The following is a 72,089-nucleotide window of genomic DNA, read 5'->3' on the forward strand; positions in this document are numbered from 1 at the left end:
CCACCCTGTGCCACCTGGTAGATCCGCCCCTGGGAAAGAGGATATCATTTCACTTAATACTTTGTCTCCTCCATCCTCGCGAGGAAAGGCAGCAAGGAAGGGAAACGAGGATGCACAAATAAGAATTGAGAAGAACCCTTAATGCTAAAACCCCTTCTCCATTGGAGTGAACGGAGTGGACGCAACTCTCTAGCTGTTTCTCAATATGCGTTCTTCAGCGATCTTGCGTCCTTGTGTTCTCGCTCTATGTCATCATTAACAGTCGAAGTTCAATTTCAATTCTCAAGAACACAAGTAAATAGGACGCATTGAGGATCTTGATATCGAGGATGCATCGAGTGCAGACTTGGGCGCTGAAATCTGGGGAGGTCAGGTGACCAACAGGAACATCTCAATTCTCACAAGTGCGTTCTGTGTTTTTTTCGACCTTCTGAATTCGTTCTTCCAAGGTCGCCTGGCAAGACCAATCCCCATGAGAACGCAAGTCCATTCTTTGCGTTCTTGGAATTGAGAAACAGCCTCTGTCTCTATGGCTCTGCACGTCTTTTCCCGCCAACATCTCTTTTCATTGGTTAGTGGCATGAAGTACAGGTACAGGCAAGCAACTGTTTTTTTGGTCTTATTTTATTTACAATTTTTACTATTGAAGTTTTGTGTTGTGTAAAAATAAGATTGTGTAACTTTACTCAACATATTACACAAATAAGTTAGGGCAGCACGTGTGCGTGTGTGTTTGTGGTTTGGTGGGATTAGAATATAGTGTTAAAACAAGGCCCTTGAAATACAGTGGCAAAACTGAACCAGAAGACGAAATATAGGAGAGTTAATAGTAACAATATACAAAGTTATATTGTAGGACTTTTTTCTATGAATAAATTGATTAAATGTAAACTATTTTTTATATTATTGTTATTAAGAAGTATACATTTATTTAATTGAACCGAAAAAATACATTCAATAGAACACAAATTCAACAAAACTCCTTGAAAGTAGGGCTTGTTTTATATATTGCATACTGTTACTTATGCTGCTGTATATGCACTGTCCAATCCTGCTGCTGGTGTTTATCCAGTATATGTATCTGAGCAAATGTATTTGTAATGTTTACCATTTCAGTTTTCACTGAGCTTTTTGACAGCACGGGCCTTTGATTTTTACAGAGGTAAGTGAAATATGCAATTGAAAACCCCCATATTATTAAAAGTAAACTAACTGAGTAACTTAGCCTGTCACGCCTTGCATCATGAGATGGTGGTGTCTGCTGATTTTGGAGAATTTCCTCTTTGATGTTTGTTTGTTCTCTTTTTTTAATACGCACTGTTCATTGAAGCTTCAATTGCTAAATGCCTAAATTTAGCAGTTTAAAATAAATGTTTTTAACTATAGATAGATTCATTACATGTATCAATCTAAACAAGTGGATTTCAATTGTGGTCCTGGGGATGTCTTTGGACTGATTGTTTGCTACTTTAGACAGATGCCACCTGACACCCTTTGGCAGATCCGGATGGGAGTCGTCAAAGAGACGGTGATGTGGCTTTCTGGAGACTTTCAATGATGTGCAAGGTCTTCAGGGACGTTGTCAGCAAACCCAAATTCAGAGAAGAGACCCAGTATGGCTGGACTGAAATTGTGAGTACTGTAAGGACGGTTTCACATTTGGTGCGATTGCCTGGTCCGAACCCGAGTTCGATTGCTTCCCCCTCCCCATGCCCCCCATGGATTGTGTTCACATATTATTTTTGCATCCGAACCGCGGTACGCTTGCATCATCAAGCTGCAGTCGGCGCGTTCTCATGTTGCTTGGCAACCGCTGTAAACGAGAAGACGACAAGTGTGATTGACGAACTCCAAGCAGAGAGATGATTTCTGAATGCCTCCGCAAAAATTGACGTCGGCGGACAGACCGTTGTCATCGAAACGACTTTAGTATGTTTGGGCCAGATAGACGCAAGTGAGTTTCTTTATTATTTCTTTGAAAACAAAACCAAACGTTTAAAAAAATAAGAACAACAGTCAAGAAAGCATTCTATGCATTTTGTTGTCAAGGTAAGTGCACGCACACAAACACCCACATCTGTTTTGGTGGGACATTCCATATAATACGTAATTTAGGGCGTTTTCACATTAGCACTTTTGGTGCGCACCCGGGTTCGATTGACATCAGAGTTCGGTACATTTGGATGATGTGAACGCTGTCTTCCGAACTCGGGTGCGCACCCACGAAACGTACTCGAGTCCGCTTAAAAAGGGTGGTCTGGGGTTCGTTTCATGTGAACTCCAGATCGGTTCGCTGCTAATGTGAGCGCAATCGTACCAAATCGCGGAAGTGAACCGCTGTTAATTACGTATTATATGGAATGTCCCACCAAAACAGACTTGTGTGTTTGTGTGCGTGCACTTACATTGACAACAAAATGCATAGAATGCGTGCTTTGGTTTTGTTTTCAAAGAAAAAATACAGAAACGCACTTTCGTCTGTCTGCCGCAAACATACTAAAGTCGTTTCGATGACAACGCGGTCTGTCCGCTGACGTCAATTTTTGCGGAGGCATTCAGAAATCATCTCTCTGCTTGCAGTTAGTCAATCACACTTGTCGTCTTCTCGTTTACAGCGGTTGCCAAGCAACATGAGAACGCGCCGGCTGCAGCTTGATGATGCAAGCGTACCGTGGTTCGGATGCAAAAATAATATGTGAACACAGTCCATGGGGGGCATGGGGAGGGGGAAGCAATCGAACTCGGGTTCGGACCAGGCAATCGCACCAAATATGAAACCGCACTAACAGTGGTTCACTTCCGCGATTTGGTGCGATTGCGCTCACATTAGCAGCGAACCGAACTGGAGTTCACATGAACCGGACCCCAGACCACCCTTTTCAAGCGGACTCGAGTACGTTTCGCGGGTGCGCACCCGTGTTCGGAAGACAGCGTTCACATCATCCAAATGTACCGAACTCTGATGTCAATCGAACCCGGGTGCGCACCAAAAGTGCTAATGTGAAAACGAAAGGTCCTTTAGAAAGTCTGTCTGTCCGTCCATCTATTTTTGTTAGTTCGTTTGTGCAATCTATCCATCTATCTGTCTGTTCTTCCTATCTATCTGTCTGTCTATCTATCTATCTATCCATCTCTGTCTGTCTATCTATCTCTACCTATCTGCATGTCTATCCGCCTGTCTGTCTGTATCTTATAGACTGTATTACTTTCAAAACATTCAGCTTGAAAACTACTTTGATCTGCAAACTGAAAACCTTCAAACTTCTATTTCAAACTTTTAGGATAGGCTTTCTCAAGTCAAATTTAAGTTTGTGTTGACAAACTTTTTTTAACTGATTTATGTTGTTCATAAACAAAGTAAGTCTCTTAGGTACTTCACAGATAAAGCCAATAACACTCAAGCATAACATTTTCTTAAAATATGTGTAACATATATTAGAAACATCCGTTTATGACTCTTTTTATGCCTATTTTGCCAATTTCTTCAAAATGATTCAATATTGTTTGTTCTGTATTTGATCTAAATTAGGTGCTGTGAACTAGAGTGCATTTTCCAGACAATATAGGCAAGAGCTCCGGGTGCCCTACTTTGAAATATACAAGGACTGCCCACCTGGGTATGTGATGGCAGAAGGGGAGTCCTGTATGGGTTTTATTCCAACAAGGAGGTTCAGGGCTATTGCTTGGTTGATTGTCTTTTTCAATGATGGAGGGGAACTGCAGGCTGTGTAGATTGTGTGTACGGTTGATGTATGTGATTATCTGTATGTGTGTATTATGTCTTATAAACATCTATTTTTATTTTGAAATAAAAGTTATCACTGATAGGAGTTTGTTTTTTTTGAGTTAGCATAGGCTACCATGGGATACAGAGATTGACAATGTACTGTATGTAGTTTAACTTCAAACTACTTTATATGCATAAAGGTTTTATAATAGCCTATATAATGCACAAAAATAAACAAGAACTATTACAGAGGAGTGATTAAAATAAGAAATATATAAGGTGCCATTAATGTTTACAGTAATTTTGTAATTTAAACAGTGAAGTGCAACATAGTGTAAGAAACCTTTTAAAATACTACACAGATATTATAAAATACTCTGTAATTTCTTACAAGTTCACCTTAGATCAGGCATAGTTCAAACTATGTGCTCTATTCCTTTTTTGCTGCTTTCATTATTACTTTATAGTTTTCTTTAATACTCGTTTTATTAAAGTATTATTTCATAATGTCGGCGCGATATGGCGCGCGTTTTAAAGATCGCACTGTTTTCCATAGAAATATGAAAACAGTTTTCAACTGCATTTCCTGTTTACCGTGCTTTTGTCGGCTTGTTGGTGACGTCACAGTAAAAGTAAAAGCAAAAGCTTTGGAATCCGTTTGATCATCCGCCATTAGACAAGTGATGTGAATTCCTAAGATAGCGATAATCAAAATGATTAATATAGCGTTTATAAAAGCAAGTTCAGATATTGTCGCGTTGTGCAGTGATGCAAGCTGGAGGATTTTTATAATGTGAAACCAGTCAGATTTGTAAAATCAGGTGACGCATTTTACTCACTTCTTCCTTTTCAGATTCTTTAAAGAACCGATTTTTATAGTGTCTTAAAATGTCTTAATCTTCGCGTTGTTTATTAAATGTTTTGCATTGTATGATTCTTAACATAACTTGTGGTAATATTGTGTTGTTGAGGTGACGCAGTTGTCACTTTGATTTTAAATTTATGAAAGTTATTTTCATTCATCAGATTCACCTCTGGAGCTCCATCATGGATCAAACACAAACATCAACAGATGAAGTTTTTTCTCCAGGATGCAGGTATTTTATATAAACACTTTATTAAATAACATTTTGTATTATAGGAAAATAAGAAAGTGTTATTTTTTATAATGATCACACTGCAAAATATTAGTAATGAAATTTAATGTATTTAATCTGTTGTGTGTTATAGTTTAGTTCATAAGAAGAGATCAGATTTAGAGTTCAGCTGTGTGTCTATAAAGAGTCATCAGTCTATTGATCAACCATGGAACTTTAAAAGTGAAGAGACAAGGCCTTCACACAGGTATAAAACAACCTGAAACAAGGGCGTAATTTTGATTTTGACATTGGTGGGGACGTAAATAATGTCATTATCTTAATCTTAGGTGTCATGTTTATTAAAGGTCCCATATTTCTAAGCTTTAAAGAGTTTTATTTTAGGTTATGATGTCTTTAAGAATATTTGCAGTTTAAGTACCAAAAACAAGCTCTATGTATTTTTTTACAGCTCCTCTTACAGGAGCTCTGCTAAAAACAGGTCGTTTTGGCCTGTAATAAGCAGGGGCGTGTCTAGAGGGGGGGCATGGGGTGGCACCGGCCCCCCTTGGAATATGATTGGCCCCCCCTGGTGCCCCACCTCCAATCTCATTGGACCAGCTAGATTTACCGTAAACCTGAAAATGCCCGCCGCACCGTTGGACCAGAGAGCTGTCAATCACTGTTTGATATGAGACTCGCGCGAACGCGAAGAAGAAGCAAGCACAGTAGTTGCGCGCTTTTAAAACAGGAGGAAAAAGACACCACGACACCCACCGCACCATTGGACCAGTTGTCAATCACTGTTTGATTTGAGACTCGTGCGAACGTGAAGAAGGAGCGGGCGCCCCGCCACAGACTCAACACTGGCACAAATCAACACAAATCAAATAGATTTTTCATGATTACCATTTACATTTTATTTTACTATTTAAAACGGCTCCGTTTGTTGTTGCAAGCGCTCAGCAGTGCTCTCGTGCGCACGCTTTCACTGCTGCTTGCGGAACCTCGACGTGCCACTCTTACATGACACTGAGTGAAGGAATTAAAAGTTGGCGGTGTTTTCCACCTGGGTTCCTTCATGTACTTGTCTTTTCACGTAAACGTTAACAGTCAACAGATGTTACTGACAGAGAAGACGATTGATCGAGTATCATGACTTAACGAAAGGTTAGTAGTGTTTTCCCACACAGACACACACCAGTTCTCTGTGCACGAGCTCTCTCCCTCCCTATGGTGCGGTATGCGCGCGCCCACGTAACAGTATATTTTTTAATTTGCGTTGAATTGTCTGCGCTATACGCGATCGACAATTAAACTATCACTTGCATTTAAATTTAAAAGCCCTCATAAACACAACCAGATGAGAAGAGCAACCCTGCATGAGACACACAGGTAATCCGAAATCACCTCGTATCAGCTCAATGTAAATGTATGGTGATTTTATCAGACAATGTCGCATTTAAATCAGGATTTTAGCAGTATAAAGTAACAGCTGGTTGGATTAAACACGAGGTGTTATTTGGTCGTGTTTAGTCACTATTTTAAACTCTTTCTTTATGTCTGACAACAGAACAGATGATATGTAAAAATAGCATTCAGTTGTGTTACAATACAATAAAATAAACAATGGAAGTCAGATCAGACAGAGTAGAAAAACAAATTTTTAAGTAGTCTAATATTTTCCCAAACGTTCCTGATATGTCAGAACGTTAACTAATACCAGCTACACGCAATTATATAGCCTACTTAAAGGAATAGTTCACTTAATTTAAATGGTCATATACCTAAACTTCTTTCAAACCTGTATGAGTTTCTTTCTTCTGCTGAACACAAAAAAAGAAAAAAGTTAAGAATGTCGCTAACCAAAATCAGTTGATGGATCCCATTGACTTCATATGCAGTAACAAAATAACATGGCAGTCAATGGGGTTCATCGACTTTCTGGCTACTAAATATATTACCAAAATATTTTATTTTGTGTTCAGCAGAAGAAAAACTCATACAGGTTTGAAATAACTTTAGGATGAGTAAATTATGACAATTTATTTAACTATTTAACTATTCTGGAACAGAACTGTGTTGTCTAATCCATGCAAAATACAAAAAATGAATACCATCTACACTGTAAAAAAATTCCGTAGAAATTGCAGCTGAGTTGCCGGTAATTTACCGTAGATTTAAATTTATGTTTTTTACTGGCAACATTTTGTTCAAAGTTAAATGAAAATTAAACATTTACAAGTCTTTGTCTTTACAGAGTAAAACTAAAAAAACAGCATCAAGCAAAACATTCTGTGAAACAAAATCTGTACCAAAAAACAGAAAAAGGTTGATGATGATTTCTGGTTCCCAGAATGCTTTGCATGAGGCTGTTATTGTATGGTTTTATTCTGTAAAGATAAAGAATTGTTAATATTTGAAATTTATTTAACTTTGAACAAACTCTTGCCAGTAAATAACATAAATGTAAATCTACGGTAAATTACCGGCAACCCAGCTGCAATAACATTGAAATTTCTACGGAATTTTTTTACAGTGTATATAAGAGCACGTGGCATTGCACAAGATTTTGGGAACCATGCTTAATATTTTCTAAACCAGTATCTATTTTCATTAGAATTTTCTGATTGGCCCCCCCTGACTGGTTATTGGTCCCCCCTGTGCCCCCCCATTTATAAAATTCTGGAATCGCCCCTGGTAATAAGTAATATTCATGAGACTCTCTTCTGATAGGCCTGTTGTTTTATGAGTGGGGATTACACAGTTGAAATAACATTACCCATGGAAGTACATTAATGGTGCTTTTCCATTGCATAGTACCCCATGGTTTGGTTTAGTTTGGGTCGGGTCAGCTCACCTCACTTTGGCGTGGTTAGCTTTTCCATTGAGTTTAGTATCACTTCGCAGTGGGAGGGATTATAGGCGTCTCGTTATATTTGCGTTGCCTACTGCTGTGACATCATACAAGTGAGAGCGTCGTTGTACATTCCCATACATTCATTTATTTCTCAGTCCGCCACAAATTTAAAATTGGCCACCACAAATAGATGTTTGCACATCGCGTTTATCACTACCTCAGTCTCACATGACACCGGCGCTCCGCTGAGCCTCATTGAAGTTGCATTTAAGCATATAATGCTGACATGCTCGTCGCGAATGTTCCGCCACAAACTGCAAGTTTGGAAAAAAACTGGTATGGTGTCCCTGATTCTCAACCTGTGGATGTTTTTCGTGAGTTTGGGAACTTATAGCAGAGCACAGATGACAACATGTTTGATCGAGACAGCGCAAGCTAGCACAGGTAAAGCTAATCTACATTATAGCGATGACACTGTAGTAGGGCTGGGACAACGCGTCGACGTAATCGACGACGTCGACGCAAAAAATACGTCGACGCAAAATATGCGCGTCGATTCGTCAGACCCAAAAAGGCGGCGCAGTAGTAGCAACGCAATTGGCTTCAGTAATTGCTCACGACTGCTCGGGGGGACTGAATTGCTCATGACACCTGTTTCACACAGCAAGGGTGAGCAGTGCCTGCGGCCGCGCGGCGCGTGGTTTTTTCAGCGCCCATGTTAACAAGCATGCACCCCGCCGCATGAGCAGCGCGAGCTCGCGGCTCGAAACGGATATAAACGGAGGTCGGAGCCAGCTGCAAATACTTGGGCGGCTCTGTAGCAACAGTGCTGCAATCGTTTCTGCGTGGTTCTGCTGCGCTGCTCACGCTCAATTAAAGTGAAAGTGCTTTGTTTATGGTTTAAATGCTCGTGGATTTACGCGAAAAAGTGTCATTTTACCATAAAATCATGAATGTGATGCCAAGTGTGTTTTAAACAGTTATTTGAGCAATTTAACAGAAAGCAATGAAATATGTCACTGTTGCCAGAAGACTGCGCTTTCATTCACTCTCTGTCCAGCAGTAAATGAGTCCTAATCTATCTTAACAAACTTAAGAGAAAGAGATTTAATAATATATATGTGCTTCTTAAGTCTATAATTGTGTTTATATCTGTCATTAAATGGACTAGAAGAGCACGAAAACAATGTGGATTAAACAAATCTAGTTATAAAAATTACACAGACCATCAAAAGGCACATTGAAGAGGTTTTGCTCATAAATGCATGTAAAATAAAGTAATTTGAACTTGAGATTTTTATACGGTTACTTAACTGCACAGTATGTACAGTACAAATGCTTTATTGAATGCTACCTCTGTCTAAGAATGCATTATTTTGCACTTGTATAGTCTTTTTTTATTTTGAAATTTTAAGAGCAATAAAGATATATTGAAATGTTTACATTCAGATATGTAAATCAACATGTATAACTTGCTATTAATTAATTAATGGGGAGATAATCGAGAATCGAATCGAATCGAAGTCGAATCGGACTGACAAAATGAATCGTTAGATTAATCGATGCATCGAAAAAATAATCGCTAGATTAATCGTTAAAAAAATAATCGTTTATCCCAGCCCTACACTGTAGTGATGATTCTCTCAGACCAATCAGTGACCTACAGTGTTTTCGCGTCACGTTTGGTATCAGCTTGGGTCGCTTGGAACCCCAACCGAGGTGGTACGAAAAAAGTATTGGTACTACGTACTGCACCCAGTGGAAAAGCTCCCAAAAGTAAGCTGACCTGACCCAAACTAAACCAAACCAAACCGTGGAGTACTATGCAATGGAAAAGCGCCATTAATGTTAGGTTAGTGAACCAACAGGGACTAAGAGTTTTTAAAGGAACACGCCCACATTTTGGGAATTTAGCTTATTCACCGTATCCCCCAGAGTTAGATAAGTCCATACATACCTTTCTCATGTCTGTGTGTGCTGTAACTTTTTCTGACGCTGCCCCCGCTAGCTTAGCTTAGCACAAAGACTGAAAAGTGAATGGCTCCAGCTAGCAAACTGCTCCCAGTAAGTGACAAAATAACGCCAACATTTTCCTATTTATGTGTTGTGGTTTGTATAGTCACACGGTGTACAAATAACAAGGTCATATGAGACACAGCCATCTTTTAACAGTATACATACTGGGAACTATATTCTCAGAAGACAAAGCACTGCTACTTGGTGGAGTGATTTGCACAACTTTGACCGAACTCTCTGCTCCTCACCAAGGGGCTTCTCGGGTGCTGCGAGCAAATTACTCTGCCCAAGTAGCAGTGTATACGGTGTGACTATACAAATCACAACACATAAATAGGAAAATGTTGGCATTATTTTGTCACTTATTGGGAGCAGTTTGCTAGCTGGAGCCATTCACTTCCAGTCTTTGTGCTAAGCTAAGCTAGCAGGGGCTGCGTCAGACCAAGTTACAGCATGCACGGAGATGAGAAATGGTAAGCGCATGTAATAAACGTTTGATCTATCACGTTTAGTCCTGAAGACATGGTTTGCGCGTTCATGCTATTAGGCCAATCAGGGGAAAACCCAAGTCAGCTACGCTCAGATTGATTTGTGAGGTGTCAGTTGTGACGCTGTGCCTGTTTGCAAAAACGATGGTGGAGGAAGAAGAGAAGAGTGAGGAAAATGTGTTGTCAGACGAAGACCTTGTGGTGAAAAGGAACAGCACTACAGCTATATCATGGAATTATTTTGGATTAAGGAGAGATGACGCCGCAAACACAGGTACTGTGGAAGCGGTGACTCACATATTGCGTCTATTGCGCCCTCAAGTTCAAGCCAGCACCGAACAAACATGTAATCATCAGAGACAACTTCCGTAGAAAAATGGCGGCACAAAATGGCGACTTCCATGTAAGGGGACCCTTGGTGTATGTAGATAAAAAGGTCTCGTTCTATGGTAATAAACACATAATGGTTCATTATGAAAGGTCTTTATACACCCCTGATAATATAGTTTTGTATATTATTTAGCATTTCTGTCAAGAGATCCTTCTAAAAATTACACACTGCACCTTTAATGCGTGAGTAAAAGCATAGATCAGGGGTTCTCAAAGTTTACATTCAAAGGTCCAAATCTGAAGACTCATCATTTACTTCCGAGTTGTATAAGTTACGGATAATAGCGGTATTGCGGAAAGCCGGAAATTCTTGTCATTGGCAGGGAAGCGTTTTCTCTTAATTGACGAGTTATCTCGTCAATGTCTGCGAAAGAGTGAAAGTACATTCATAACAAGTGTATTTTGCATGTAAAGTAAAAGCATTTTTAAACATGAAACACTCAGTCCCTCCAGAAAAACGTGATTATGCGATCGCATGATTCAATGCATAATCAGCCAAAGTCCGCATATTTATGCGGGGCCGCATTTTTTAAATACACCGCATTTTCGTCACATAAATTGCAGATTTCTGCTTTCAAATAGGGGTGTAACGATACGCAAAAAATCACGGTTCGGTGCGTACCTCAATTTTTGAGGTCACGGTTCGGTTCATTTTCGGTACATTAAGGGAAAATTTTAAACACTTTTTATTAAAATATAATATAAAAAATATATATAAAATAAAAAAAGAAAAAGAAAATACTGCTGAAAAGTTCTCCACTAAATAACATAGACTACTTTAAATAACATAGACTACTTTTTTACATTATTTTATAACAGTAGGTTACTCTTTTATTAACCTTCCCTTAAACTTTTTCTACTAAAACCTTGCACTAAACTAACAAATTCAATTCCTGGATATATTTATGAACAATAAGCCTACATTTTTTCCACCAAAATTTTTTTCTGTTTTTATTTATTTTGGATTTTTTTACATCCCTACTTGCAAAATATGCGGGGCTTGCATGACTTCATAATCCCCACATTTTTGTAGCAAAAATCACATATATCTTAGCAGAAAGTTGAAAATATTGCATTTACTTCACACATGCGCAGCCATGTCCCTGTAATTACACGACGTAAACATCAATGTAAAGCTGCAAACAGTTTTTGTAAGTTCACGCAATTTTGGCAAGTTCCCACAATATCATCATCGCATAAAATTGCATAAATATCCTGCATATTCCATCGCATTTTTTTTTTTTAAGTGCTGCAAGATCAAGCATTTTTGTCCGCAACAATCACAAAAAAACTCCACATTTTTCTGGAAGGACTGAGAAGTATGCCAAAAGTAGGTACAAAATACAGAGCAACCTAATTTGAGAAATGGCACAGTTTGTCTTCCATCAGATGTATAAACCGTGGCAAAAAAGGTGTGGTTGGTAAACGGAGACACTGACCTACATTTGGATGGTGCTTGCTATGTTTCTCAATGAATGACAGTGAAATGCCGCTACATCCAAAAGCCAGAGGGCGCTCTTGTGCAGAAACTCAATATGCGCAGCTATGACACGCAGCTCCAGGAAATTACTTAAAGTGCCCGTATTATGAAAAACTCACTTTTTCTGGGTTTTGGGGTGTTCACTTGTGTCTCTGATGCTCCCACACGCATAATAACTTGGAAAAAAATCCATCCATGCTGTTTTGAGTGAGATACAGGTTTCTGAATGTCCTCTGCCTTGAGTCTCAGATTGCGCGAGTTAAAACTCAGCTCCGTTGTGACGTAACAAAAAGTTTCGTCACATTCAGTTTGAATTTTCCCGCCCACCACCCCACTCGCAGGTCTCCACCCACCAGGTAGCTAGAGAGCATAGAGCAGTCACTTGAATGAGACCCTCTGTGCTGTTATCATGTCTCACGGAAATAAGAGCGCTATTTGGATATTATGGATTATACTCCCACCTACTTTTAAAAACAAAGTTTTAACGCGTGGTTATTGGAACCCGGAGTAATCTTATATACAGTGTGTTACGACGCAAACAGTCCTCAGATTGTAGGCGATAAGACCTTCATGCGAAATCTGATGTAAACAACAGACTATGTATCTATATTTCACGGATTATAAGCATTTGTGGACAAAAATGGTAATTGGATGTATTTTATTGGACTTTCATGGATCATTCACACATCTGAAACAGACTGGATTCGATTCGCGATCGCGTTGTTTCATCACAAAAGGTAAGAAGTCACGTTATATTTTGCATGTTGTCATCTTCTGTCACAAAATACTACATTTATGATGCTAGAGCTAAAAGCTTTTTGCCAAACTAACCGAGACCGTACGCCCCGGCTTTTCTGACGATGCGAGCCTCTAATAACTTAACGGTCTGCATAGATATATACACGGTCCGGACCTCCCGCTAGCTTCTAGCAATTAGCACGCGGTCCACAAGCAGTATACATCCCCCGGCGGGTCTTAATTTCTGTAATTTGCGAAAATAATGCGTTTGAAAATGTTTATAACGGGAATATGTTAGTATTGTCCAGGGAAAACGAGTGTATTGTTCAGACTGCTACATCACAATTTACGCTGGAATCTTTGTGTCATGATGAGTTTGACACACCGAGACCGGGCCTTACAGCCCCGGCTTTTCTGACGATGCTAACCCCCGAGCCTCTTATAACTTTACGGTCCGGACCTCCCGCTACAGTAGCTTCTAGCAATTAGCACGTGGCCCACAAGCAGTATACATCCCCCGCGGGTCTTAATTTCTGTAATTTGCGAAAATAATGCGCTTGAAAATGTTTTATAATGGGAATATGTTAGCATTGTCCAGGGAAAACGAGTTTATTGTTGTGACTGCTAACGTAACATTACAATTTACTCTGGAATCATTGTGTGTCATGAGTTTCTTCACCTGTAGTGTACTTATTAGTGATACTTTTCTGCATGATTTGTCTGTTGGCAACATAAACCGTTAATAATAATAATATATAAAATAATAACACCGTATGGTCCGTACTGCTCACGATACCACTGAGCACGCGCATGGGGACATGACGTTAATAGTGTGGCGTGATCAAAGGATCAGCAGCTCATAAATATGTAAGACTAGCTCAAAACGGCACAATCTGAACTGCCCTGAAACAGAGGCTACTAGAGATGGGTAACAATCTTTTCCTACAAGCTATTTCGAGCAAACAACTTTTGAAACATGCTTTATGGAACTCATACACCTATATAACTTGTGGAAAAGCAGTCATAAGATGGGCACTTTAAGGATATATTTATATTGCTGTTCTTCAAACCTTTTCAGGTATTTTCATGATACACTTTGTCAACAGCCATTTCATAAGCTATAACAACAAAGTATTAATTATTCTGACATTAAATACCAGTTAAGAAATTCAATGACATATAAGCTGTTTTGTTTGTTACTTTCATGACAATTTATTATTCCAGTGATATTATTCATTAAATTAATATTATTCTTTACTCTTTCAGACCCTTATATATTACATTGTGTGCAAAGATGTAGTGATTGTTGATATTATTATAAAGGATTGTTCAGTTCAGTAGTTTTGTAGTAATTGTGTCAAAAACAGTAGTATAACAGTAAATAAAAACCTCAGCATATCAGTTATCGGGCACATAGGCATCTTAATATTTGGTATCGGTAGAAAAACGATATCGGTTGATCTCCACCTAATATCTGTGCAAAGTTAACTTGCAGGTTGTGGATTTGTGGTCGGACCCAATAAAGTAGGGACTGCAATATCTTTGAGGAGTAGATTCCTGAAGAAACTGACATTGAACTGCCACATTGATGAAGCAATCACTTTTGAAATGTTTAGAATGGCTTAGGTCGAACTAAATAGTTGTGAAATTTCTGAATAAATGAAGGTTAGCCATTAGTCTTGTATATTAATGTTTTTCAGAAACCTGTGCAATGATTTCGTTTTCTGACATCCATCGATTGAACAGGGTTTTCTCGACATTTCTCGCGATATTCTTAGGGGGTTGTTTGGCCAAAAGGGGTTCACTGCATGAAAAGGCAGATTTTCGCACCAGTGAATGCCTGGTGACTTCTCTAATCACCTGAAGTTTTCGACAATTTACAGCCTGTGAACCTCCTGATTGCGGGTGACGGAAACAGTCAGAACCATACACTGGGGTGCATGGGAGGGAGGTGTGGGGATGGTAGGAGGTGTGAATGGCTTTATTTACCATATGAATGAAACCACCTCAAACTTTCTTCAGTGCCTATTGGCTGAAAGCACAACTTTTAAAACAGAAAGAGCATTTGTCATTGGCTGATAGATTTGTTGCTATTGCCCGGTCTAAGCAATTATTATACTATTTTGAATAAACCCCTCCCTTTTATTATTTAATAAAATTATGGTTTATATTGAATATATTATATGTGACCAGTCACGGAAAGTAGTGACACAAGTCTGGGGCATTTTGAGTTATTCACAGATTCTGAAAGTGCAGTTTCTAAGCTTTCCAACGATGTGTAACACATGAAAATCTGATAAGATTTGGAAAAGTTGTGGCCATTTGAATATAACACATTCAAGAAAGAGAATGCTGAGAAATTTGAGAGAAGAGTTAACACTTTTCCCAGATTTTCAATCAAGGGGACCGAAAGCTCTCTGACTAAATCTAATGTTAAAACATCTTAAACTGTGTTCCGAAGATGAACGGAGGTCTTCTGAGTAGTGTTGCATAATGCATCGATACTTCAAAAGTACCGCGATTCTTGAAAATAAATAACGCCACGGTTCCTAAATGTATTAGTATCGATACTTTTAAGAATGAACGTGTCCCAGATTTGTAAGTGACACATTTCATGTTTGTGTGTGCAACGCACGTTTCCATTGCCTCCCTGTGGACGTCTGTGTTTTTTCTCCTCACACACGCAGCCAAAACTGCAGCTGTCATGTGACAAACAAAACAGCGAGATGGCTGCATGTACGAGCACTAAGTGATACTGCCCGCTGCAGCTCAGTCTGACTTATGAAATTCAACAGGATGCGTTCTTTTGCCTTCAAGCTTTGTTTATTTTCGCACTTTGGTCTGCAGCGCGAGCTTCCGGTGATCGCGCGTGCGTCATAGAGAGATGATCCATGTGCACGGTGCGCGAGCGATAGGCAGCGGAGCTCGTATATGCTTCTGATATACTGTTGTCATTTTCTTTCATTTTGTTTCACTAAACCGTATCTCAGCTATTTTAATGAATACTCGACATGCACTCAATTATTTTTTTTAACCTGATAAGGAACACTGTGCCGTACACGGCACACCCCCCCCCCCTTGCACGTGAGGCTGCATTACGTCATTGTAACTTTGAAGCATTAAATCTTCAAAATATACGGTCATGCGGCACATCGTTGTAAAGCTTAGACTTTCGGGATTCCAATAAAAGCACACAGAAAGCATAATATGATTTTTAGCAGTCATAAAACTGTAATCTAGTTGTTAGTTACCTGAACCGGGCGGCGCCGATTTAGGATATTTACTTACCTTCAAAATCTTTCCTTTATCCGCTTCGGTGAAATTGTCCAAAACAAATTGTTCATAAATCCCCAAAAGTCCAAGGAAATGGAATATCCAAGCCTTTTAATCCAAAACGATTTGTTCATCTCACAATCTTGAAGTTTCTGACCGAATTACGATATAAATAGTGTATACAACAGACATTCGTTCGAATCTCACTTTTCATTCATGATTTATAATGAATATATTCGGATGTCATGTTTATTGTGCAACGTCTGAGGAACAAATGCGCCCCCTTGTGGAATTTCAGCCGTTCCATAAGAGGCTACACTCCTCAAAAAGAATGGAGTAATTAGTAAACGGCTAATTCAACATCTCTAAAAACACAACTTTCATAAATAACATTAATAATTTGCAAGCTGCTAAAATAAAGCATACAAAACATCAGCTAAAATGATCTATAGGCTATATGATTATAATCAGAGCATGTGCATGTTTGTCAGTGATTTATTTATATTAGGTTATTATATTAAAGCATTTAAAGACCACAGACCTATAAGCAAAGGAGGTGTATTTCATTTGTGAAAAGCATTGTAAGAAATTATGGACTCAAATATAAAGATAACCACAGATAAATCAGACATTGAAGTACAGGAAACATTAGCCTATATTAATCCATATATCACAGCTTAAATAACATATGGTTATTATTTAGACTCATTATTTCCTATTAATTATGGTAATGTTATGGTTAAGTGAATGTTAGCAGTTATCACTATAACCACTGCATATAGAGATGTTTTTCATATTTTGTTCAAATGTTTAATATATCTGCTGTTCATATGTTCATTTATTTGTGTGTTATATTATTAGAATCTTGTCCTGGTTTTAAAATAAAGCACAGCAATTAGATTTGAGAGTGTTTCTCCCTTTTCATGAAAAATATCGAAAAGTATCGGAACCGCGATTCTTGACTTGGTATCGGCACCGAAACAATATTTTTGGTACCGTGACAACACTACTTCTGAGTTTAGAGCGACATATGGGTGAGTCATTAATGACATTATTTTAATTTTTGGGTGAACTATCCCTATTCAGGAGCAACGCTGTTCCCTTTGGGGGCGGAGGCGAAAACACAAGCTTATCCAGTATGTAAATATACACACAGACAATGAGGCCCCCCGCTGCATGCTAGAATCTCCGGAAAAACAAGCCGATTTCAACTGCAAAATGTATGCTTTTAAATGTACACAAACTGCTATCTCAAACATGGAGAGTCTTCTTCGTGATCTCAACTAACAGATTCTGCAATAAAACGAAAATCACAAATTTTGAAAAAAAAAACGTTGTTTCTCATTTTCTTGAAAGTTGTGCTGCCGACTTGTGTCACTGGTTTCCGTGACGGGTCACATATGAGATATATTATAACAATATATGTGTGTCATAAAGGCTAATATTATAAAGACTATGTTACTTATACCATGAGCTGAGGGGCATTAATTTAAAATATTAGGGAAAGAAAACAGACATTTGGGAGAAAGATGTTGATAAAATGTTTATTTCGTAGGGACAGCAGGGTTCCCGCGGGGTCTTAAAAAGCCTTAAAAGCATTGAATTTATGAATTTGGAAATAATACCTTAAAAAGACTTAAAAAAGTCTTAAATTTTGATGTCTTGGTCTTAAAAATTGTGCTGTATGTAACTTCTCCATATTGTATTTTTCCTTAAAAGTTTCTTTGTCAACCACATTTTGATTAAATCAGGGATGCAAACACATCGCTTTTCGGCGCCTGCGGCTTTTTATTATTAATGGCATTTTGGTTGCGAGCACTTCGTGTCTCTCCCGATGAGTCTGCTGTTTCTCGATGAATTGGGTGCGACATGAAGCGAGTTCAGCGTCACATGTTTCTGAACTTGAGCAGAGTTGTATGCATAGAGGTTTTCACGGAGGACCGGGTCCGATTAACATTATGTGTAAAACCCGAGGTGATCGGAAAACGGCCGTGATCAGAGTCAGTCAGCGCTAAAGTTCACGTACAGTTTCAAGCTGCGTGCCTCCGTTTCTATTGCGATAACAAACTGGCTTGGTTTGAAAGTCACGACCACGCGCTGCAGTTTCTTTCTCCGTCCCTTTGTTTAATAATATTATTATTAATGAACCATCTTTTTATATCTAAAAAGTTTGCTCAAAGATCACAGAGATAGTAGCAAAAAAGCAATGTGAATGTTAATTAAGCCCATTGCACGAGCAAAGCTCAAGCTGACTCTATATAAAAAACGCAAAGCTCTAATATAAAGTCACCAGTCACTGGGACAGCAAGTAGACTTTTGAATCTAAAATAATAAGTGGATTAAGCTCTTTTAATCTGCAAGAGAGGAATCAAAAGAGGCACTTTTACTGCTTCTGCTCTATCTAAAAAGGAAAGAAAACTACATAAACCATAACACACCAATTACATTTATAATCTCTAGACCTGCACTTTCTATCATTAATATACTATACATATTATTGTATTCAAAAGAGTTTGATAAAAGGGGTCATCTACACAAGTATTGCTTGATATGTCAGTGCAAAAACAGTAAAGTGTTTTTGTGATGCTTTGACAAACATTGTCAGCTTTGTTCATTTATGATTGGGTTTATTAAATATTATGTGAAATTAATATAAATGAATGCAGCCAGATGGAAGGCCCTGGTTATGTTGCAGGAGGTGGCCAGGAAGAAGAGGAAGAAGGAGTAAAGCAAGAAGAAGTGCTAGATAGTTCAATAAGAGTTTTGGTTTAACATAAAAAAATGAAGTTGAATATTCCAAATTAATGTTGGCATCTTTTGATTTTCGAATTTCATTTTTCTCTATATACCTAGTTTGGTAGGGATGGCAGGGGTCGGTGGCAATGTAGCCTAAGTATCTGGATATTTGCCTGGGTGCAAGGGCTTAGATTACCTTTCTCTTTTTTGAACATACCGGTACATGTGTTTGCATCTCTGTTTGTTTAATAACGTAGTATAAATAAAGAGTGGCGGATCCAATAATTGAGAACGCAACACAGTCCCGGGTCACAGTACAAAATACTGCGAACACGTGATGCCTTCAGTAAATGAAGATCACCACAACCATAGACTGCAACACAACACAGGCAAAGGAGAAGCGGGAAAAATCAAAGAAAATCTCAGAAATTCCTTAACAACTTAACATTGTTTGGCAAACTTTCTTGTGGCCTACTGAAATTTTTCTTTTTCACACCTGCTTGGCTTATCATCTTTTTACCCATTTCACATCGGAAAAATAAATGAACACAAGTTCAAGGATTTTAGTTTTTCTTTGCTGGTAGGGACGTGAAATGGGTATTAATTTTTTATATAAATGGTCTTAAAAAGGTCTTAAAAAGACTTGAATTTAACTTGAAGAAACCTGTAGGAACCCTGGACAGATACAAAGAAAAAAATATAGATAAACTGTAAACAGTCATCCAATGTATGCATCATAGTGTTTTTAGCTAAAGCTAATTTACAAACTTGTCCCTAAAACAATGTACGTTTTATTAATAAAGCATATGAAAAATAAACACACAAAAAGTCAAATATAGCCAGAGATTATATTCTTGGGATCACATTTGGCATTAAAGCAACACTAAAGAGTTTTTGCTCTTTGCTCCCCCTACAAGTTGGAAGCAGAATTGTCCATTACCACTGTTGTAAATAATTTAGCCTACTGCAGCAAAGCTGGCTCTGATTGGATTGTAGGTCTGTCGTAAAGCAAGTTTTTGTAGTTTTGTAACACACACAGTCGCAGCTGCTTCACATAAGCACTTTAAAAAAATATATCTGTACTACAGATAAATTCATTTATACTTAAGTACAGCAGTTTAGAAGATTACCTGTAATCTGTTGTGTGTTATAGTTTAGTTCATCAGATGAGATCAGATTCAGAGTTCAGCTGTGTGTCTATGAAGAGTCATCAGTCTACTGATCCACCATGGAACTTTAAGAGTGAAAAGACAAGGCCTCCACACAGGTATAAAAACACTCTGAAACGTGATTATGCTTTTATATGGTGATTTGTTATGTAAAAGATATGCAAAATTAATCTTGTGATTGTTGGTAGAAAATGTTATCTTCATTATTATACAGTATGTTCACACAAAGAGATATGTCTGCAAAATATCATTGATTCATTGAGAGAGACATTATCAGCGATATTCATGCAGAGAGACACATCTGTGAAAGCAACCAGTTAAATTAAAATGTTGTTTTGATCATGGTATAAATGAAATGAAAAGATAATATTAAAGTGAAAAGTGATTCTTAATTGTCATTCTTGCCATCCAGACGGATCACAACAGACGCCAACTGTCAGAGGAGGAAGAAAACATTCAGATCAATTCTGAGAGAGAAGTGTTGGTGTTTGTATGAGGTAACATCAAATAAGAGAAACCCAACACCACTAAATGAGATCTACACCGAGCTCTACATCACAGAGAGTGAAAGTGGAGAGATCAGTAATGAACATGAGGTGAGACAGATTGAGACACAATCCAGAAGAACAACAACAGAGGAGACACCAATCAAATGTAATGACATCTTTAAACCTTTACCTGAACAACACAAACACATCAGAAGTGTGCTGACAAAGGGAGTCGCTGGCATTGGAAAAACAGTCTCCGTACAGAAGTTCATTCTGGACTGGGCTGAAGAGAAAGAGAATCAGGACGTCCACCTCATATTTCCACTTCCTTTCAGAGAGATCAATTTGATGAAGGACAAAACACTCAGTCTTTTAGATCTTCTTCACCTTTTCTTCCCAGAGACAAAAGAAATGGAAATCTTCAGTGATAAATATAAAGTGTTGTTCATCTTTGATGGTTTGGATGAGTGTCGTCTGTCTCTGGATTTTCACAGCAGTGTGAGGTTGTGTGATGTAAGTGAATCAACCTCAGTGGACTTGATGCTGACAAACCTCATCAAGGGGAATCTGTTTCCCTCTGCTCTCATCTGGATCACCTCCAGACCAGCAGCAGCTGATCTCATCCCCTCTGAGTGTGTTGATCGAGTCACAGAGGTACGAGGCTTCACTGATCCACAGAAGGAGGAATACTTCAGGAAGAGAATCAGTGATGAGAGTCTGTCTGATCAAATCATCTCACACCTGAAGTCATCCAGGAGTCTTTACATCATGTGTCACATCCCAGTGTTCTGCTGGATTTCAGCCACTGTTCTAGAGAGATTATTGAGTGAAGCAGAGAGTCAAGAGATCCCCAAGACTCTCACTCAAATGTACACACACTTCCTGATCATTCAGACAAACATCAAACATCAGAAGGACTATGAGAAGAAAGTGAAGGATGAAGAGATGATTTTCAAACTGGGTAAACTTGCTTTTGAGCAGCTTGTGAAAGGCAATCTGATCTTCTACGATGAAGACCTGAGTGAGTGTGACATTGATGTAGCAGAAGCATCAGTGTACTCAGGATTGTGTACTCAGATCTTTAGAGAGGAGCTTGGTTTGTATCAGGGGAAAGTTTACTGCTTTGTTCATCTCAGCATCCAGGAACATCTAGCAGCTCTTTATGCTCACCTCATGGTCACAAACAACAGCATAAATGTGTTTGCTCAAACTCATGAATCAGGTCTGTTGTCTAAAATTCTAGACATAGTGAAGCGTAAATTATTGAAACAAATTGTATTATCTGAGTTACATCAGCGAGCGGTAGATGAATCTTTAAAGAGTAAGAATGGACATCTGGATCTTTTCCTGCGTTTTCTTCTGGGTCTTTCAATGGAGTCCAATCAGATTCTCTTACAGGATCTACTGACACAGATGAGAAGATGCTCCTACAAGAAAACTGTTAAGTACATTAAACAGAAGATGGATAAGAATTTGTCCCCAGATAAATCCATCAATCTGATTCACTGTCTGAATGAACTGGGTGATGATTCACTTGTGCAGGAGATTCAACATTATGTGAACTCTGAATCAGTAGGAAAGACCAAACTCTCCTCTTCACAGTGGGCAGCTTTAGTTTTTGTGTTGCTGACGTCTAAGCAGCGTTTGGATGAACTTGATCTAAATCCATTTATTGGAGATGCTAATACAGCAGATGAAGTTCTTGTGAAACTACAGCCTGCGATTAAAGAAACAAAAAAACTACAGTAAGTAAAACTAACAACAGATATCTGTTAATACAAATATTATGAAAAGCCTCTAAACACCACCTCCGTCAAAAAAAAGACATAATATTAAGTAAGAAATAATTGACAACGGGCCGTTGGATTATTTGAAAATAATGTACAACCGAGGGGACACCGCGGATTAGGGCTGTCAAAATTGCTCAAAATTGACGCTCGAATATTCTCCCTAAAAAACACGAATATTCGAACTATTCGAATATCTGGTTGCCCATTTTTTTAATGACAGGCATTACATCAATAACAGGACAAATTAATACAAAGAGACATAACTACTTGTATAGGTAGTCTATTTAAGTTTAAACATATTTGACAACGTATATTACATACACAAAAACAAGTAAATCAAGAGACATCAAAGGGATATGGTACCTCGGTTACATTGCTTGACAAAACTCCCTGAAGCCTGCTCCATCCACGACACTGATCGGTCTCATGTCCTTACACATGAACGAAATTAATTTCTCTGTTATGACCTCTTGTCGTGTTGCAGACAAAGAGCTTGTGGCGGGCGATGCAAAGTAAGTGTCAAGACGCGACTGTTTAGCTGGAGTTCCACACATTGCGGTCTCATACACACTGCAAACTTTCAGGAGTGACAACCACATTTAAATGCGAAAACATGATTGATACGAAGATAACGTTCTGCCGTCTCGTGTGCTTATCACTCACAGCTTTGACCAAAATAATTTAAAAGCATTATGTTTTGCAATAAACCTCCATCGTGGCGTTGTACGCATTTGTGAGGCTGTGCGCGCTCTTGCAGCATTGCCAGGTCCTCGTCGTTTTGGTGCTCACATACTTTTTTAGCGCTTAACCGTTTATGGCTTTTGGCTCATGAAGTGATCAAGTTTTTGGTGTTGTTAAAATGTGAAGGTGCCGGTGTCATGAGCAATTCGGTCCCCCCTGGCAATTCTGCCCCCTTAGGACCCCCGGGTGATTCCATGGGCTGAAAAAACTCCTCATGGGTAGTTTTCTTAGCGCCTTATAACAATTCCTACAAAATCGCGTTATGATTTATGGAGTTAGAACGTTGTTAAAATTACAATTGATGTCTTTTAAATGCTATGTTTTATATAGTAGTATATAAATTAGGCTATTAGGTGGGAGATGTACACATTGCTTGTCTCATTTTATTATTTATATTATTATACTGTGCACTTTCCACTTTTGTACTGTGTAAAGTTAATAAATTACTTATACAAAACACGATTAATACATAGCTGAATCACACATTAAAATTATAATTTATAAGCCATGATTTCTACACTTTTACTATAAAAAAATTAAAGTATTGTTTTTGTAAAGCAGATGATGACACAAAAGTACTGACGTGTCTGCAACATTAATATCAGTTTCTTATATTATTTTTTTGTTAATGTTTATTAAAAAAAATGTGTATGCTTCTATTTTGTACAACGTAATTAGCTTGCTAGACCGCTAACACAGACGAGATATCGCAATGACAAATTTTTGACCAGGCATTAGTGCTAGGTACCAATCAGGGTCCAAGGGGAGACCAAATTGCCAGGGGGGACCGAATTGCTCATGACACCGGTCCCAATATTTTGATCTTTGAGGGTAAAGTGTTTGGATTTATTTCGGTTTATTATTGAAATTTTCTTGTTTGCTGTTTTTTTAGTGCAAGATCTGGCAACACTGTGCCTCTGTCATTTTTTTGTACCGTGCATGCAGAAGACTTTTTCCTCTTTTAGGAATAAATTTTTTCAGAAGAGAGACCTGTCATCTCCATGATGACGTTTAACACTTTATTAACTACTAGTTGTTCAGTTCGGTTATGTAGGCTGCACACTATGCAAAGTTTCTGAAAACGCGGTTTTCACTACCTGCATTTTGCGGGAGTTAATGCGGTTGAAGAATGCGATTGTAAGTCCTGTAAATTACTGAAGTGTGTGTGTGTGTACAGAACAGGATTAAGCATTAAAAGTTGAAGTGACAAACAAATTAATATGCAGTGTGTACAGGATGCCATGCTCATTTGGGTGCACATTTTCGAGATGTGACATCATGTTGCTAGTGGTCGAATGGTATGCTAACAACTGTATCTCGCGGCTCAACAATTTTCCCACTGACCAAAAGCCAAAGTTCTTCCAGACATGGCTTTTTAGATTTTGGGGGGGTTAAAATCGGTTTCTCTGCTGCGGTCGACTTTCTGCCATCTTCCATGCAAGACGCGTCAACTTTCAACAGTGACTCTGTCAGACAGTGTGACTAATGTGACCTGTCCCTGAACCAGGCGCACTAGTGCGCCCACTCACAAAGCAGACAGCCACGCCCCTACTACCGCGGGCGTTTAAAAAAATAAATATTTGAATATTAATTTTCACATTTGAAATTCGTTTTTTAAACTATTCGAATATATATTCGAATTTAGAATATTTGTTGACAGCCCTACCATAAATGATTTCATGGCCTAGAGTCAATTATACCATGGTAATAATCACAGCATGAGACCGGATGTTTCAGACATTTGACAGTTTTTGTCCTTAACCCTCTGGGGTCCGACCATTTTTGGACACTGGCAGAGGTTCTGACATGCTTTTACATTGTTTTTTGTTTTTTAGTTGCTTTAAACATATGAATGGCTTATATCACTACTGTATTCAGCACAAACTGTGCTAAAATAATATGTGAGTAACATGTGTGCACGTGTTTGTATTTTTAAGTAAATGATGTTTATGCGTGGTTAGTATTTTTATTTTATTTATTTAACCTTTATTTAACCAGGAAAAAAATCCCATTGAGATTCAGAATCTCTTTTTCAAGGGAGTCCTGGCCTAGACAGCAGTATAAACAGTGCCGCTGCTAGCCATTTTGGTGCCCTAAGCATAATTCCTTTATAATGCCCCCCAGCCCGACCCTGAGAAATGTTTTGTTTGTTTTTGCCCGTTTAACTTTTTATTACCAAACATATAACTTAATAGCAGAAAGTAAAATCTTCACAGCTTTAGTAAACACACACTACACATTTGAAAGTGCAAACTTTTATAGAATAGCAAAATAGAAAAAATACCAAACTTAAATAGAATAGCAAAATAGACATGTTTTTCCCAAGTACAATGTCACTTTAAATAAATTACATTAAATAAACATCAACAACAAGAATACTCAAAATTCTTAAATATTACAAAGATTTAGAGAACTAAGTGTCACAGTAATGTTTGCTTCATATCATACATGATGACATATATTTATATATATTTAACAGTCAGGAATTGTTAGCCTACCATGTGCACTGACTGCTAACATTAACTAAGTACGTCACGTCAAAATAAACCACAAAATAAACTATCTCAATATCTAAAGAAAGTAAAAGCTGGCGTCAGTTATTTGTAAAATGCATAGGTAATGTTTTACAGTAAAATCTCAATTTAGCTTGCACTGAAGTTATAAATTATAACAACATAGTTTGCTAACATTAATGTCAGCACAGCAAGTTCGAGGCGCATTACGATAAGCAGCAGCTGCAGCCCATGCACATTTTCCTTATTTGGGAATGATTAAACATGATGGACTTACCTGCAAGTGATGCACGGGCATCATCCCGCAATTTCTTCTTTTATCCGATCCTGACTCCTGCTGTCTTTTCGGGCCATTTCCAAAAGTTGCCTACTGTCTGGCCGTTTCTAAATCCGAAGGCTGCCAATATATTTAATAAATATATTAAAACTATTTACGATTAACTAAGAATAATAGTCAACTTCATAATCATTAATATTACGAAATAAGAATGTTTTGATGATTTATGCAGCCTAGAAATGCGACCTCTGGAGGCTGCAGCCTTCGGATTGAGAAACGGGCTCTGTCAAGCTTCGTCATTCTGTTAATGGTGCCCGCGCGATCAACCGGCACGGACCATCAAAGGCTGGGGGGCATACTTTCTATACTAGAGCAATTAAATTATCTCGTCCCCCCTTTTTTGTAACATTTTCATGGATAAAAAGTCCCTAATAATATTTCTATAGGCTAATAAAATTCTATCAGCATTATAATTTTTTTTCATTAGGCTATTGTTTTGGTGCCCTCTCAGGACCTGGTGCCCTACGCACAGCGCGTGATGCGCGTTATGGGAGCGGCGGGGCTGAGTATAAAAGTTTCATAATTAAAATATACAGCAAAAACAACATCCAAAGGGCAATACAACAACGTAATCCAAATAACAGGCAAGGGTCAAAACCAGAACATGAACAAGAAACAAAAACCATGAAACAAGAACGCTTAGTGATGCAGTGTTACACATACAGTACTTAGCAGTGAGATGATTGGATTGAACCGGCTTTATACTGACAAACAGGAAGTGCATGGTGAAGTGAGACATGACATAGTTTCAAAATAAAAGACAAGAAACAGAACATGATATCAAAATAAAAGACCGTAACAATAAACCACACAGAACACAATACAAAACCCTTACACTCAGTGAAGTGACATCTAAGGTCACTAATTAATTTTAGAACAGGGGTGTCAAACAAATCCGGCCCGCCCCCTGATTTCATCTGGCCCGCGAGAGTTTACAAATTATGTTAATTATGTGGCCCACGAGAGTTTACAGATTATTTTATTGTTGTTATAAGTTTTATTTTTGCTGGTTATTTCCTATATATATTTTTTTATCAGCCACCAAAACTAATTTTTGTCCCGCCAAAGTCTTTTTGTAATGTAATTATAGTGATAATGTTGATGATTGCATGATAGAGAATGGGCTAGAGTGGGCGTGTCTGAATGCGAAGGCTGCAGCCTCCGGAGGTCGCATTTCCAGGCTGCATACGTCATCAAGACTGCCTTGTTTAAGAATATTAAGAATTATAAAGTTAAATATTATTCTTTGTTTATAGTAAATAGTTGTAATATGCGTATGACTTGCGAATGTAATGGTCAGTTAACTTAAATAAACCAGGCTTGATGACGCTGCCTATGCGACCTCCGCATATGGAAACGGACAGTATCTGCTCGTTCTTTCTCTCCCTCTCTCGCTCCCGCTCACGTGGATCCAGCGAGAAAATGTTTTCCATCTCGTGTACAGAAATGTTTCGCGATGTCCAGCTGGGATTAGTTTATGACACGTCTATTCCCGCTAAATACGCGAACTAATGACTCATCTGAACCGATTACTTTTAATAAACGATTGAAACTATTGATCTGTAGCCTACAACACTGAACTCACGAGACGTCAGTCAATCAGCCACTCAAAGCCAGGTAAAAAATCACAGCTTTTTTGTAACGAGGGCAAGAAATGACAAGCGAGGGTAGATGTGTTTAATAAATGCATAATTGTGTTGTGGAGATTGTAAAACTCTTTATTAGTATCTAAAATGCCTCTCATTTTCTGACCTGCACAATGAAGGATAACAGAACATTTTGAGTGTACTGTACTCACATACAACATGTGTTTTTGTCACCACAATTTCAAAAATAATCTGTAGAATAGTCGTAATCTTTACACTTTGTCATTATTTGCCTGGGCTTCTACTTTCAAAGCTAGGTATTAATTGAGTTATTAACAAAACCAAAAGTAAGCAAATGCAGGGGAAATTATCCAATGTACAGTAATAAGAGTTGATACATTCATACAGTCGATCAAATACAAACGGCCCTTTGAGATTAACCATAATGCTGATGTGGCCCAGGATGAAATTGAGTTTGACACCCCTGATCTTAATTTTCAAAGGGGGTGTACTCATTTATGCTGTGCACTGTATTTAGCTGCATGATAAACATGCAGTTTAGCAAGGCATAAATAGAGTAACTTCTAACTAATCTAATAAAACTTTATCCTGGTAGTGTGATGTCATTACTATTAATAACCCATTCAATGAACAGGGTTCCCACGGGTCCTTGAAAATTTGTGAATCTGGGGGGAAATTCAAGGCCCTGGAAAGTTGTTGAAAATATACATGCATAGATACAGGTCATTGAAAGTGCTTGAATCTCTTTTACGCAGTTTTCTGAAAAAAAAAATCCATATTATTCCCTTTTTAGCACGTGCTTAACTGTTTGCTTTAAATCCTCATATCTTCTGTATGCGAATGTTGATTTATACCAAAATGCTTTTTTACGCATAAATTGACGGCCTTCGCCAGTCTATAGAAATTAGTGTAAATATTTGCTTTTATTGAACAAAATGTAATGTTATCATGTATACTGAATAGTCTCTTTTAATTCATAAGGATTTTCTCTCTTAATTTGTACTGTTCCTTTAAGTCCATAAAAATGTAAATAAGCTCAAATGAAATAAAATAGGTTAAACTGAGTTTAACTTAAAGATGGAAGCATAATCTTCCTAGTTTAAAAAAATCACATTCCATTTATGTTAACTTGCATACATTAATTTGACTGAGAACTTTAGTGGGAGAAATTGCTTTGTCCTTTCCAGCTAACATTTTAAATATTATTTTCCTCACTTCATGTCTTTCTTTTCCATCTAAAAATGTTTCACGCAGCATCCATGCACTATTTCCCCATCTGTAACGGGCTTGTTATGCTTTCCTAAAATCCACTGTATTTTCAGTGAACACTCACAGGCTCGTTGGTGGTTTGTAGGCGAGTGAGGACCCGTGTGGGTCGCTCATACTGGGCTTTAAGTTCATTTATTTTTCGCACCCTTACCTCGTACTGCTGAGGGTAAGTTTCTCCAAAGTGTCTATGTTTAGTTTCGTAATAGCATGTAATGTTACCACTTTTGACAACCGCAACAGACTCCGAGCAAATGAGGAAGAATTCATGCGTATTTTTCCACCCACCTCAAAAAAGAAGTTTTCCGCACCAACTTTCCTAATTTATGAGAATGCCATTGTTTTTCAGTCATTGAAAGTTGTATTGGCGTGTGCCGCTCTCTTCACTGCACATCTGTCTGTAATTGTTCGTGTCGGCGCGCAGCACTCAAACCTGGGTCGGTGTAGGACCCAAATAGCGCTACTGAGCTGCCTTTATGTGCCTGATATAAAAAGGATTTTATAATAAAGTTAAAAAGTATTTGCTTTTTATTCATTTCATTGCGTCAAAAGGATTTTTGACGCATCTTGCGGTCCGGGGTCCACCATTTGGTGAACCCTGCTATAAAGTGTAACTGTCAAAGCTCTTCAGTGTTGTTCAGGAGTCTATGAGAAATTTATTTTGTTTATTTTTATTTTATGTTAAGCAACCATGTTTTTCATTTTCCTCTCTACAGGTTATGTTGGTGTAATATCACAGATAAAGGTTGTGTTGCTCTGACTTCAGCTCTAAGATCAAATCCATCACACCTGAGAAATCTGAATCTGTCTAATATTATACTAAGTGATTCAGGAGTAAAGCTGTTCTCTGATGTACTGAAGAATCCTGACTGTAAACTGACAACACTCAGGTCAGATCACAACACACTCTTTAATCTCCACCTCACTATATAAAGTTATTATGGTCATGAATAACTATAGTATTTGTAGCTTAAAAACAAGGTTGCACTTTTTCCGTAGTAATATCATGCTTTCTAAATGGTATACTTGTGAAATGGTCATTAGAACCTGTCTTAGCCTAAACATTTACATAAACCTCAAATTAACCAAAAATACTACAAATGAAAAAGTTGTTTCCTGTTCATAGTTGAAATTAAAAGAGAATATGATTTTAGGGGTTTTCTTGAATTTAAGGTATTTGTTTTACAGTGTGGGATCAACACCTTCCGCCATTTTCACTATTCTGTTCGGCAAAGAAAATCAAAGCTGCCCTTTTGGTAGGACACTAATCATATTACCCCAATATTGGTGATAATTTATAAATAGAGACTCCTCTTCTAGGGCTCTACAGTGCGAGTATTTCAATCACATTTGCACCTAAAAATAGTTATGTGCGAACTTGTAAAATAATTTAGGAGGACAGTGCGCGAGTGATGGGCTGTTCTCAATTCACTGAACAGCAGCACGATGAAGCGAAGCACACCATTGATTTCACATGGAAAACATGCAAGATGACAAGGTTGCAGTGTTTCACATGGAAAGCAAGGAAGAGGACGGGTCGCGATTTGAACATTACATGATGATGTAACTTTATTCAGATGAGAGCAACGATTTGCAACCAATGAGTCAATCACTGAAATAGTTTGAGAATGCGTGGAAACTGATGGATTTTAAGTGAAAGAGTCTAAACATTTTAAGTGACAGTGCTAAAACAGTGCTAAAAATGTTATAGCCAGATATGATGCACTACTGCAACACGCAACAAGACAGATGAGCGATCTATTCATCAAGCCAACAAGCAAACTGCCGCATATGAAAGTGAAAGTAAGTCATAGATAGTGCTGTGATCGTAGTTGTACAAATCACGACCCATGGTTCGGCTCACATGCAATTTGCGGATTAATACACAAAATCAAATAGGGAAAGTTAATCATTTGCACATGTTTTAAAGGCTTGCAAATGTTAACATTCAAGTGATTTAAAACAATTTAACCGCAAAAGGCGCTAAAGTGAGCAGCTTTCTGTACGCACAGACACACATGCTCCTGAATGTGTCTGGTCCAGCTTCAGACAGACATGATCCTCACTATGCCCTTCAAAGATCTCTTGAAGGGCATAACTCTTGATGTTAAAACTATAGCGAGAGTTGCGCTACTCTGTCTGATACTGTAGTCCATTAAAATATATTTGGCAAATAGAGCACTGAAAAACAATGTAACGTTTTTATATTGAGTGACTGTTTATGCGGCTCCGTTTGGAAATTCCATCTGTGTGTGCGCACGGGTTTAAGGGTTCTCTCTCTCCCCGTGTCTTCACTAAAGTAGTCGAGGCGTCGTTAAAGCCCCTGAGAGAGAGCGGTGTTTGCATTCTGGCTTACCTCGACGATTGGCTTATAATAGCGCATTCTCGGCGAACCCTTGCGAACACAGAGACTTAACGCTTCGGCATCTAACCCGTTTGGGTCTTCGGGTCAACTGTGAAAAGAGCAAACTCTGCCCCACGCAGAGGATCTCTTTTCTCGGTATGGAACTGGACTCGATCGATTTATCGGCACGTTTAACAGAAGCGCGCGTCCAGTCAAGCCTGACTTGCCTCAATACGTTTCGAGGGGAAAACGCAGTCCACCTAAAACAATTTCAGAAGCTCCTGGGGCATATGACAACAGCCGCAGCTGTGACACCGCTCTGGCTGCTCCATATGAGACCGCTTCAGCGTTGGCTTCACGATCAAGTCCCGAGGAGAGCGTGGCGCACTGGCATTCACCGTGCAACCATCACACCTGCGTGTCGTCTAACATTCACCCCGTGGTCAGACCCCGCGTTTCTGAGAGCAGGTGTGCCCATGAAACCGGTCTCTTGGCATGCTGTTGTACACACAGATGCATCCGACACGGGGTGGGGAGCCCCAGCTTCTGAGGTGTAGACAGCACCCCAGCTGTACTGGCACATCAACTGCCGCGAGTTGTGGGCTGCATATCTGGGACTTGTACACTTCGCGACGGAGCTGCGAGGGAAGGATGTATTAGTTCGCACCGACAATATTGCGACTAATGCGTATATCAACTGTCAAAGCGGTTTGCGCTCTCGTCACCTGTCGCATCTCGCCCGTCCTCTCCTTATTTGGAGTCAAAAGTATCTGTGGTTCCTTAGTGCCATTCACATTCCCGGCTCACTCAACACAGCGCTCTCACGACCAGCGCGCCCCGGCAAATGGCGACTCCACCCCCAGACGGTTCAGCTGATTTGGAAACATTTCGGTTGAGCGCAGGTAGATCTGTTGCCTCATCTTGGGCACTCACTCGTGGTTCCTTGCTAACAGACATCTGCAGAGCTGCTGATTGGGCGACACCTAACACGTTCATTAGGTTTTCCATCTCACCTGGGGGATCACTGAGCATGTCGTCTTGCAGCCTCCGACTGACATTACTGTACACAATAAGTGTCAGTATGGAAGGCCATCCAGTCAAAAATGCTTAATGGTTTGATTTTACTCTCCTCCGCTGCCCTGGCAGCCTGATGTTGCGGAGCATCCATTGTCAACCTCTCACTAGCTGCATGGCTCGGGCCTCCACATTGCGTACGCTACGCGGGTTTCCTTTCTGAATATTTTTCCATGGAGTTAATCCTACCAGCCCACGTTTTCCCTCAGCAGAGCCCTGCTTTGCTTACACAGCCACGGCTCTCTATTTACATCAACCATGGTTGACTATTCTCCACCATTAACCCCTCACAGGGCGGTGGCTTCCGCAGCGTTCCTATTCCGCTCAGATAGGGTGCTTCCCAGTAGCTTGCACTACTGTGGGGTTAAAGGAACATCTAGTGCCCGGCCTTCTGCCTTAAATCCTATTCTCCATCTCTTTAAGTGAAACCGGAGGGCTTTTTGCAGACACTGGAAGAGGTCAGCTCTAGTGACGTTTTGGTAGGAATTCCCAATTTGTTGGTCGGAACGTGACGTGCACCTGGTGGGGCGACCCTGGCATTATGCAAATACCTCAATGCCAAGTTCATTGGCGTTTTAGTAGTAAACGAAGCAGATTGGTCTCTCTAAGCGAGTTCCCAATTGTCGGTCACGACGTGACATCCCTGTTCCCTTCCTTCAGGGAACGAGGGTTACATCCGTAACCGAGAAGTTTTTACGCCAGTCTTTATTTTAACGTATATAAGGACAATTTTTAAACCTTTGCTGTTTGAACAAATATAAAAAATCAATAATGCCTTTAAAACCAATAGGTGGCGGCAAGTGACCATCTTAATAAATGAATCATTGAGTCATTCATTAAAATTCATTCAAAATGCTAAATCATTCAAAAACAAAACACACCACTTTAGTATTGCTTTTCTTTCATCGGTGAACTAAAACAAAACAATTTTGTGTCTAAATTGTAAGTGAGTACATATTAACTAGGCTACTTGTTTATTAAACTATACATTCAATGTAACATTTGCAATCGTGATATCATAGAACATATCATATATTATTTATGAATAAATAAAATAAAAAACTCAACATTTTTAAAATTCAGAATAAAAGCTTACTTTGAAATGTTTGAGCAGGTCCACCGCCGTTGCATGACCCATAAACTGCTAGCCGAAATATCATGACTGGACGTGGTCGTCCACCCAGTAGCGAATATGAAGATCCAACTGCTTAATTTTTTGTCGTTATCTTATTGAGACTCTCGTCAAACATGTCCACAAATCCATTGGCCATATTGAACTGGTCAGTCAGTTCTTTAGTTATAGCCAATCCGAATCTAGTAATATATGCCGTTTTGTTGCTTCCACATGAGAATGTAGCTGCAACCTTGGGTCAGGAAACATGGTTTTAAACATCTCTGCAATTGTGAAATATTATTTTCGGAGGTTTACATTGGCAGGCTTATGTATGTTGTATCTATAGCCCTTGTGTTGAATACTTTTATGAATACAAGTATGGTGGCACAAAATAAAACGTGGCAATTTTTTGCGGATAAAAAATGAGAACTATATTGTATGTAGGAAGAGCACGTAGTTTTCAGCACAGTAACATCATCAAGTTTGAACTCAGAGTTGGTTGAACCTCCTTACTGAAACAGGCCCCAGATTGATGTTAAAGTTGTTAAGATCGTCAAGACTCACAAACGATCTTCCTCGCGCCGATTGACAGATCCAATTATAATAAAACCTTTATTACTAACCTTCATCTAAATAAATAAGTAAATAATCAGATTTGTTTAGAATTTTAAATAATAGTATGTTCAGTTTTGATCAGTTCAAAACAATTACTTTAAACAATAAGTTTATTACATTTAATTAAAATGTTTTGGTTGTTATTTATTTATTTTATTTTTATGTCAATTGCAGTTCTTGTCATAATAAACTTCAGTTTAAATTTTGCTTTTAAAATGTTACATTTCATATACATTTCATAGACTGTGACCATAAGACATATGAAAGATGAGAATAATTTTTTTTTTCAATCACATCAATTTAATGTCACATCCTTGACACATGTGTAAATGGAGAAAAACCTTGTGTGATATTGATATTGTTGCTGAGGATAAATTTATTCATCATTCAATCGTCCCGAAACCAATGCAGTGCTCACCCTAAAAGTTTCCCTTTTTTCACCTTCTTTCCTGATCGTTGCGAGTACAGCGCTTGCTCTCCTGATTGTGGCGAGTCTCAAGCTTGCTCTCCTGACTGTCGCACTTACTTCAAATTTAGGGAGCAAAGGTTGCTGTGGAGTTTAGTTATCAGTTGTTAATCTGTAGTAAATGCTCCCACTAAGTATTCTTTAGCACTTTTCCGACGGGATTAGTTTTCCAAACTACTTTTGAGTTTAAAGTGTCCCCCAGGATGTCTGTGATTTTATGTACCGAATCGGACTGGATTAAAATTCTCAGGCTATTCCAGAGATGGGAGTGTCTGTTTCGTGCATTTGGGTGTTGCAGAAGAGCACGTGTTTTGGATACGCGTGTTTGTAATGTTTAATATTTTGCTTTAAATGTAAAATTATTACAGAACATGTAATTTATTAATTTAATTATAACAAAAAATATATATATATATATACAAATCCTACTAAAGTAACGTTAGCCTACGTGTTTTATATAACTGTCTGCTTATAATAAACCCAAAGAAATAATGATTAATAACAATTTATTATCTTAATTAATTAACATTACCATTCCAGAGTTGAACAACTTTGAACAGAGTTTCTTACCTTATAACATTACTGATATTACAGTGGCCGGTCTTAACAGTGTTTGATATTCAGCTCGTCTTGATTTAATTATTTTATTTCGCCGAATGGAAAAAACATCCATATCTGAATGAATGGGACTCAGGAATTACAATATACACGCGTTAAGGGCGATTTATAGTCGTGCGTAGGTCCTACGGCGTAGCAGCGACGGCGTAGGTTCCGCGTCGGTTTTCATTTATACTTGTGCGTCGCCGTCCGCGTCGACGTGCAAACACACGCGAAACCGCTGGTTGGCAGTAATCACGCGTGTAACCACAGTAGCAGCAGAAGTCGTCACAGAAGAAGAAGCTAAGCAAGTAAACCCACAAACGAAGAAGAAATAGCAACTTGTTGTGTATAATTTGAGAAGTCCAGCAATGATGGAAGTAAATAAACAGCGACTTATGTTTCAGTTTGAGTTAAATCACTCCTCAACTTGGCTCATCTTTGTTTTCACCGTCTCAAACGGAAATACCTATGACGCAGTTTTTTTACCTGACGGGAGGGGTTCTGGTGGACCAATCACAGCGCTTACGGTCCGCGTAGAGCCGACGCGCTGTTAGAAATTTTGTGAGGTGCGCATCAGGCTACGCAGAGCTACGCACAGGCTACGGATAGCCTACGCCGTAGCTACGCCGTAGGACCTACGCACGACTATAAATCGCCCTTTAGTAAGACCTTACGGGAGATCACGTTGGCCAAAACACGAAATGAACCGTGTTTTCAAAAGATATTGTGGGCAAACACAGACATTTGCATCCGGACGGGATTACATTTCTCCGAGGACCTCTGAGTTCGGCGATAAACAGTAGGTAAATTGCTCTGAAATTCTTACAGAGGTCGTCAGAGAAAAACACAGACATGGCTGATTTGGACGAGATTAAAAAAACACAGAGGACCTCTAAGAAGCACGATTTTCTCAGAGGTCCCCCTGTAAAACTAATCCCGTCCGAATAGGGCTTAGGAGGCTGTTTACACCTTGTATTAAGATGTGTTTTCGTCGATCAGATCACAAGTGGAAGAGAGAGACACATTCCGTTTACACATGGTATTTTAATCTCTCTCTTTTGTCCACTTTTGACCACTTCTGTCCTGATTGCTATGTGGGGATGGTCTGTGAAGACTGTGGGCGAGTCCCTCTGCTTTTGTTTAAACACGTGCAGAAGAAAAGATGGGTTTAAATTTATGCAAACTAATATTATGTCAGAGTCCGCTGCTTGTGTTGTTAGTTAACATGCTGCACAATGTTTTGTACATGTATATGTGACCAGTCACGGAAAGTAGGGACACAAGTCGGATCTGGGGCATTTTGAAAGAAAAAAAGAGCAGTGCGATCCGGCTTTTTATATTGCTAAGCAACCACCGAGTCAGCTGTCTTGTCGACGCAAATGACGTTGGGCGCTTCTCCGCTCTCAGCGCTTCTTCAAAAGCGCGTGCTGCGGCTGGCGGCAAAAAACGCTCACCGCGCATAAACAGTGTGCAAACGCTCCCTGCCCATAGTATATAATTCAAATAAGGCGCCTGCAACTGCCATAAACGCTTTTGGTGTGACTGGCCCCTTAGAGTGTGCAGTTTTTATTTAACTTTTGTACATGTTTTAGTTTAATCATTAATCGTGTTTAAGTTTTTATTTACTTGTAAGTGAAAAAGGTTGAGAACCACTGCTCTAATTCCAGTGAATTCCAGAGTTATCAACATGTTTCAGCTGACATACAGACATTCTCACTTTATCCTGAATAATTGTCTGTTATACTTCCCCTCAAGTATTGCAAGCTGGCCAGGCCCAGATGCAGCAAAGCAGGCCCAAATCATGATGTTTTTTCCACCATATTTTACAGTAGTGATGATGTTTTCATGATGATATACAGTGCCCTTTCTACGCCAGATGTAGCGCTGTGTGTTTTTTCCAAAAAGTTCAATCTTAGTTTCATCAGTCCCCAAAACATTGTACACATAACAGTTTAGTGTCAATGGGCTCTTTTGCAAACTTCAGGCGTGAAGTAATGTTCTTTTTAGTAAGCAGTGGCTTCCTTCATAGTGTCCTGCTGTGGATGCCCTGCTTGTTAAGTGTTTTACTTATTGTAGACTTGTGAACAGAGATGTTAACAAGAACCAATGATTCCTTCAAATCTTGGGCTGTCATTCTGGGTTGTTTCTTTAGCTCATTGATGAGTCTTCGTTGTGCTTTTGGTGTCATTTTGACTGGGTGCCCACTTCTTGGTAGAGTAGCAACAGTCCTAAAGCATCTCCATTTGTAGATGGTTTGCCTAACTGTAGACTGGTGAATTTCTTTGAAATAATTTTGTAACCCTTTCCAGCTTTATGTAAAGCAACAATTCTTGATCGTAGCTCCTCTGAAAGCTCTTTTTGGTGAGGCATGGCTCACACAGCGTGTTCTTGTACAAAGCAAACTCCAAAAGTTTGAGGGGTTTTTATCAGTCAAAGTAGCTGTAGTTCACACCTCCAAAGTATTATCTTAACGAGACACCAATTAGCTTTTTTGAGGTCATTTTCTCAAGTGTTCACATACCTTTTCCACAAGCATTTGGAGTTTTTTGGTTGTTCTCAACAAAGACATGAAAAATCTGATTATTTTTAGACACATTATGTTTGTCAATACCCTTGACTTTGATAAAGATCAGATCACATTTTATGACAAATTTATTCAGAAAACTTTGAAATTCCAAAAGATTCACATACTTTTTCTTCAATTAATAGTAAATGTAATCAAGATCCAGGAAGAGAAACAAACTCAACTCCCTGTAGATTTGATCTGTGCAGTGTTTTTGGAGACTGGATGGCACTATATAAAGCTGTTATCGATTACATATTTTCTGATTTTGTTACAAAACTAATCAACACACATTTAGCGTTAGTGATCTTTAGGTTATTATGAGAACTGTATTAATATTTTTGGTTCACTTTGAAACTATGGTGGTAAATTACAGTCTGAGTAATTTATGGGAAACACTGCTGTGTGAACAAACTTTGTCTGTTATCTACAGGTTGGATTGTTGTAATATCACAGCTGAAGGTTGTGTTGCTCTGGCTTCAGCTCTGAGATCAAATCCATCACACCTGAGAGATCTGGATCTGTCTGAGAATGAACTTAGAGATTCAGGAGTAAAGCTGATCTCTCATGTACTGAAGAATCCTGACTGTAAATTGGAGATACTGAAGTAAGATTGAATAAAATATTCACTATGGCTCTCCTTTCACTAATGATTAAAGGGCACCCATAATGGCCTTTTTACAAGATGTAACATAAGCAGAGGTGTAAAGAGTAGCTGAAAGCCATACTTGAGTAAAAGTACAAATTCCTTACTGTAAAAATTACTCCACTACAAGTTACAAGTCACCAATTTAAATACGACTTGAGTTAAAGTATTAAAGTAACCCAATTTAAAAGTACTCAAGTATTTTTACTCGTACTGAATGTTGGCTCAAAGATGCACTAGTCCTCAACACAAAGAGACATTGTAGGTCTGGGCAGTGAAAACTAAGAAAGTTTATTTATGAGGTTTTATTTCCTAATATAGAAAATAAATCAAACACCTCAACATTTTGACCTGGCAGAACAAACACAGATTAAACATAGTCATAGTCTTTTGACTAAAATTTAATTTAGTTTTAGTCATATTTTTGTCATCTGAATTGATTTAGTTTTAGTCTAATTTTATTCAACTAAATGCCATGAGATTTTAGTCTAGAAATCTACATTAAATTTAATTTAAACCCATTTAATTTTAGTCTAGTGTCATTGTGTACTTGAATGTGCCATGCTGAAAAATATATAGCCTAACTTTGTGATATAAATATATGGTAACACTTTACAATAAGGTTCATTAGTTAACATTAGTTAGCTACATTAGTTAACATGAACTAATAATGAACTGCACTTATACAGCATTTATTCATCTTTGTTAATGTTAATTTCAACAATTACTAATACTTTATTAAAATCTTGTTAACATTAGTTAATGCACTCTGAACTAACATGAACAAACAATTAAAGCTTAAATTTTTATTAACTAACATTAACAAAGATGAATAAATAATGTAACAAATGTATTGCTCGTGGTTTTTTCAAGTTGGTTAATACATTAACTACTGTTAACTAATGAACCTTATTGTAAAGTGTTACCAAATATTCTTATATAGGCCTATCCTAAAAAATATATAATTTTAATATTTACAAAATTCCAGTAAACTAAAATTACACTAACAGAAATATGATAATGCATATTAAAAACGTGAAGTTGTTCATTTGAAAGATTAATTGTAAACACATGTAGTACGTAACACCATCTCACCTTAAGTGCACTACATTTCTTCCGTCATGCATCCCTCTTTACAGTAAATACATTACAGCATACTTGATTAAATGTGAGGACAGTGAAATTGTACACTTATTATCAATCTTATAATGTACTTAAGTTACTCGGGCAATCAGTACAGGACCTCGCTGGTTTATTTTGGCTTATATATAGTAAGTTATATCAAGTTATGTAATTTACCAGCTCAGGTTAGCTGATAAAGTAGCATCAGAGTATATAAACATTTGTGCTTGCCTTTGATTTGCGGGATGACCCTCCTGCAATCGCGCATCACTTTTGCTTTGATTGTAGCATCACATGTTTAACAAAGGGTCCGTTGACTGAAGCAAATGTGATATGCATCCATATGTTTGCTCTTTATCTCTTCTCTCAGACCAGACGCAAACTTTTCTCTACAGTTTATGACATACGCAGCACGCAGCTGTCCCGCTACGGTGGCTCAACGCAAGCCATTCAGTGTTTGACATCAAAATACTGCAAGACCAGACTTCTCCATATGCATTTGATTCGCTCTCGCAGTACTTTGATTTCATACGATTGCTCTGCGCACGCCAAATGAAGTCCCTCAGTTGTGTGTGTCCGTGTAACCTCGCGACCACAGATTCTATCCATCATCACCCTCTGACACTTTGTCTCGTTTTTATTTGATGAATAAACAATGTAGCGAGTAACGTTAAGTGTCATTTCAAATGTAGTGGAGTAAAGAGTACAAATACCCAATCAAAAATGTAATTGAGTAGAGAAAAAGTTGCCTATATTTTTGATACTCAGTACAAGTACAAAGTAGCCCAAAAAATACTTAAGTACAGTAACGAAGTACATTTACTCAAGTACTTTACACCTCTGAACATAAGTCTCAGGTGTGTCCAAAATATGTCTGTGAAGTTTCAGCTCAAAATACCCAACAGATCATTTATAATAGCATGTGCAAAATGCCCCTATTTGGTTGGGAGCAAAAGATTTTTAATGTGACCTTTTTTCATTGTAGGGTGGTTGTGTTCACACACTGCCAACACACATTATATCCAAACACCTTGTAAAAGTAGATTTTGCATAATAGGTGCCCTTTAAGGAATAAGGCTGTGTTTAGAATATCAGTAGGCTATGGCTATACATCATAATGAACTAAAGATCTGCCATTCATCATAAACTTTGAGTAGTGCTGTGCAGGATCGCAGTTGATCCGTACGGATCACAACCCGCGGTTCGGCTCGCATGCGATTTGCAGATTAATATGCACATTTAAATAGGGAAAGCTTATCATTTGCACGTATTTCTAAGGCTTGCAAATGTTAACTTTCAAGTGATTTAAAACAATTTAACCGCAAAAATTTAACCTTAAGGTGTTTCTGTGATAAACAATTTCTGTGTTGCACTACTGCAGGGGTGTCAAACTCATTTTAGGCTGAGGGCCGGATGGTAAATAACGGCACAATGTGAGGGCCGGATAATTTTTTTAAACCTTAAAATGAACTACACAAACTAATTAATTAGCAAGAAAACTAGTGAAACACACAGCTCTGTAAAAACTACATTTCATAAGTCACACTCATACTGTATATACTAGACACACAAATTTACATCTGTACAAAACCCACTGGCCTTGGGTTGAAAAGCCTTAATTTTACTTCCTTTGCATGAAACCTTAACAAAATTATACCTTAATGCCAAAATTATTTATTAACCATTCACTTTTCTTTGGAATATATTTGTAATGAGAACAGTCTAGAGCTGTAATCGGGCCTTAAAAGTTAGGCCCGAAATGTCCGGAGCCCGACAGAATGCAGCCCGAACCCGAACGTACATTTAGATTGACAGCTATTTAAAAGCCCGAACCCGTTTACAGCCCGACATTATTTAAATGTGCGCACACACACAGCTTTTGTCAAGAATGAGAAATTTACACAGGTTTTAACATTATTTATTCATGACTAATAATCTACACGCCACTTGGAAGTTGAAACAAAGAAATAAAATAAGTCATCTGTAACATTGTAACATCTCATTCTAAATAGGCTTATGCAATACACTATAAATATGCCAATAAAATTATTATTTCTTAACGAATTAAATTAAGATAATACATTCTGAATTAAGATGGGTATTTGGCAATAACGAAATTAAGAGAAAGGCTCCGCGGGATTTGCGTCGGCACTTCTCTCCATTACTGCCAACATTAGTCTATATCCTCTGTCTAAATTATGTATTTAAGACTCGATTCATATTTAGTTATACATTGAAAAACCTACTCACCAAGATTAGGCTACATGTTTTTGATGAGGAAAATCATTAAATCCAATCCACTGTAAATGAATTCAGCGCGATCCTGCGCTACTGATTGAACTTGAACGCTCATTTACCTCACAAAGCCGGAGCGCAAGCCCGAGCCCGCCCCGAGCCCGTGTAAAATGTTAGAAAGGAAGCCCGAACCCGCCCGAGCCCGTCGGGTCCCGACGGGTTCCGTCGGGTTCGGGCAAAGATCTTCAGCTCTAGAACAGTCATTTAAAAAATGAAATGCTAGATGGGGCAGTGGCCCAAACCAAAAAGGGCACTAAGGGGGTGGTACTATTATTATGGTTTTTAGTATATTATTAGCATCAACTTAGACAAGTGATTATAATGGGAAATATAATAACAAGAATTAAAGTGTGGCAATCTGCTAAATATTCAATATGATTTACCTGCTGGCTTGATGGAGCTTTGAATCCATGTTTGCAATGTTAAACTGCCTTTAGCAGCCTTCCTTTCCGTTATCTGTCGTTATTTTCTGAAGGAATTTGTGTTTTTTGTATATTGTGTCTACAAACTGTGCCAACAACAGCAAGTTTATTGTTTATATTAACTTAGATCTGATCGGGAACATTAAATCGACTAGACAAGCATTGTAACCTTAACACTAAGAATGTGGATATTTTGTTGTTGTTTGCTTGCTAAGTTGTTAGCACTTTTAGAACACCGACAGAAAATCATTACCGGAAGAAATACATAAACAAACTTCCAAATTACAAATTCTGCGGTTTAATAACTGATATAATGTAATGAATCTACCTGTTAATGCAACGAACTTCGGAAACTGTCGTCTTCGCTCTCCAGGCAGAGAGTGGACACAGAGATGCTGTGGAGCGGGCGGGAAAACACGAAGTGGATTACCGGAATTAGTGGATCTTTAGCGGAGCGGTAACAGAAAACAGCAAGATTTTTAGGCAACGTGTTTAGTCTATGTTCCTCGTTTTGCTGCTTTCCGCAAGTCTCTCATATTAAAAAACGAACTAGACACCCGCCTTAAAGAGTTTTTAAAATATTTATTTAATATTTAATAATACTGTATAAATCATCACGCGAGGCCGGATGTTTGACACCCCTGCACTACTGTGTCTCATACTGTAGTCCATTAATACATTTGATGAATAGAGCAATGAAAAACAACATAACGTTTGTAGGTAAACCAACTGTTTATGCTGTATCTTATTCCTGAAGCGCCATTTGGAATTCGCTCTCCGCCTGTGTGTGAGCAAGTGTTTAAGTGCACTCAGTAGTGCATATACGGAGACGCGTTTCAAAAAGTAAGCCAACATTAAATCTTTCTATTCTTGACAGGGCACATACACACAAAATGATCTCACAGTATTATTTTTGTAATAAAAACGTTTGTTTGTGTCTTAAGTGAATTATAGAGTCAAAAACCAGCCTGTGCTTATTTGTTCTTAAAGAGACAGTAACCTCAATTAACCTACTTAATTCTGTGTAATTAATGTTAATCAAACAACCCAAGACAAAGAGAAAATCACTTCTGTAGCTCAAAAAAAAAAAAACTATTAAAAATGTACAATAAAGACTGTTATTATTCATTTAATTTGATTTCTGTACCTAATGATAATTTTAGACCTTACTTAATGTGCAACTTTGTCCTTTTTTATAAATGTTTGTAATTTCTTTATTTGTTATTCGATTTTTCCCAACCTTTTCTTTGCTGATCCGAAAAATGATCCGATCCGTGCCTCAAAAACCATAATGTGATCTGAACCGTGAGTTTTTTGATCCGTCACAGCCCTAGCTTTGGGTTTAAAAACTTCCAAAATGACGGCCCAAACAAAAGGAGCACTCAATGCAAAATATGCAGCCTCAAGATAAAAGATTCTTGCTCAACCACATCAAATTTTATCAGGCATCTGAAAACACATCCAGACAGGTCAATAAACATGTCTAACATTAGCGCAGCATTGACCATCTTATGTTACCGTTAGCTTGCTTCTTGGTTTAGCTACGAGCTAACTTTACGGGAGGTTAACTCCAACTGTCTTCCTTATGAAATAATGACTTGGACTCAAGCTCAAAGACTTGACACTTGAATCGGACTCGAGCTCAAAGACTTGAGACTTGACTTGAACTCGAGCTCAGAGACTTGTGATCATCTCTGAGACAGACACAGTTATGTGATATCAGATGTCATATTAGATAAATGCTAAAATAATACTAAGAGTAAGTTTACTAAGTTTCAAATTTAAAAGTGGGTGTGAGTGTCCTCACCCTAAGGATTACAGTTTACAAGAGGCCCAAGCGGCAAAGGGAAGGCCACATTTTACATTTAAAGATTATTTAACCTTCTCCTAACAGCTGTCTAACACTGATCATGACTGTGATGATCTTCATATTTGTTTCAGTTCATAGTCTGATTGCATGGTGAAGAAGACTTCATTCATCCCATCAGTGTGTCTGAACTCAAACACACTGTGTCTATTTTTCGTCTCTACAGGTTGAGTGGTTGTGATATCACAGATGAAAGTTTTGATGTTCTGACTTCAGCTCTGACATCAAACCCATCACACCTGACACATCTGGATCTGTCTCATAATAATCTAAGAGATTCTGGAGTGAAGCTGATCTCTGATGTCCTGAATAATCCTGACTGTAAACTGAAGATACTGAAGTAGGATTGTCAGTTCTGGATGCTGATTGGCCAATATTAATGATTTGTGCATTAACTTGTTTATTACAATTACAATTCAATAAAATAAAATAAATAAATTGGCATAAAATTGTGGAATTATTCATTTACATGAGAATAAATATCTGACAACATATGACAAGAGATAAATAAAGTAAATAATAATTGTGTTTTCCTGTCAATCTGATCTGTTCGTTTTATTTTTTCACAGCTTAAGGTTTTGTAATATCACAGATGAAGGTTGTACTGTTCTGAATTCAGATCTGAGATTAAACACATCACACCTGACACATCTGGATCTGTCTAATAATCATTTCACAGATTCAGGAAAGAAGCTGATCTCTGATGTACTGAAAAATCCTGACTGTAAACTCAAGTAAGATTGTCTGTTTAAATGCAATTATTTGGATATTAGCTTTAGTACATTTGTTTTAGACAGTCATAATGATGAATGAATTATAAAACTGAAAGCTGATTGGTCAATATTAATGATTTGTTCTTTAACTTGTTTATTACATAGCTGCAAAAATAAATAAACTGACATAAGATTATGGAATTAAATTAAATGAATGTTGATTAAGTTTTTACTGAATGTGATCTGTGTGTTGTATTTCTCCACAGCTTAAGGTTCCGTATCATAGATGAAAGTTGTGCTGTTCTGGATTCAGCTGGAAGATCAAACCCATCACATCTGAAAGAACTGAACCTCAAAGGGAATAATCTGAAATTATGTACAGGGGTTAAAGCAAAAAATAATCCTGGGCCTGAACTTTTTCTGGGGGTGGGGGTAGACACATACGCAAGGTTGTTTGACAGACAAATGAAAAGAACATTATTTGAAAAGAGTGTCCCTAAAACTAACTAGTAATGTATCTGACATTGCTATTAACCCATGACAGGCTCGCTCAGACTACAGATTATGGTGGGCTATTTAAAACAATACCAAGCTCAAGGAAACATTTTAAGCATCCTTTCAAATGGTAACGGTCTTACTACTTTCGGTCGCGCTGCTGTGATGCAATCTGTCTTAAGGATAAGCGGCAGTGACAATCACCGGCCATTTTATTAGGTACACCTTACTAGTACCGGGTTGGACCCCCTTTTGCCTTCAGAACTGCCTTAACCTTCATGGCACTGATTCAACAAGGTACTGGAAACATTCCTCAGATTTTTTGGTCCATATTGACATGATAATGTTGATTTGTCGGCTGCACATCCAAGGAACGAAGCTCCCATTCCACGACATCCCAAAAATGCTCCATTGGGTTGAGATCTGGTGACTCTGGAGGCCATTTGAATACAGTGAACTCATTGTCATGTTAAAGCGAACCGGGCCCGTGCATGCTCCTGATGCGTTTTTGTTTACAAACTATTAAGTTTACAATACATTATACTGATGAAGAAGGTTATTAAACTTGTCATGCCATATATCATTAGAAAGGTTAAAGGGTTCAGATTTCATTTCTAAGTGCTGTTCCACGAAATAAATACTCTAGCAAAATTAATAATACATTTAATGCAACGAGGTCATATTTAAATTTGTTCATTCATAAAATGACTTCACGCTCTTATTATGAAACTGCGCCTCCCTCATAACTTTAGACGAGCTCACACTGCTGAAAACTCATTGCTAAGCATTCACAATATAACATCCATTCGCAGTTTTAGTCCACAAACGTATTACATATGAGAATTATTGATATTCCATGGGATTTTGCATCAAATAATCCTACATCCATATTGTTATTCAACAACTTCACAAGCAGCGCGATTCTACTATGGAAAAGGCATACGCGATCAGGTCAGTCAGAGTATTATGTTTAAAATGAGTCCACACACACATTATGATTAATATTTCACATACAGCTAATAAGTGTAGTGTTTTACTGATGTTTTAGTGTGTTATTTTCGTGCACCTTTTATCTGCAGTAACTTAGACTGCTTGTCATTCTGATGCACATTCGCTATTTTGCAGACATTGTTGATGTACCTAACATTATGCAAGTACTCTGAATGTATATTGTGAGGACAAAAGCTTATTATTAGTAACAGATCGCTGTCTGGGTGCTTTTCTATCGCCCACCACTGAATGAATGATTACGCAATTTACTCGCGATAGAGATACGTCACCGCCATTAATATGAATGCTTCTTTTATCACTTCACAACAACTGGTGAGTGCTTTAGTTTGTAAAACATGAGGTGTCCACAATGTAAATAGTTTTCTTTTTCTTTTAAAAGCTTCATAATTACTATGTACTGTGTAGTTTACGGTTACTAGTTTATTTCAATATTTAAGTTAAAACCCATTTTTGTCAAATGTGTATACAATGTTTTTATGTAATAAATAAAGTTTTGTAGATACATACTCTAGGTAATAACCACATGTAAATAATTAATTTATAAAGATTTTTCTACTTTATTCTACATCATTATAGCAGGTGATGATTTGGAGCAGCCCAGTGGCCATTTTTTGAAATGTGCCATGGTAAAGATCAAAGCTTACAGTAACCTTATTTTTTATCATATCATCTTCAAATTTGAAACATAGATTGTTCAGACATGTGGTCTTAAGTCTATGTTGTTTTTGGGTTGGTATGGCACATTTAATATGACATTATTACAGTTTTTCTCCATTGGTTTGGCTCATTTCTTGAAACCGAAATTACATTCTCAAAACAGTTTGGACAAACGTCAAAACCACTTGGCAAGTGTTCACAACAGAATTGAATTTCTTATTTATTTAATCAAATTGCAAATGTCTAAGTACATGTCTTAATAGCTCAATACATCTTTGCAACTGATTAAGTACAGGTAGCCTACATTTAGCACAATTTCCAAGGGAATAGATCTTGTTGATCTAAACTGATTGGTTGATTCTCAGTCTAATGGTTGTTCACTCCAAAATGTGTCAGCGTTATTTCATTGTATGAGTCATCACATGCACAATAGTCTGTTCGCTTGTCAAAATTAGTCAAGAACCATAATACCATGAATACCATATATGAATCCTTGAAATATTTGATACATTTATTACAGCAATTGGCAGTCAGGTGAAACTAGAACTTGACTAACAAAGGAGGAGTTTCACACATCTCAGATGACCAATCAAACAGTAGATTTAGTTACCTGACAGGTGCTGTCAATGACTGAATGCTACCCAACATGTATGTAAAGAGCTTGACCATGGAGGTCAAATACAATTTCTGAACATGGAGGCACCTGGCCAAGTTCCTGCTCGAGGAAGAGGAGTAGGAGGAAATGGAAGAAGAAGAAGAAGAAGAGGAGGAGTAAGAGTGCGTGGTGGTGGAATAGGGGGAAGAGGAAGAGGAGCACGAAGACACCATGCTGTCCCGGATTAAATTCGGGCCACAATTGTTGACCATGTCATCAACCATGGCCTCACAATGGCAGAGGCAGGTCGCCGAGTGCAGCCTAATGTGCCTCGCTCTACAGTCTCCTCCATCATCCAAACCTTCCGCAGGGAAAATAGGTATGTAGTCAGTCAATGATGGAATTATTTGTTGTGTAGGACAGGACATAGAGCAAGAAATGTGTGCGTGTGTGTTTGTGTGTGTCCACAAAGATAGGAATACCAGTTGTGACCTTGTGCGGTCATTTTGAGGTCCCCATGAGGAAACAAGCTTATAAATCAAACAGAATGATGTTTATTGAAGATGTGAAGTAGCAGTAAGGTTTCTGTGATGGTTGGGGTTTGGTGAAGGGAATAGAATATACAGTTTGTACAGTAAAAAACCATTACGTCTATGTAATTTCCCCACAAAACATGGAAACCAGAATGTGTGTGTGTGTGTGTGTGATAGGCCTACAGTACTTCAAAGGGATGTTATGATCCTATGGGATGTTTATTTTCTACAGTATTGATGATACAGTTTACAGTAGTATTCCAGTCACTGTGCATTGATGCATTAGAATTGTGGTAAAGTTACTACAACAATACAATTACATAGGTAACTCATTCTGTAAGGAATACTTACGGTGTACATTTAGAATGAAGTTTTGTCCTTTGAATTCTATGTCTAGGATTGGACGACAACCTTGCATGGGTGGCAGAAGAAAACTTCTAAATGACCAACAAGAACAAGAGATCTGTAACATGGTGATGGCGAATAATGCCATTACATTGAGACAGATCCGTGCTGCAATCATTCAAGACAATGCCATATTCCAAAATGTTAACACTATAAGCATCTCCACAATAGAACGGATATTGAAGAAGCATCATTTGACAATGAAGCAAATTTACAGGGTACCATTTGAGAGGAACTCTGATAGAGTCAAAGAGCTGCGGTACCAGTATGTACAAGTAAGTCAGTTACTGGTTTTACATCATTATATCCTTTTTACAGTTAAGCAGTGGTTCCCAAACTTTTTTGGCTGTAGTACCTACTTAACCTGATTTGTGTTTATAGGTTTCAAAGTATTTTATTTTATCCGACTTCCACATTTTGCCTAAAAACTGCAGCTTACTGTATTATGCAATTATCATTATAATCATTAATCTATCTGATACTGTGGGTTTTATTGTAATATTTCAGTAAGTCTAGTCATGATTTCCCCCCTTCTCTTTCTGTCAAATACCCCCTGTAGTAGCTCTGCATAAGGGTACATGTTCCCAAGGTTTGGAACAACTGGAGTAGTGGCCAGTAGTATATTGAGCTTGTAGAGAACATAGAACATTCCTATGTAATTGTCTGTAACTTTAGTGTATGACTCTTCTGTATGACTGATTTGATGTGTTCTTTTTTATGCTATTGTAGATAATAATGGCATTGGAAGGAAACGAGACCCCTCACATTCTCGTATTTGTGGATGAAGCTGGCTTCAACCTGGCCAAGGGCCGAAGACATGGCCGTAATATTATTGGCCATCGGGCCACGGTGGATGTCCCAGGCCAGCGAGGCGGCAATATTACCATGTGTGCTGCCATATCTGAGAATGGTGTTGCCACTCACATCCCTAGTCTTGGCCCATACAACACACAGAAGCTCCTCATCTTCTTGGACCGCCTTTATTTGGATTTGATCCTTGAAAATGAGAGAGGTCTCGTAGGGCCTCACCTATCACAATATGTAATTATATGGGACAATGTGAATTTCCACCGTAACAAATAATTGAATGTAACAAATAATTGAATATACAGGTAGCGACAACCAATCATTTGATCAACCATTTAGCGTTAATCAACCAGACTAACTTTTCAGCATGTTGGAATGGTGGTTCATCAATTCTAAACCTGTATAATGTTTTCCCTCATAAGTAAATACGTAAATGCAAGTATCTACTTAGTTTATATTGCATATTGTTTATATTGCCCATCCCTAAATGAAACATTATTGATACTGATCAGGGTACATACTTTACTGGTCAGGTATGTCAGAAAGTCTGTAGGCTTTTGGGGATTTTATGGCATAGCTGGAATTTCAGACCTTGTAGAAGTAAATTTACATTTAATGTCAGATTCCCTTTTGACATATTATATGGCTTTGACTAAAGCAGTACAAAAAGCAGAGTCAGGTTCAGGATGCTTTAAAAATTCCTCTAGAGAGGGGGGACGGACAACATAGCATTGTGCCAGGGCAAATGATTTATAAAAAAAATTATAACATTCAGGTTTAGAACCAAGATGGGATCTTTATGTGGTTCTACTAGGCCCCCCTTTCAGCAATAATATTCAGCAATAAAATTCACCAGTGAAGTTGCTAGGTAAACCTAGATGGACACATTAATCTGTAAATTAGCTTATACTCCCAAATCTTAACCAAACAAGTGAAATGCTGTAGGATGCAATAATGGGAGGTCAAACGCATTTTCCGGTTAGAAAGAGCTACCAGCATGACTGTGCTTAGCACCATTTGTGTGGTTGGTATGCTGTTTATTATTTTAGTTTGTTATTTTTGGAGCTAACCTGGGTGGGAGAGCAATCTCCCAATTGGTACACTCCGAAGAATAGCTAGGCATTAGTTAGATCGATGTATAGGTAGATACTGTAGGTCCGGGGTGCGTTGGATTATCTTACCCATACATTATCTTACCCATACATTGTCTTGCCCACAGGTCAACCTTTGAGATAAAATCAATTTATAAATCAAACTCTCAAGGTTTCTATGAGAATCAAAACAAGTTGTTTTCCAGAAATAGGGAGTCAAAACAAGATATTTCCTAACAAATCTGTTTAAACAAAGTTGGTTTTTGGCCATAGAGCTCTCTTCTTTTCTTCTCTTTTTTATGTTTACACAGAGATATATGATGGCAAAATTCAAGAAATTAGCTGAAAAATTCAGGCCTTATCATGCTAACGAGTCTCCTTGGCGCCAACCTCCAGCAGACAGAATAGCTGGAACTTTGCTGTATTTCCAGGCTCGAGATTCTGCCGGAAGGACAGACTAGCAAGACTTCGTGAACTCCGGTTGGGAGTCTTCATTCCATGAACAGAGACATTCTGAGTTTTAAGTATCACAACTGACATGGTGTTGTCTTCATGACATGATGTACTAGATGTGATGTGTGTTTCACATCTTTTCAGAATGATTCATGGATTCACTCTAACTGTATGCACTCAGTATTTGTTTTTGCCATTAATTAACATAAGCCACGAAATTTAAGCCACTTGGGTGTTATACAAAATTTATCCAGATTAAAACCAGGCCAATGGGTCATTTTTTAATTATTACACTGAAGTGTATGAGCCAAATTAACACAATGTTATTTGCTGTGTTGATTTCTATTCTGATTCACAATTCAGATCCGTTATTCCATCCATGGTTAGAACATCACAGTAATCTTAATTCGGCAGTAACTCTAGCTCATACATACGCCAAGATGTTTAATATTTACATTTGTTGGGTATTTCAATCTACATCTGCATGTATGCCCATTACCGCTGTCTGATTTAATCTCCATCATTGAACAAAGTAACATGGGTAACATTTGTAAAATTTTATTTGATTTGATAGGGGTGGTAAATATTTTTCATGTTTTTTGGGAATTCTAACTGTACCACATCACAAGGTGAAGTTGGTGTCAAATGTATGATTATTTAACCACTGATAATGTCAATTCCTTACAGATCTGTTTTTGAGGTTGTCGATTATTTATGGGAAAGCAGTCTGCTATTCACATGCAGTGTTTGCCACTATAAAAAGTTATCTTATCCAATGATTACTGGTATTTGCCTGCATACAACAGTACTGAATCAAACCATCTATTTGCTCTAAGTGTAAATTTTCGGCATTGAAGGAAACGGGGTAAAGATCACAAACTAGAAATGCGTTTCCAGTTTTCCAGATGTGACAAAGCTCTTCTTATAATGACAAATGAAACGTCTCTGTTACGTATGTAACCCTCGTTCCCTGAACGAAGGGAACGGAGACGTCACGTTGTGACCGACGAATTGGGAACTCGCTTAGAGAGACCAATCTGCTTCATTTACTACTAAAATGCCAATGAACATGGCATTGAGGTATTTGCATAATGCCGGCACCACCCCGCCAAGTGCGTTTATAAATTAACTTCATTTCGCTGAGAAAGCCGGGAAACAGTGACCGGCCGTAAACAGCAGGTAGCAGCACCTGTGGCGTTACATATGTGGGTTACATACGTAATCAAGACATTGCTTTTCAGTCGGTCACTACGACGTCACGTAATCCCTACCAAAACGCCACTGAAGCTGACCTCTTCCAGTGTCTGCATAAAGCCCTCTTGTGATTTTAGGCAGAAGGCTGGCACTAGATGTTCCTTTAACCCCAAAGTTGCAGCTAGTGAGAGGCTGACAGCCGATGCTCAGCAACATCAGCTGCCAAGGCAGCGGAGGAAGGTCAAATCAAACCATTACACATACTGACACTTATTGTGAAGCACCAATCGGAGGCTGCAAGCCGACACGCGAGCCGGTGCTCAGTGATCACCCAGGTGAGGAGAGAACATGAGTGGAGACCAGCTTGACACAAACACTATAACATCTAATGAACGTATTAGGTGTCCCCCAACCAGCAGCTCTATAGATGTCTGTCAGCAAGGAACCATGTGCGAGTGCCCAAGATGAGGCAACACTTCTAGTGGAGTGAGCTCTCAATTTCAATGGACATGGGGTGCCCTGCAGATTATAAGCAAGGGCTATGGTGCCTACAATCCAATGAAACATCCTCTGCTTAGTGACAGCTTTTCCTCTCTTGTGACCACCGTAACAGACAAAAAGCTGGTCTGAGGTCCCAAGGCTTTGTGTGCAATACACGTAGAGGTGCAGCGCGCGTACGGGACACAATAAAGCCATGGTTGGATCTGCCTCCTCCGGGGGCGACGCTTGCAAGCTCACCACCTGATCTCTAAAAAGAGTGGTGGGAACTTTGGGCACGTAGCCTGGTCTGGGTCTGAGTCTAACACTCGAGAGCGCAGGACCAAACTGAAGGCACGAATCGTCGATGGAGAATGTATGTGGGTCCCCTACCCTCTTAACGGAGGCCAATGCGAGCATGGTCAGAGTTTTCATTGATAAAAACTTCAGACTCACAGACTGCAGAAGCTCGAATGGAGGTTCCTGCAGGGCTTTCAGCACCATGAACAGGTCCCAAGGAGGAATAGAGGGAGGGCACGGGTGCCATAACGTGCCTTGGGAATCCGCCAGGGAGGGGCTGTCGAAAGGAGCATCAGTTCTGGAAACAATTCCTGGTCGTCCAGAAGGTGCTGCCAGTAGAAGGCTCTTCTTGTCCTGCCTGACTTTGCACAGAATATGTGCGATTAAGCTTATTTACGCATCCCCGCGGCCAGCTGTGTGCCAGCGCATCCACGCCGAGGCTGCCCTCAGTTGGTGAACAAAACAGGCGACAATGGGTTCTGTCTGGAGACACAAACAAAAGTTTCCAAATCAGCTGAACCGACTGGGGGTGGAGTCGCCATTCGCCGTGGCACACTGCTCCTGAGAGCGAGTCTGTTGCTGTGTTGAGCGAGCCCGGAATGAGAATAGCACGAGGGGACCTCAGATGCTTCTGACTCCAAAGGAGGAGATGACAACCGAGATGCGACAGGTAACGAGAGCGCAAACCGCCTTGATGGTTGATGTACGCAACAGTCGCAATGTTGTCGGTGCAGACTAATACATCCTTCCCTCGCTGCTCCGTAGCAAAGCTTACGAGTCCCAGATATACAGCCCACCGCTCGCGGCAGTTGGGGTGCTATCCACACCCCTGAGACTGCAAGCCCGTCATACGTGGCTGCTCACTCCGCGCTGGGGGCATCTGTGTGTGCTACAGAATGACAGAAGACCTGTCCCAGGGACATATCTGCACTCAGAAACGCTGGGTCTGACCACGGGGTGAAATTGAGACGACACGCAGGTGTAATGATTACACAGTGTATGCTGGTGCGCCATGCTCTCCTCGGTACTCGATCACGAAACCAACGCTGAAGCAGTCTCATGTGGAGCAGCCCGAGCTGTGTCACAGCCGCAGCTGCAACCATATGCCCCCGGAGCTTCTGACATTGTTTCAGCGGGACCGCGCTCTTGCCTAAAACGTATTCAGGCAAGTCAGGATTGGCTGGACACGCGCTTTTGTTAAACGTGCAGATGAAACGATCGAGTCCAGTTCCATACCGAGAAAAGAGATCCTCTGCACGGGGCAAAGTTTGCTTTTTCCCCAGTTGACCCAAAGACTCAAACAAGCGAGATGCCGAAGCGTTAAATCTCTGTGTTCGCGCAGCGTCTGCAGAGAATGAGCTATTATAAGCAGATGTAGATACAGATGTGGCCTTTAAAAATGCGCGTCTCTGAGAGCAGAATGCCGCGGAGACTTCCGAAATTCTGCGAGATCCCGCAGAAGGGGAGTTCGGTGGGGGACGCAGGAAATATAAAAACCTGTAGAGGGCAGGCGTGTTTCATGTAGGCCATACTGACGACAATGTGTGTGCTCGACTTCATGCTTAGCGTATACTGTATGATATTGAAGTAACATGACACGGATTATCAATGTTTAGGCGATAGACTTTGATGTCATACAAATGCATGCTTTTTGGCAAACATTTTGTTGGCGAAGTTTTCTTTTGCCAGTTACATAAACAGTCACATATTCTTCATAAAAATCGGACTCAAACGCGCATCATTTGTCTTATTTTTTCCGTGTACTTACAGTAGAAGAGACGTGATGTATGATAATCGAGTCTTATAACAAAATAATTCGCGAAGACCTTTGAAGAGACCGAGCGCATTTACGCAATATCATTAACTAGTTTATCTAATTTTACATTTAGTTCATTTTTGCATCTGAACGTTTTAATAGCTTTAACATGGTTGTGTTGCACTTTTCTGCATTACTGAACAGTAGGCTACTTTTTATATTATCATGTTTCCCTTTACATGGTATGAAACACGATAAAAAGTATGCAATGGTGTTTAATACATTTCACTGAGAATTTGTATAATATGTTATACTTTTGTACTAAGGAAATAAAATCATATTGTGAGTGTAAATATTCATAAATTGGAGGAGTTTCTGAGGTGTTTGTCATCGGCAAAATGTGCAGTTTCTTTGTTGCTGATTAAAAACCGTTGGCTATGTGATTGTTTAAAATTGACATTTTTTCTACTTATTATTAATTTATTTTTTGCCTACATTTACTCAAATAATATCAATGTGAAAATATAAGTAATTCATACTTCAAGTTAGGCGTAAAACTTACACATTTTTGATGTCAAATAGAAATAATAATAATTTGAAATATGCAATTATTACAGTTTAAAAAACTTAAATATATTACTCTGACCTTTTTAAATATATTGACTAAAATAATCTGTAAATGTAATACTTATATTATTAAGGCGTATACATAAAATAATATATGTACATTTTACACAAAATATCTGTTCTATTTTAAGTAATTTATTTTCCAACTAAAAAAATCGCATAACTGCATTAAGAGATTTTATTAAGTTACTTTAATCATTTATTTTAGAGATATTTACAAAGCCACTGAATCATTTTTAACAGTGTGTACATTATGACCTTACGGTAGACTATTATTAAATGCATATAAATAAAAATATGTAAAACTAAATAAAAAATATATCATACACGGACTGTATGTACGTTTTCTTGTTCGGTGCACGTGGGTTTAAATGCCGTTTTTCTAAAGAAGAATTTTAAAACTTTATTGGTGGTAGTTGAGAAGAATTCCTTTTTCCATTTCTAAATCATTTTGAGCGCAATATAAATATATCATATTTTTATTCTTATTATATAAGAATACGCAATTTTTACAACATTTTTAACATATGGAAAATATACGTTAAGCATGTTGTGTGAATTTCCTAATTACAAGCTTTTGATGAAATTGCACCAAAACTAAACGTGCATAAAAACATAAAAAAGTAATTTAATTAAGCGAAAAATCTTTTTTATGAGCTCAAAATGTTGAATACAATGTGCTATTGCTGAAAATTGCCCATCTCTAAAGGAGAATATTCATCTTTAAAGTTGAAGAAACAAAAAAGTACTGATAAGCATTCTCAAATATATATATTCTGCAAGCACTCAGTTGAGAAGAATTCCTTTTTCCATTTCTAAATCATTTTGAGCGCAATATAAATGTATCATATTGTTATTCTTATTATATAAGAATACGCAATTTTTACAACATTTTTAACATATAGAAAATATACGTTAAGAGTGTTGTGTGTATTTCCTAATTATAAGCTTTTGATGAAATTGCACCAAAACTAAACGTGCATAAAAACATAAAAAAAATCATTTAAATAAGCGAAAAATCTTTTTTATGAGCTCAAAATGTTGAATATAATGTGCTATTGCTGAAAATTGCCCATCTCTAAAGAAGAATATTCATCTTTAAAGTTAAAGAAACAAAAAAGTACTGATAAGCATTCTCAAATATATATATTCTGCAAGCACTCATTTATCCATAATGATGTAATTTATTTTTTAATAACATATTGTCGCTGTCGGGCAAAGATACTCTCTGGACACCAAGACCATGTCTATGGGTTCAAGAATAACAAAATATTGGCCATTTGAAACTCGAAAGTCATCACTTCATTTTGTCCCATTGTTTTCCATTTTGCGGGTGATAAAACTCCTGTGCGCGTCGTTCAAATTCATTGAAATTTTGTTCACTTGTAGTTTAGCAAGTATGTATAATACAATTTCAATAATGTTTTTACACTGCACATCGTCTGAGGAAATCCGAAGCTGACAGCCGCGACAGCAGAGATTGTCACGTACCTACAGAAGGGTACCTGCAGCGATATCATTCTGGCTTGGTGGGATGTCAGCCAGCGAGAGTCCTCTGATTCTGACCTTGTTCTTTTACTCCTCAGAGTCTAAAACCAGGAGGGCATATTAAGTATTCATTGTATTTTCATTTTAACAGAGCAGCTATGGTTGCGCGTTTCACACACCTCTCCAAACCACGTTGTTAACACTATAGGTGTGTTCGACTTCATGCGGCGCTGCGCAGACCGATCGGCGGCTGACTTGAAGCAGTGCATTCCGGTTAGTAAGTTTGTCCGACTTCAGCTGGCGCTGCATGCACGTGACTGTGTCATATGGTTTTTAAGTACCGCGAGAGCGTTTCGAGAGTAGCCGGCTAGCTCAGCCGGTGCAGCTTCTCCAGAGCGGCTGCCCGGAGTTGTAATGACGTAACAGCTTGACGTGATTGGTCGCCTCACTGATGACAACGATCACGTGCGTTTCAAGTTTAATCCAACCTTTAGTTCCACTAATAAACATTATAAATTCATGTTTTAAAACAGGAAAAAACACTTTAATATGCTTAAATATGTTATATTCTGTCGTGTAATAAAATAAAAAGGAAAATAACAAACTCTATTGGTATTTTAATAATATAGGCTTGTTTCCCGTTATTTTCGGGTATACAGTATAAGCAGCAATTAAAATATTCGATATAAAATGTTTCTGGTTGCAACTTTTTATTAAAAGGTTTGTTTTTATCAAATTCAGCATCTAATTCACTTCATTCGCGATTAATAACAAGGAAACACGGCGCAAACGTCACTACGGCAAGCAGCAGGTGTCCGGCTTCACAGCTCCGTCTTCAGTTCCTCCCTCGACTGCAAGCGGCAAACCTCGCCGATCGGTCTGCGCAGCGCCGGATGATCTCGAACACACCTTATGCTTGTTCGACTTCATGCGGCGCCACAAGAACTGACAGCCGGATGACGTCAGAGTACCGCGAGAATGATTCAAGAAATCATATTTCGCCTCGCTCTCGCGATACTGTGACGTCTTCCTGCTGTCGATTCTCGGGGCGCCGCATGAAGTCGAACAAGCCTATTGACAGCAGCAAAAGCTACACATGCGCTTTTAACTTGTAAAACTCAAAGGTGTATGGGTAATGTAGTCTCTGCTCTCAGTGGGATGAATTAGGTAGCTTGCATTGTAAAGGGCGCTTTTAAAAGCGGCAGCGCAGCCAAATGATTAAATTAAGCCTCTGATTTAAACAGATGTGCAAATGAGCGTTCTGGTACGCTAGAAGTACGTTCTGGGCGCAGGGAGAGGTGGTGGTACGCAAGAGCTATTTGGAAGTGGCGGTACTGAGTACTGGCGCCTACCGGCCCACATTAAAGCACTGGCGGTAGCAAAGGTATAGACGGCCCTTTGAAAAGCAAAAGAAAGCTGATAAAAATGAGAAACCCACACTGAAATAAATTGGAGTATTAGGCTACTTAACAAAATCTAAAAAATTTTCACTCAGAAAAGGCTAGTAAATATAAACAAAATTATCAGCAGCTTTAACTTTATTACTTTTTTAATTTTAATTCACTCTTTGTTTCAGCGATGTTTATAAATATACTATATTTTTGCATTTTGATTACAAACTGTTCTACACTGAAAAGAAACTAATGTAATCTTCCTGATTTAATCACGTAAAACACAAGTCTAAACACAAGCACCACTTTTCTGAATGATGATAATCACAAACATCCCAGAGTTTGTAAACCAATTGTTTGTAAACATATTTAATGCTAACTACTTAAAAATTCAGAAAATATTTTTTACAGTGTATAAATAAAAAGACATGAAGGAAGTTAATTCCAAAATGTAATGTATTGTACATGGTTTAGCTGCTTGTTTTAGCAGATACCAGTGACACAGAGTCAAGAAATTAAAAACCACCCACCCCTAGGTCTGCCAATTCTTTGCCAACCCCCAATGCTAATCGATCACCTCATCATCAGGGAATCAAAAGAAAACCGGTTTATCCAGTTTTCACCAGCGCGTTGGGTTTTAATTTCAACCCTTGCAGTTTCTTTGTTAAAATGCAATTTAAGCAAATAGGCCTAATACATACGCTGTATGTTATTTTAAATGAATGTTTATAACTTATAAAATTAAGTGGATATCAGGTAACTTAATTTGACATATGTTGATATAACCTAGGCTCTCAAGTCCCACGCATTCACCATGAGACAGACGCATTTCTGTCAGTTCACACGCTCACACACCAAACCTTGTAAGCTATTTATCACGCTGAGAAGTAAAATCGAACTTTTCCTGCTATACAAGTAATAAAGGAGGTGCTGGTATACAGAGCATTTCTGTCGAGTTTAGCAGTACATTTTTTAGGTGTGGTCAACTTTACGCAGCGCCACAAGAACCGACAAGCAGATGACATCAGAGTACCACGAGAAATAAAGCGGAGGAGGTTGGTTTTAAATCGCCCTCGCGGTACTCTGATGTCATCCACTCATGTTTGAGTCTGTATCAGATGAAAATACAGATTTTGAGGAACAACTTATTGTTTGGAGATTGTCAATGGACGTTTCTGAGTGGTATGTTTGTTTTTTCAGTGTGGACCTGCAAAACGCCAAATGCATAAAAATTAATTAATATTGTAATGTCTTAGCATGATATGTTTTCTAAAATGTTTAAAAATGAACAAATCAGTTGTGCGAAACTACACAGAATTTTTTTTTGTTATGAAACATGTTCAATGGTTACAGTGCCTCATGGTGGGGTTGAACACCTGGTTCAGTTTACCCCATCTGGTTCACTTTGCCCCACAGCCACCGTTTTGGGAAACTGCCTAGCTTAGTAATTCAGGCTAATCTTTAGCTAAATCATTCACATGGTTTTATACATTAGCCTATCACCAATATTTATGGTATAAATATTTAGACCTGGATAAATCTACTTTGACATAACAGCCATTATACCTGGTATGTATACATTTTACTTTGATAGGATAAAAACTGTTTTTTTTTTTAAATCATACTTTAATCATAACTCTTTAATTTGTCCTTCTCTTTAACATAGCCAAATATAAATTATGGTTGCTACCTGTATTTGTGGTCACACGGCTACAAATCTGTATGGTTGCCTAGATAAAGGGGGTGGGTCAACTTACCCACTGGCTCACTTTGCCCCACTCTCCCCTACTTGGTATTGAGAAACGGGCATTGTTTATCGAAGCCGGAGCGCGAGCTACAAACTACAGAGCGAGTGCGCGGGTGCACAATGGTGAAAGAGCAACACACGATGTAAATAACTAAACCAGTGCTCGCAGTACAGACACTTTATATTTTAGCGTACTGCGTACCTTCACTTTCTTTTGCGTGCCACCAATTCTCATGTTGCTGGTACTTTGCCTTAAAGAGTCAAAGGGCGTTTCTATGTGGCGCTGCGCAGACAGTTCGGCAACGAAGACATCAAAGTACCGCGAGAGCAAGTCGAAATGTTACAAATGGTCCGACTTTACCTTTGCTCTCGCGGTACTCTGATGTCATACGCCGACCAGTCAGCGCCGCACCATTTAAAGTCGAACACACAAAGCGTCAAGGCAGGGCCGCTGGAAGTCATTTTGAACAGGGGGTGCTGTGAATTTTTTTAACCAAAAAACCTATGAGCCTATAGGCCTATTTAAAATACATTTTAAAAATAAATACATTGAGATTTACTACTTTATTGACATACACTTCAGGGCACACAGCCAGGGACTGAAACACACAGGCATCATCAGTTCTCAGATGAATATGCGCTATTAATCAGAAGCAAAAATACTTATCCCAGGGGGAATTACTTTCGTTACAATTTACATACAACATATAATATTATAACAACATATAATATTAATTAAACTTCACAGTTTTCAATGTCCATGCGGACGAACATATTTTACTTTCGTTTTTAAGTTAAGATCACACGTCGATTAACAGATGTAAAATATTCTCACATTAACATACCTAGTATATTTTTATATAGATCTTTTTTTACTAAATAGTACTATTACTGTCTTTTTTAAACATATAAATAATTCATAATTTGAACAAAAATAATAATGGGTTTAGTTCTGATATTGTATACTTTTATAAAGAAAAACATGGTGTATAATTACATTTTTAGAATAGGCTTTATATAAGGTTTGTACTGTAAAAATACTTTATTTGTTACAAACAAAAGATAAAGAATTTACAAACGTGTGGAGAGCCATTTCAGCACTTGGACAGCGAAATGTTTTTTTTAAAAGCATTACTTAAAATGTTTTCTCATCTCACCATATCTACAGGTGCAGAGTCATTATATACAATAAATCCGTTGGGTAGCATTTAAAAAAAAAACATTTAAAAGTAGATGCATTTGTTTAAAGCAAAGCATTTATTTACTTAGCTACAGATGAAGCAGCTCTTTGCGCCTTCTAACGTCTCATAATTGGTCATCATTTATGTCCAAGAGACTCAATAATAATCTGTTACATTTTAATCCTTTAATTTTTCATATTAAAAAGCGTTTTTGTGCTGCTGCGCATCCATGTAATAAACAAACCCGCGTTGTCATTCCGTTAATACGCATATTATCAACGCGCTCTTTACTCGAACAGAAAAAACTCGCCTCGCGAATTGCGCCGGTTGTATAATAGAGATTCCAAAGTCTCTCATGAGCTAGAGGACTAATATCCAGGGAGTTCAGTATTTCTGTGTGGGCATGCATCAGGGAAAGGTGTGTGAGTCTTTTCTGGGTCATGGTGCTGCATACCAATGTCTTCAAAAGATGCAAGGCGGAGAAAGTGCGCTCGGATGAGGCCACGGATAGGCACAGTAATGAAATTAAAATCCAAAATACACGTAATAACCTACGTGTGTCAAAAATAATTTCCTAAAATATTCATAAGTAATATATCAATTGTGCAAAATATTTTAACTTAAAAAAAATATATTTCTCGCCTTCCCGCGACCATGCGTCAAGGTCTGGAGGAAAATGATACCTGCCCGGATCCCACGCACGCATCTGCAGTTATATACATTTTACAAAACCGGTATTCATTAGATTTTAAGAACTTTTTTGCCACTTTTAAAACTGTAAAACTAAATAAAAAAGATATCATATGCCGAATAAGCATGTAAGCATATGTTTTCTTGTTCGCTCCACGCAACACGAGTTTAAACGCCGTTTTTTTTCTAAAGAATAATGTTTACACTTTATTGGTGGTGGTTGAGAATAATTTATATTGCTTGCAGAATAATGTATATTGCATTTTAGCGCAATATAAATGTATCATATTGTTATTCTTAAATTAAAGAATACTAATATATTTTTTACAACATTTTTAACTTTAAAACATACATATAAAGATGCTTTGTACAATAGCTTTGCTTCTGACAACAATTTTCTGTAATAAATCAGTAAATGAATCACAAAATGTGTTGAAAGTGGCGAATAAAATGCTTGTCAATTCAAACAAAGGTGTATAAAACCGCTTTAATTAACAATAACTAAACTGTGCTCTTTTGCATACCTCTACTTTTCTCATGTCTTTCTTTATACCACCTTTATCTTTTTAAAATCTTGCCACTTTTAGAAATAATTTGTTTGCATTTTTTGTATACTGCACACTTTATTTGCATCAACTATACCCATAATAACATTTTCTACGTTTTTCTTTCAATAAAAATAAACATATTTATTATTGTCTTAACTTAAAACTTTGTTTTTTAATTTATAAATTAGATTTTATATAAAAAAGTTTTAAAAGTGTTGACTGCGAACGTCTGAGATAAGATATCTGGAAGGACAATAATAACAAGGATAATATACGCCTATAATATATGTACATTTTTAATTAAAATGTCTGTTCTATTTCTAGCCATTTATTTTGTTTTGACCAACTAAAAAATACATAAGTGACATTAAGAGATTTTATAAAGTTACTTTAATCCATTATTTTAGTAATATATTTACAAAGCCACTGAAAAATATTTTTATTGTTATGAATAACGGCTGAAAGGATTAAAAAAAAATCATAACACTGACTGCCTATATGCGCAAGAAAGGTATTATTAAAGTTTTAAATATGTAAAACTAAATAAAGATATCATATGCCCACTGTACAGTATGTAAGCATAGGCCCATGTTTAAATGCTATTTTTCTAAAGAATATTTTTTTAACTTTATTGGTGGTGGTTGAGAAGAATTCCTCTTTCCATATGTATAGCATTTTAGCGCAATATACATGTGTCATATTATTGTTCTTAATATATTAAGAACAATAATACTAATATATTTTAACAACATTTTTAACTTTAAAACATGTATTTTTATACCACATGAATCTCTTTAAAATATTAATACTTTTAGAAAAACGGACATAATTATTAATATTATAAACAAACAATGAAACGGTGTCAAAATTCGACAACACAAATAATTAAGATATTCATTGTAAATAGAGTTAAGGGTATTAGGCTCACACTAAATTCTTTGTTGCACTTAGTATAAATGCCCATTGCACGTACAGTCATCTTAATATATGTATGCGCTGTTATGCTGGCAAGAAGGGGTTGACGTCACTTTGCTGTTTTAATAGAAATATTAAATATTCAGCAATGCCCTTATTAACTTCTGGAAACAACCGCAATGACAACGCATATAAAAATGTAGTTTTTTATGCGCCACCTGGTGGATTTTCTGTGAAGCGAAACACATTAAGGGAAAAGGGAAAGTAGCCCCCCCGAAAACACTTGCAGAATTCTGCGTGACTCCGCGAGACGATTTGGCGAATGCCGCGGGAGAAAACGCGCGTTTTTAAAGGCCACATCTGTATAAGCAAAATGCGAACACCGCTCTCTGTTGGGGGTTTTAACGCAGTCTCTAACACTTACGTGGAGACACAAGGAGAGAGAGACAGCTCGAATGGTGGTACTTTGTATTGATATGCCCTCCCCTCGGACGCAAAGCGGAGAAACGGCCTGTGGCGAGGGAAGATGGACACATAAAAGTACGCGTCTTACAGGTCTAAGGCTGCAAACCGATCTGGGGGCGAATACATTGAAATATGTGCTTTGGCGTTATCATCCTGAAGGAACTCATTTGGAGAGCCCGATACAGTACGTGTAAATCCAAGATCGGTCATAACCCGACGCCTATTTTGAGTACAATGAGATAAGGCTGGAAAACCCTATCATCATCTCGGTTGTAGGGACCGGCTCGATAGCGTCCTTCGCCAGCAGGACATCGACTTCTGCACGCAGTACATGTGCATTGGACACTTCCACTGTAGTGAAACGAATGCCTGAGAGTTTGGGAGTGCTGGTGAATTGTATTCCGTAACCGAGGCAGATCGTGCATAATGACCAACAGGACGGGCCGGGGAGCTGAAGCCAATCACCAAGTGACTGTGCGAGTGGAATCAGCAGCACTACCGGTGTACCCGTGGTGGGGCAGCCGAGCAGGACAGGAAAACTGCTGGTGTGTGTGCCGTGGAGCACAAACAAATACAGTGTGTGATGTGACTCTAACCTGAGACCGCTGAAGGGTGTGATGGTCGTCTGGTCTCTGAGACGGAGTGCGCAGACTCCGGAAAACACCTGCTGGCGATAGAGGAGAGGGAGGGTGAGCTGGTGTGTGCCTGCTCACGACTCTCTCGATCCTCAGGAGACCTGGAGAGGGAAGAGGAATGAATGAGGTCCGAGGAAGGGGAAATGAGGTGACCGCCACAGGACGCCCTCGGCGAGAGGCAGACTGAGGAGCCGGCATTGGTGGACCAGGGCAGCTGTCTTCCGAAAGGGCATGACCTTGAAGGTCGCCTCAGTTGCGACGCAGAGGATTGTTGGGCAAACAACTCCACGGACTCGCAGAAGAGGCCGGTCTGAGAGACTGGAGCATCCAGGAACTTGTTCTTGTCTGCGTCCATTGTGTCAGCCAGACACAGCCAGAGGTGGCGATCTTGGACCACCATGGTGGACATCGCACGACCGCATGGCCGCCATCACCGGGTTGAACTCCGCCTCGGAGGGAAAGGGCCCCCCTCTGATGCTGCTGAAGTGGTGGGACCAGAAGGAGGTCCAATGGATTCGGCAGAAATCGTTGAACACGACTCTCCGGTCTTCATCGGGACCTCAACCGTCTGAGGACGAGGAAACTGGGAGGTGGAGAACTTATCCCTCGACCGGCTTAGAACAGTGATGCTAAGAGCGTCTTCTGAGCACTTCGCAGCCGCACCATGGCAGTGTTCAGCACTGCAAGGGCGCGGGCGTCGTTCCCGTAGAAACGACAGTCGTCTCCGCAACCCAAAAGGGTCATGCTCTCACAGAGAGAACAAAAACCCTCCACGAACGCTGCCTCGGACTGCTCGATGCCCAAGCACGAAGACAGTGCTCGTGACAGTCTCTGGAACCCCTGTACTTCTCGCATCCAAGATCGCACAGAGGAAATGCTATCCTGAAAAGGACGCTGATCTACGAAAATATACTATAATAGAGAGTGGCTGTCTTTAAAAAGACACAGAGCTCTCATGTATCACTCTTTCAGGGAAATCAATCTATAGTTGCTCAGCTGATGATGCACACAGGGAGAGGCAACGCACATCCTGAAACTCAAAATAATAAAGAAGAGGAGTGGTACTGCTTGTCAAACCAACTTCAGCAACCGTTCCCAGAAAAGCAGATAGTAGCTTCTCAGTAGCAGATACTGGTGGCTTTCGAAGCGAAAAAGCTAATTTCCCTATTTGCACGAGCGGCTTATATACGCACCTGGCGGGGCGGTACCGGCATTATGCAAATACCTCAATGCCAAGTTCATTGGCGTTTTAGTAGTAAACGAAGCAGAGTGGTCTCTAAGCGAGTTCCCAATTCGTCGGTCACGACGTGACGTCGTAGTGACCGACTGAAAGGGAACAATAATTGCTCCTAATGGTACACACTTCATTTGTGGTAAAAAAGCTTATCTATTACTTCCTAAGCGCTGAGAGGTAAACTGTTATTTGTACCTTTTATCAGCAATGTGAGTAGTGTCAGAGGATTATGTGAAACAGGGCTTAATAATAAGACATATTAACATTCAATTTCTGATACTGAGAAATGGTTAGGACGATTTATTCTATCTATTCTAAGAGGAATAACTGATTTACAAAACGAAGTACAAGCTTTATATGAAGCATTTGAGGCTACAGCGAACGCCACTCTCATTTCTATTGCTAATATTTCGGACAAAGTAAATGCAATTAGAGAAGTTGTTTTGCTGAATTGAATGGCGCTTGACATGTTGTTGGCTTGTCAGGGGGGGCACATGTAAGGTAATTGCGGCCGAATATTGCCTATGCATTCCAGACGATTCTGGGAAAGTGGTTGTTTATAATTTGGCTTAAGTTTTGCACGAACGTATAGCTAAGCTAAATAAAGACCATGGTCTTTTCTCATCTGACTGGGACATGTGGTTTACATCAATATTAGGACCGCTTTGGAAACATTTAAAACACCTTTGGTAGTCGCAGTTTCAGGAGTGTTTGTCATCTTGTTCTTGTACATTGCCATAAGAGTGTTGATTTGTCTTATTAGATAATTGACTGTCACAGGCCCATCAAGGCCATTATCCAGTATTGTGAGGGATTTAAACAAGAAACAACCCAAATGCAGACGTGACAATGAAAAGGATTTATTAACTAAACAGGGAAAAAACAGGAAAACAAAACCCACGAGAGGGTAAAACAAGGCAGGGAAAACACGACACTAAACTTAACAAAACAAACAATAAACACTTCAGAACATTAAACAGACTACGACTAAGATATCAAACAAAAATTAGAAGCAGCACAACCGGATATGTGACAAGACGAACGAGCACAGAACATCAAACAAAAGGACAATAACAATAAAATCAATAACAAGTAAGGGAGTGGGTAAAAAGTGACAAGAGCATGTAGAATGGAAAATTATGGATAGGCGCCATCCAAGCTTTTCAAAGATGTGTTTTGATAAAGATTATGAAATTTTGCTTGCTATAATCATTTAATTTTGTCATATATGATTAAGGGGGGAGTGAAGGATCCTACCTTAGGTCCTCACATGCAGAATGTTTTTATTATTGTGTTTTTCAGTTTATTCCTAATCATTTATTTATACAATCATCATAATCATTTTATAATCATTAGTTATCCATATAATTGTTTATTTCATTATTCCATATTATTTTATCATTATCAATTTAATTATTATAATTTTTATCATTATATTATTGTTTATTCATTCATTCATCATTATATTTTATTATATTATTTATTCATTATATTTCTATATTTCATATGTCTTTTTGATTTCGTTTCAGTCTTATAGTTTCACATTTGTGAAGTTTCATGAGCTGTCCTGTCTCTCTGTAAACGGAGATAGATAAAGAGAATGTTTATGGAAGCTCAAGGTTTGTGGGATGTTGCCATGCGCATAATTTGCACAGGGGTTACGGGGGTCATGACCCGCGTAAAAATCAAATCCAGCTAATATACCCCCCCCCAATATAATCACATCATTCAGATTAAAATAAATATGAAATGTTCCAAATGAAGACTTTTGTTCGTTTCCTTTATTAATTTCATTTGCCAGCAAGAAAGATAGTATTATATTTTAAATAATCTGGCATGTACCCCCTGCCCCGACTACTTGGTATGACCCAGTGCTGTAGTCCAGCGTATACGCAGGTAATACGGCGTATTCTCACTTATTTTTCAGTCGGATTTGCGTATACCCACTTCTAAACAGTGATTTAGGGCAGGGTATACGCAGGTATACGGCGTATTTCCACTTCTCTTGTAGCTAATCCAATCGCATGATGTGAATAAACGCAAATATATCCTAAAACACTCAGTAAAATAGGTTACTATGCGAGAGGACTGAGGCACCGGATTCCCTTGAAATATGATTAGCCAAAACGCATTGGGCTAGGTTGCCGTCATTCTGACAATGTCCAACGCAATTGGATTAGAGAACTGTCAATCACTACCTGGTTCACTGCCTGCCATCATTAATAGGAAAGATGAAGCGAACTACTGAAAGCGTTTTTTTCAGATTTACAAACAACATCGCAATGCTACATCCCCGTTTTTATCTAACAGTTCAAGCTAACGATAGTAATCAACATCAGTGTTGTTAACCAGCAGCTCAGCTAACGATTGCCAAGCGCCCTCGTCCACTCCATCCGCCTCCCACACCCAAGTCAGCGAGGATGCCGACAGAGATCCAGCCCGTCCCGCTACAGTTTCCAGCAAAGACGTCAAACAAAGTGAGCACTGTTAAATAACAGGAACTTGTAAATTATGTTAATATCTTAACGCAGGGCTCGAAATTACTATTTGCCCGGCCATCGTTGTGTGTCAAAACTGCACTGACAATGAATCTGTTTAAAATCATTAAATCAGTTATTTGTCATATTTAGAGCTGCACTACCCAACATAGGTTCGTTGACTAAAATATATAAGCATCAATTTAGAAACCCTGTATTGGGTTAAGAGTGTCATATGTTGTAAAATGTATTTAAAGACAGATTAAATACAGTTATTTTTATATTTTTATGAAAATATTAAGGCTTTTATCCAAAGCGACTTACAGTGCATTACAAAATATACAGAATATTAAAGTTTGTTAAAAAACTAATAAACTATAACTATGAATTAATCTCTTAAAAGATCATGCTTCCCTCATCTTTTATGATTTAGAATATAGTATTAATATATTTTTTATTAATGTATTAGGCCTACCTGCAATATTTGTAAAATGTCCCCCAAAATATATAATGTGATCATACTCTGGCCTACACATCTGTTGCAAATCAGCTGTTCCAAAAGATAGTTTACAAGAGAAACTACTAGACCAGACTATGTGGAAGGTGAAAGAATAGTCTAATTATAATGTGTGAACAGTTTCTTATCTGCTATTTCCAGGGACGTGCACAGACATTTTGAGGGGCAGGGGCTCAAGTGAAATAAAGGGCACTTCTCATAATTATGTATAAAAAAGTATATATATTAACGCAATTCTGACTTCCTTTTTTAAAAAATATTAAAAAAGTTAATTAATTTTATCTTCCTCAAACTCACGCAATTGTTTAATTTTCAAAAGATGTCTACAAAATAATCAGTTGTTCACACAGACACCATGCATGGTCTCCTTAGTAGTCTAGGTTTATAGAGCAGGAAAGGAAGCCATTACACAATGTGCATGTTTTGAAAACATTAAATTACACATTAATTACAAATTTGTTAAAATGCTAAAAACAAAGTTGTGACTGCTGAGTTAGCGCTTACATGCCAATAAATGCTATATCATATGCTAGCGTTTAGCTGATTAGTTGTTAGATAAGGGCTCAAAATATAAGGTCTGTTTACTAATGTGACCTTCTGGCATGAGCCTCAGAGCAGAGCAATCAGAGCAGAGCTCAACATTATTATTCATGACCCTTTCAAATAGGGCAAAAATAGACCATTTCATTCAAATGACAAATTCTAGGGTTGTAAATTGACATGTAAAAACGTTTCTGGATAATTTTTGCACTTAATAAAGCAACATACCTTATATGTAATTGTCAAAGAACAATTTAACAATTTAACATACAACACATCCTATGGCACCTTTAATCTTAGGTTTCATATTTATTAGGGTTACACATGTCAGAAACAACAAATATAGATTAGGCCTATTTTATTTGTATTTTATATTTTACTTTTTTGTGATGTCAGTGAAAATTCAGACTGGGGCTGGGCAAGTAAAATACTGAACCATCAGATTTCTTCCCAATCTACTCCAGCACTCCAGTATAACACATTATACTTATTTAACAGCCATTACAAAAAACGCAAACAAAAAAGCTTACTACTGTAGTTAGCAATTATATTATTGTTTGTGCTTTATTATTTTATGAGCAGTCTGTTTAAGATACATACACTGACTATACTATTACAAGTTTACAACTCTTCAGGTTAATATGGGATTGCCATGGAAAACAATGTCCCTGAATCGTTATGTGTAACAACGTGTTCCATATTTTGTCCATAAAACTGTTAATATAAGAATGCTTTCTTCCTCACACACTTACCGGTAGCTGCCTGCATATCATGCACATGATCGCGTCTCGTTCAGGCTGAGCTTTGGCGCTTGAAGCGCGAATGATGCAGCACGAGTGTAGACAGACCAATCATAAAGCGAAGTAAGTTAGAGAGGCGGGACTAAGGAAAGGTAAAGCCAATCATATTAGCGATTTGAATTTTGGAGGCGGGACTCATTTGTTAACCATTTGTGTGCCACAAATAGCGCTATTTTTCTTTATATAAGAGTTTAAATCTCATTTAAATGATTTCTGAATAAATTCATGTTAAATTAAAATAAGAAACAAGTATAAAACATAAGAAATAGACAGACATCAGTTGTTATATGAATAAAGATCATATTATTATTATTTTTTTAAAAGCACCCCAGAAAAAAAGGGCACTTTCTCTCCAGGAATAAAAAGGGCAGGTGCTCAAGCCCCCTTTGATGTCTATGTGTGCAGCTGCCTGGCTATTTCTTATCCTGGACAAAAAGTATCACTAATGTTTTTCTAATACAGGAAAGGCAATTTAGCATGTTACCTTTTACACAAGAAAATGATTCAATAAATAAATAAATATGCCGCGAGTTTAACCCCCCCCCCCCAATGTTAGACCCAAAGTTACGCCCTTGGATGTTGCTATTAAGTTTTGGTATAACAGAGCATGTTGAATTCATTCTGGTTGGAAATGGGTTGAACGAGGTTTGAACATTGAGACTGAAGCTGTCCATCAATAAAACTCTGTTCTATTTTATCATCTAAACCTTCGTCACATGTCCTCTGCTTGTGCTCTTCTCTAGCAGATTGATCAACCTTTTAAGCCTGTTAAACAAGTAAACATATATTTTTTAACGTGATCTGGCATTTGGGGCTGGATCGTTTTTTATTTCGTCTGTGGTGTGGAGACCTGATCTAACACCGTAGTGGACCGGTTCTCGAATGCGACTCATTTAATTCCCTTGCCCAAATTACCATCAGCCAAGGAAACAGCGGTAACTGTCGTAGACCACGTCTTCCACAGCAAAGTAAAATATTTTACTTTATTTAAGGCACTACGTTTTCCTATTGCTTAGTTAAAGCTCGTTTGATCTACACAGTCTCACCCCATTATTTGACTGTTTTAATCTACTAAAAACATAAAACGATTAATAAAGGTGCAACACTTAACAATACGACTGTAATATAAAGATAGAAATATACAAATTTAGTGATAAGGAAGGACTTACCAGCCGCCATTTAGATTCTGATGCCCGCTTACTGTGTTGTATACTGTAATTTAGGCAAGTTGCGTTTGAAAGGTCAAACAATCAACAAAGCTTTTTATCATATAACTGTGGTATGTAATGTAATGTTATGTGTGTGTAAGAGCAATCTCACAAGCACAATAGAAATATACAAAGTTAGTGATAAGGATTTATCAGCCACAGTTTAGATTCTGATGCGTGCTTACTGTGTTGTATACGGTAATTTAGTCACGTCGAGTTTAAAGTTTTGTTTCTACCTTACTATACGTATTGTCATTTATGTGTATCATCTTTAGCACCCAGAATCTTTTGTGGCTCAAACATATATGTGTTCGGCTGCTATTTTTACACATTAATGTTCTTAAAACATTTCCCCACGTGTAATGACGGGGAATGAAGCTATCCAATCATAGCAGTGGGCATTTACGTCCAGGTATTCAATGTGGCCCGCCCCTTCAAACTAACCATTTCACTAGAGAGCCAATAATCCATGTTACAAAATAGCATATTACTTATGATGTTCCCGTGGTTTTTACATTAAAAAACATCAAAAGCAATAAGTAGACTTCAGAAAACAGTATAAAACAATAAAATCAACAAATTCATTGCCCTTAACTTAGTAAGCATGTACAAAATTCGCCATATGTTTTTTTGACAAGGTTCTATAGATTGTGCTTTTGACATGTGCTTTTGTCATGTTTTTTATTTGAATTTGTCATGTCTGTCTTGTAGTTCTTGTTTGAGGTCATAATCTTGGGAGTATAGCAATCCATATGGGAGTGTAGCACACACACGCTTTCTTTGAAAGGGAGGTGTGTGAATATTGTGAGAGGCTACTGCTAAGAGTGCTTCACTCCTGTATGACATTGTTTGACAAGTCAGGCAACGTCCGCGAGCCTTATCGTTCAGGACATGCATCTGCTTAAGCAACACAGCGTTTACGATTGTAAGCCTCACAGATGGAGCTCATCCAGGATTATGAGATGGCTTCATCCCTTTCTAACTACTCTGGTTCTGTCTCTTCCGGGAGAGATACGAGAGTCCTATTCCCGGCTGATATGAAAAATTATTAGATGTTGTGACCTGAGCCGTAGCCAAACTGAATATCGACTTGCTAGTAGATGAATAAAGAGAAAATAATACAGTAAACTAGATAAGATTATTTTATCCTCAACGTTGGGTAAGGGTTACCTTTCTTTGCAGATCAACACACAGAGGTCAATTAAATTGTTGAAAAAAAACACTTTCCTCTCGGTTTTTTATTTAATACATCCTCAAGTTTCTCCTCTATTTTGGGATTTGGAGAAAACAGGTACGGAACAATACCTAAAGTAGAG

The 72,089-nt window shown here is 38.3% G+C and overlaps 1 protein-coding gene across 3 annotated transcripts; it reads left to right on the forward strand.

Moving 5' to 3' along the window:
* The first annotated feature begins 4,365 nt into the window (after positions 1-4,365).
* LOC135767089 (protein NLRC3-like) lies at positions 4,366-46,526 on the forward strand. Of its 3 annotated transcripts, XM_065276694.2 has the most exons (10): positions 4,366-4,548; positions 4,754-4,824; positions 4,958-5,071; positions 19,938-20,051; positions 20,366-22,186; positions 29,412-29,585; positions 37,905-38,078; positions 43,990-44,163; positions 44,393-44,557; positions 44,803-46,525. In XM_065276694.2, exons 2-10 carry the CDS (start codon positions 4,775-4,777, stop codon positions 45,044-45,046), a joined length of 3,030 nt encoding a protein of 1,009 aa, XP_065132766.1. In that variant the 5' UTR covers positions 4,366-4,548; positions 4,754-4,774; the 3' UTR covers positions 45,047-46,525. The 3 variants fall into 3 exon arrangements, with proteins under 3 accessions (XP_065132766.1, XP_065132769.1, XP_065132767.1); XM_065276697.2 differs by lacking the exon at positions 37,905-38,078 and having other exon boundaries at positions 44,803-46,526; XM_065276695.2 differs by lacking the exon at positions 4,958-5,071 and having other exon boundaries at positions 44,803-46,524.
* Positions 46,527-72,089: the final 25,563 nt, after the last annotated feature.

Source organism: Paramisgurnus dabryanus, chromosome 6 (assembly GCF_030506205.2).
Source record: "Paramisgurnus dabryanus chromosome 6, PD_genome_1.1, whole genome shotgun sequence".
Taxonomy (NCBI): Eukaryota; Metazoa; Chordata; class Actinopteri; order Cypriniformes; family Cobitidae; genus Paramisgurnus; species Paramisgurnus dabryanus.

Excerpts from the sequence above, each read along its gene's own strand:
- LOC135767089 (XM_065276694.2), top strand. The coding sequence starts at position 4,775 with ATGGATCAAACACAAACATCAACAGATGAAGTTTTTTCTCCAGGATGC. Across the intron at positions 38,079-43,989 it reads TGTAAATTGGAGATACTGAA|GTTGAGTGGTTGTGATATCA; the intron begins GTAAGATTGAAT and ends TCGTCTCTACAG. Across the intron at positions 44,558-44,802 it reads AATCCTGACTGTAAACTCAA|CTTAAGGTTCCGTATCATAG; the intron begins GTAAGATTGTCT and ends ATTTCTCCACAG.